Source organism: Sarcophilus harrisii, chromosome 3, assembly GCF_902635505.1.
Source record: "Sarcophilus harrisii chromosome 3, mSarHar1.11, whole genome shotgun sequence".
Lineage (NCBI taxonomy): Eukaryota > Metazoa > Chordata > Mammalia > Dasyuromorphia > Dasyuridae > Sarcophilus > Sarcophilus harrisii.
In genome coordinates, this window is record NC_045428.1 from 596803381 (window position 1) to 596867513 (window position 64133).

At 37.9% G+C, this 64133-nt stretch overlaps 3 protein-coding genes across 3 annotated transcripts; 2 read left to right on the forward strand and 1 right to left on the reverse strand.

Moving 5' to 3' along the window:
• The first annotated feature begins 3 nt into the window (after positions 1-3).
• Positions 4-924, forward strand: LOC100915326 (olfactory receptor 5B12-like). The gene has a single exon (XM_003765251.1). It carries the CDS (start codon positions 4-6, stop codon positions 922-924), a length of 921 nt encoding a protein of 306 aa, XP_003765299.1.
• A 7020-nt stretch (positions 925-7944) lies between these two features.
• Positions 7945-20199, reverse strand: LOC111719941. Its single transcript, XM_031963313.1, has 6 exons — positions 20128-20199; positions 15844-16220; positions 14799-15001; positions 11039-11465; positions 10234-10403; positions 7945-8429 (listed from the first exon to the last, which is right to left on the reverse strand). The coding sequence occupies exons 3-6, from the start codon at positions 14835-14837 to the stop codon at positions 7965-7967; spliced, it is 1101 nt and encodes a 366-aa protein (XP_031819173.1). The 5' UTR covers positions 14838-15001; positions 15844-16220; positions 20128-20199; the 3' UTR covers positions 7945-7964.
• Positions 20200-33715: 13516 nt separating this feature from the next.
• On the forward strand, positions 33716-53836 carry LOC100916107 (vomeronasal type-2 receptor 26-like). The gene is made up of 6 exons (XM_031961696.1): positions 33716-33845; positions 37127-37485; positions 42681-43505; positions 48203-48458; positions 50184-50270; positions 52278-53836. The coding sequence occupies exons 1-6, from the start codon at positions 33716-33718 to the stop codon at positions 53261-53263; spliced, it is 2643 nt and encodes an 880-aa protein (XP_031817556.1). The 3' UTR covers positions 53264-53836.
• Positions 53837-64133: the final 10297 nt, after the last annotated feature.

Genomic DNA, 64133 nt, shown 5'->3' on the forward strand with positions numbered 1-64133 from the left:
AAAATGACCAATTGCACTAGAGTTCCTGGATTCATTCTCCAGGGCTTCTCAGGCATTCCTGAGCTGCAAAATTTTAGTGCTGCCATCTTCCTTTTCATCTACATATTCTCTGTGCTTGGAAACATCTCCATCATCGCAGCAGTGAATCTGGATTCTCATCTGCACACACCCATGTACTTTTTCCTCAAGCATCTATCATTCATTGACATGTGTTCCACCACCACCACCCTGCCCCGGGCGCTCTTTGCTGCCCTGGCTGGCTCAGAATTCATCTCTCTCCCAGCATGTGCAACTCAAATTTTTGTTTTTGTCTTCTGTGCGGCCGCTGAGTGCTTTCTCATTACCTCCATGGCCTATGACCGCTGTCTGGCCATCTACCAACCCCTGACCTATGGGACCACTATGACCCCAGAGTTCTGCTGTGTGCTGGTGACTGTGGCCTGGGTGAGTGGACTCCTTTTCTCGTCCTTCCACACAGTCAACACCTTCACCATGTCCTTCCGTGACACCATGGTGGAACATTTCTTCTGTGACAACCCATCAATCCTACGTTTGTCCTGCACCGATGCTCAGACCCACGAGGCCGTTGGCTTTATTGTCAGTGGCTGCGTCATCATGAGCTGTTTTGCACTTACTGTCCTGTCCTACATCCGGATCCTAGCCACCGTGGCCCGTATCAAGTCCACACAGGGTCGCCAGAAGGCCTTCTCCACCTGTTCCTCCCACCTCATCACAGTAGTACTCTTTTATGGGAGTGGCAGTTCAACCTACATGAGGCCTGCAAATGGCTACTCCCCACTTCAAGGACGCTTAGCTGCCATATTTTACTCCATCGTTACCCCTACCTTGAACCCCATTATCTTTAGTATGAGGAACAGAGATATGAAGGCAGCCCTAAGGAAGCTTTACATTCGTAGACCATGATGAAGTTCAGAGTCTCAGAAGAAAATGGGAAAAAAAAGGTCCCTAGGAGCATACCCTCATAACTCTTCCTATGGAATGGCCAATATTGTACTCTGAAAATTGCTATTAATATAAATTTATGATCTTTCTTCTCACTGGACCTTACTTTCATCTGCCAAATGGAGATAAGAACCTTTGCTCTCTGGCTCATGGGAATATTATAAAGATAAAACTTAAAAACATAAGTAATCCATCATTTTCTAACTATAGCTATATATTCCAGTCTGGGTAGATCGGCACTTCTTACTATAGTTGACAATCTGTGAATTTTTGTAGCTTAGAAATAGAATTTTCCATTATGAATAATTTAGTTATTCTCAGCAATCTAATGATCCAAAACAATTTGAAATGAGTTAGCCACCTCAAGAGAAACAACTGATGGAGTCTCAATGCAAAATGAAGCATACTTATAAAAAAACTTTATGGTTCTTTGTTTTTGCAATATGACAAATGTTGAAGTGATTTGTTATGTATGTATCCCTTCTTAAAGTTGGGGAGTTGAAGGAGGGAGGGAGAAAATTTGAAACTCAAAAGTGCTAAACTTTTTTCTTTACATGTAATTGAGAAAGAAAAAATGAAAAAAATTGGATTTTTATTAAACATAATCACAGGCTAGTTATATAAACTAAAGAAAGAACAGGCTGAATCATGTAAAGAAAAAGATGACAAGGTTACAGTTCAAATGCTGTACATCTAGATCCCCACAGCTATCATTAACTGATAATTATTTCTGAATCCTTATCCCTTTTAACTTCTCTGCAGCCTCTGACTTTGTTAATCACTATTCTCAGTCTTCTTTTCTGGATCCTCCTCCATATCATGCCCACTAACTTTGGGTATCCCACACAACTTTCTGGCTTGGGTCCTCTTCTCTTTTCTCTTTGTATTACTTTACTTATTGATCTCATCCCTCCAATGATTTAATCATAAGCTCTGTACTGATGATTCTCAAATATGGGAATTCTAGCCCTTAATTTCTCTACTGAACTTCAGACTTGCATCTTTAATAGTCTTTCAAATAACTCAACTGGATGCCCAGTAGTCAGACATCTTAAACTCAACATGTCCAAAACTGAACTCAGTAGCTTTCACACTGAACTCTCTCCACTTCCTCACTTACCTATTAATACTAAGTATACCAGCATCTCCCTGGTCCTCAAGGCTTTTGACCACAGTATCATCCTTGATTTTTCACTGGTTCTCATTTTTCATATCAATCTGTTGCCAAAGGCTGTGGATTGCACCTTTGCAGTATCTCAAATATGCCCCATTATCTCCTCTTATACTACTACTAGTAGGATACAAGTCCTGATTCACTCATTCCTAAACAATGGTAATAGTCTGCTGGTGGGTCTTTCTAATTCAAGTCTCTTCCTAATCCAATCCAGTCTTCATTCAATCACCAAAGTGATTTTTATTAAAGCACAGATCTGACCATCTCAACCCACAATAAACTCCAGTGGCTCTCTATCACCTATACGATCAAATACAAAAAAATAAAAAAAGTGTTTTGGCCTTCAAATTCCTTCATAACTTACCCTTCTCTCAGTTTTTTTTTCAGTCTTCTTACATCTACTCCTCCATATACTCTACCATTCAGTGACATTGGAATCCCAACTGTTCCATGAACAATATTCTGAACCTCTGCTTTGGGTATATATATTTTTTGGCTGTCTTCATGCCTCGAAAACTCTCCCTGTATGTGTGTATGTATGTATATATACACACATCTTGTACATGTCTGTTTACTTCATTCTCTGATTAGATTTTAAGATTATCAAGTCCAGGGAATGTTTTCTAGCTTTCATTATATCCCTAGTGTCTGGAATAAAAAGGTGCTAAATATATGTTTATTGTTTGATAGTCTAAGAAACTTCCTAATTATGGTCTCCTGTACAAGTCATTTAACATTTTTGTGCCTCAATTTCCCTTTCTTTAAAAGAGGAACAATATTCACACCTACCTCCCAGGCTATTGTGAGGATATAATGACATAATCTTCATAGTGCTATTTCAAAACCACAAAGTGCTTCTATTGTTATTATTAATTATGATCATGTTCGATAGTCTGTTCCAAAGCTCAATAAAAATTACTACTTTGTGGACTTTAATAAAAGTATTAGAAAATAAACTCATCCTCTGGTGGTTCAATGAAAGAATTCTTGTTACAACTCCAGTAGCAGTCAGGCACTCATATTAAACATCTAAATGCCTTGTATGTGCCAGACACTTTAAGAAGTGCAGAGATTTCAAAGAAAGGCAAAAGACAGACCTTTCTCTCAAGGAATTCACAAGGAAGCTGCACAGTGAAACCTGTACTTCAGGAAGAAAACTAAAGTTGAGTGGAGGATCCAATGTAATGGAGCCTTTGAGGCAGGGAGAACAAATGGCAGGCCATTGATGTAATCTAGGTGCAAGCTGATGGGAGTCTACAGTGTTAGGGCCTGAACCAAAAATATTAAGGTAAAATTGACAGGCTTTGATGGTCAATCAATTAGATAGACAAACTATACCGTGGATACCACAAAGAGTTCTAGTTGTTTGTTTTATAGCTTCTGAATTCCCCATCATTTCCATGAAACAAGTTTGGTGTTTGTGAGTGTTCTGGCCCAGATGAGTAAATGTGGTGCTGTACCCCAAATCTTTGAAAGTTGCTCACTCCTTTTCTGTCCATTGTTGCCGACTGTATGTTGGCTCAGCTTTTCCTCCAAGTTAGCAACAAACTTTGAAACAAACTAATCTGTGGACATTAAGTCTTGTGCTAGTTGTTTTGGGGGCTACTGATATTTTTGAATATGACCTTGACATCTTTACATCTAACCAAGCTCTAAGTTATTCACAGTGGTTACTTTCACCACTTTTAGGGCCCATTGGAACAATTTGTTCATATATACCCATTTCACTGGCTGAAGTCTTCACATGATTGGGTTAGGCACCTTCCTAACTCACTTACTTATCTTGGTTTAGCTGGTCTGCTGAAATGGTTTTACCCAGGTGTTGGTGCTGTATATGCTATAATTTCTTTTTTATTATTAATTAAGCTTTTTATTTTCAAAACAAATGTGTGGACAATTCTTCAGTTTTAGCTCTTGAAAAACCTTGTGTTCCAATTTTCCCCCCTTTCCCCCATGCCCTCCCCTAGATGGCAAATAATCCAATATATGTTAAACATGGTAGAAATATGTTAAATCTAATGTATGCATACAATTATTGTGCTGCACAAGAAAAATTAAATCATACCAGTAAAAAAAAAAAAAAAGAAAACAAAAATACAAGCAAGCTACAACAAAAAGAGTCAAAATGCTACTTTATGAACCACGCTCAGTTCCCACAATACTCTCCCTGGGGGTAGATGGCTTGTTTCATCACTGAACAATTGGAATTGGAACTGGTTTGAATCATCTCACTGTTGGAAAGAACCATGTCCAACAGAACTGATCATTGTGTAATCTTATTATTGCCATATACAATGATCTCCTGGTTCTGCTCACTTTACTCAGCATCAGTTCATGCAAGTCTCTCCAGCCCTCTCTGAAAATGATCTGCTGGTCGTTTCTTATACAACAATAATATTCCATAACTTATTTAGCTATTCTCCGGCTGATGGGCTCAGCTTCCAGTTTCCAGTTATTTGCCACTATAAAAAGGGCTGCCACAAACATTTTTGCACATATGGGTCCCTTCCCTCCTTTAAGATCCCAGTAGAGACACTGCTGGATCAAAGGGTATCATGCTATAATTTCTTGAAGGCATAGATGATAGTTGAGTGCAAGTGGATAACAAAAGTGAAAAGTAGCCCTGAAAAAAATGTTTAGCAGCCCTTATATTAGAGGTACTAGTCTTCCTTGAAGACCTGTCATGGATACCCCATTTATTTTTTATTTCCTACACATTATTTAAAGGCCAATTAAAATGTTCTTTTTTCATGAGCTGCATACAAATTGGAAATGTACTACTTTTGGCCAACTCCTGCATTAAAAAAGTTCATTTGTTTTTTGATCTAAATGCTGTAAAATTAGAATCATCACCTAGGGACATCTATCCGCAAGACAGAGACATTCTCTTTAAAGATTCTTTTACATATTTGAATAGATATATTCTGTTTCATAACAATAATAATCACTTCATTTGGGGGGGGAAGTTTTTGGAAAAAGACTTCAGGAAATCTCATTTATCTATAAAATTCTGAAACTCTGATTTAAATTTTCTAGTCTTGGCAAAAACATAAAATTTAATATCTCTATGAAAGAAACTGCAAGAATATGTGTCAATAATGACAGCCTTTTAAAGTCTAATGTAGTAAATTGGTTAGTTGAAGAACTAAGACTTCTCCCTTTCTCCCTATACACAGACTTACAAAACATGAAGAACCAAAGTGGGGACTTAATTATTTTCTTATAGTATAGAAATGATTTGTATGAAAAATTGACTATGGATTATGAACTCTATGAAAACTGGATAGACTGTTCCCCAATTTATGTCTCTCATAGTTATATCTTTGAGACAAGTTTGGAGCAACAGATTCCAGTGTAAAAGTATTTTTTTTGGTTTCTTGATATGCAGTATATTAATATGTCTCTGTTAACTATAACCAGCAAGTTATTGGATTTTGAGGGAATTATCATGTTTCCATTTAATGTGTAAAATTCCAGAGTCATTTGTCCAGGGTTGTAAAGCTACTAAGTGTCTGAGATTGGATTTGAACTCAGATCTCTAGATCTAAAAGTCTATCCATTGGATCTCTTAGCTGTTTCAAGAAGAGGATAGACTTGCATTGTGATGTGGAGTCTCTTGGGACTATAATGTGATTTGTTCTGAGCACTGAGTACCAGAGATAGCAATATAATCGGGGCTCTCTGAGCAGGCCCAGTTTTAATCTGGAGTCACCAAGGTCTCCTGTTCCATGGGTGGTGGGAGTTTTCTTTGATTGATTGCCAATGTCTTTAAAACTGGCGATTCTGAGGCATTTACTCTCCTTCCACCCAAACTCTCATATGGGCAAAGGGCACTGATCTCCATCAATGAGAAAAGAGTCCACTAGCAATGGGCTCGGGAGACCCAGATTACATTTCTCTCCTGGGCCAATATTCTTTTCAGTCCCTTTGCAAAGATCAGCAGGGGCAAGTTCCAAATCTGGAAGCTGAAAAAAAGAGTGGCTGAAGAAAAGGAGAAATAAGCATGGCCTGAAAGAGATTAAACAGTTGGGTCTTCCCAGTTTTGAAGATGCAGCTTCCTAGTCAGAGGAGGCTACTCTTATTCACCTGGTAGGGCATTGGACATACTTGGAGACCTTAAATTATAACTGATTTATTATTCATTTTATTCCTGGAGTACCGGGAAGTGCTCCACTTTTCAAGGAATAATGCCAAGAGATTCTCCTCCACTTGCTAAGTTGTGCAGATGGAGAAAGATAAGGTTGCTGATAAGGTTGAAAAGATGGTCTAATGGAGGTCATGGCAGAAGTCTTTTGACTCACTTTTTCTCATATGCTATTTTTTCTTTCTGGACATTAAGTTTCCCTCCTCTCAGATTGTTGAGCCTGGCTATGAAACCCATTAAGTACTCTAGATCACTTACATAAAAAGAGATTTATTACTGTTACCTCAAGTCAAAGCTAAGGGAAGAACTTGGTCCTTTTACACTAAGGCCTTAAGCCTAATGGACTGATCTTAATATTGTTATAATTTTGTCCTTCCTCCTTCAGTAGCAAATTTCTCTGATCATTGCAGAAGAACAAGTTTTGCAATGATCTTGCTGTTACAGATCACCTGGGATCACTAAACCTTCTATGTTGAGGATCCAAGAACAAAAAATTCTGCTATGATGGCTGTTACTTCTCAAGCAGATAATTAGAATGAATCCTTTCCAATTAGAATGAATCCTTTCCTAGAAGGTCATCTCTCTTGTTTTGATGGTTATGACTTCTTGTGTAAGTCCACGTCTTTATAATCTTTCTGTTCATATAACGCTTCTTCCTACTATGATAAAGAAGGTTGATAAAAACCATAAAAAAGCTAAATCTAATGTTAAAAGGGATAAAAAGGGACTATTCTCCATTAATATACAGTTTTCTCTTCCACATTGTGACTTTCTTCACTGCAGTTTTGATACAGCAGGTTGCCATGAGAAATTAAATGGACATTTTTTCCAACATTTATGTGAAGGCCAACAGATGACATAGAACTTTAGAAACTCAGAAATGCATAAAATGTATGTGTAGTATAATATAATGTCAACATATTTTATCTTTTAGTACCATAATAATTCAGAGCTCTCTGGTATCAAGGGAGGGGAGAAATTTTTACATGGATTTTCTAGATTGTGGAGACATCACACCCATAACCCCTGTGATGTGGAATATTAGTAGTTTGGAAATGTCTGCTGTTGTGCTAGTGAAAACAACAAAAACCCAAGAACGATGATGGTAAATTTGATCCTGGAGGCAGGAGAGAATGACTAAACAGTGGACTGAGAGATCAAACTTCTCTAACTCCTGAGAGTAATTGCTCTGAAAATCTGGTCTGAGGAGGAAGCTTTCTTTTTTAAAAATATTTTAGTAAAGCTTTTTACTTACAAAATATAGCACGGGCAATTTTGTCAATATTGACCCTTGAAAAACCTTCTGTTCTAAATTTTCCCCTCCTTTCCCCCACCTCCTCCCCTAGATTGCAGGTATTCCAATATATGTTATATCCTATATATATGTATATATACATATTTATACAGTAATTTTGCTGCACAAGAAAAATCAATTGAAGAAAGAAAAAAAAACCTGAGGGGAAAAAAAAAAACAAAAAGCAAGCAAACAACAACAGAGAGTGAGAATGCTATGCTGTGGTCCACACTCAGTTCCCACAGTCCTCTCTGGGTATAGATGGTTTTCTTCATCACTGAACAATTGGAACGGGTTTGAATCATCTCGTTGTTGAAAAGAGCCATGTGGAAGAGGAAGATTTCGTCAAGAATTCTACAACACAAACAATTATAGACAACATCCTGGCTTTAATTTTCTACTGTCTCCACATCTATAATATAATCATCAGTCTCCGCATCATTAATATCATCGGAACGTCCCTCTGCTGAGCTGCTGGAGTCACATTCTGTTGAGCTGCTGGAGTCGCATTCTGTTGAACTGCTGGAGTCGCATTCTGTTGAACTGCTGGAGTCGCATTCTGTTGAGCTGCTGGAGTCACATTCTGGAGTCTGATAGGAATCTTTCTTCATTCCTTCTTGGGGAGTTACGTGATGTGGACAGCATTTGGAATGGTCTTTTGAATGACATTCAGATGAGATGGAAGATGTGGTATCTGCTTCAGAATCTGTACCTTCCAGGAAATATCTTGGTCTTTTGGGGACCAGGTCAGCCTGAAGTAATTTAAAGAGGTTTCCCAAAGGATCCTCTTCAGGATCAGTTAAGGACTTTGGTGGGGTTAAGTTGTATCTGATAGTTGGAGGTGGTGGAAAGTTCTGCATGAAAAAAAGTTAGAGACTGGCATCAGGGGAAAGAAGGAAGCTTATGAATCATCTAGTTTAACTCCATTCAAACACAATTCAGGTTTACCTCAGTTGGTAGGTACCAACTTTCCCCATTGTGTTTTTGGCACATTATTGTCCAACATAAGAAATTAATGGCAGTTTAGAGGTGTGGGTGGAAATTTGAAGAAGCCAAATAAGCAAAGCCCAACAGATAAAAGAAAAAAAAATTAGAAACTCAGAAATACACAAAATATGTGAATGATATTATATAGTACCAATGTATTTTATCTTTTAATGCCATGATGATTCAGACTCCTTTGATATGAAAGGAGGGCCAAAATTTTTGAGTGTATTTCCAAGATAAAATGCCGTATTTATACTCCCCACAATGTGGAAGGGATAGTTGTCCCCACAATGTGGAAGGGATAGTTGTCTATCTTTTCTAGAGCTCACAAGTTTGAAAAAATGTTTTCCTGAAAGATATATTAACTTTTCCTTATGAGAAGGAAAGAAAATTTGTGTTTGAATTCTTGCAAGAAACTAAAATGTGATTTTGAATTCTTGTTCATTCATCATGTTTTTTTTTTTTTTTTTTCAATTGCAGTTCTTCAAACTCTGATTAATCTTGATGTTAGGAGAGGAGATTAAAGATTCTGGAAAGTCCTATTGATTCACCAAGTAGCTGGTATTTTTTTCCATAGAGTCACTGGAGTCACTGTCCTTGAGATTGATCACTATTAGAAGATTGTCAAGAATGGAAGTGAAGAATTGTGTCAATGTGCTACCAGAAAACCTAGCTAAGTATTCGGGGGTTCTTTGAAGGAAATTGAGCAATTTAACTTATGGTTTTAGCCAAATCCAACTTGAAGGTATACCAAGTCAGGAGACCATTTGCAATGTGATCTCCTTATGTGATGAGACACGGGAATGGAGAAAGGAAATAGGCAGTTATAGAGTATTGACATAAAATATTCAAATCCAGCCTAAAGACTTAGGAGAATGTCTGACACAAAGGCACAAATTACACACTTGGGGGTTGATTAGTTAAGTAAGCACCTACTGAAGGTAAAGTATAATATAAATGTTGAAAATATAAAGTTGTCTAACATCATACTAGCTACTTACAGTGAGTAAATAAAATGGCATGTACCTAACACTTTGAAGAGGGCGCTAGAGAGTTAAGAAATTATTCTTGAAGAAGAGATATCAGATATTTAGAGCATTAAAGTGAGTTCTGGATTGGAGATATAGGAAGGAGCAAGAATCCCCAAAGCGGGGATCATCCTGTTCTTGACAACGAAGGATGGAGAGAGGTAGGAGATGGAAATAATCCATCCCACCTTGGAAAGATAGGGGACAGAATATTGAGGTGGAGAAGAATGGTCCAGTTTATCTGAAATATGGAGTGACAGAATAATGCAAAATAAGCTTGCACAGAGAAGCTGAAGGGTTTCAGCTGCCAAGCTGAGGAGATTTCAGTTAGTCCCCAAAATAATAGGGAGTCAATGAAGATTCTTGAGCTGTGGAATATCAAAAGATTTATTTTGGAAGCATTTTTTGGTTGACTTTGTGGGAGCTTTACTGAAGAGGAGAAAGACTGGAATAAATCTGGGACCCCTTTGAAGGAAATGTTTTATTAGTCCAAAACAAAGTTTATGAAGAAGGACGGTGGTCATGTGAATGAAAAGAAAATGAATGTAAGAGTTGTAAAGACCAAAATGACAAGATTTGGTAACCGATTTGCATATGTGTGGGAAAGGAGAAAAGTCTAGAATTAATAAAAGTTATTTCCTACCTGATGCATTAATGAAAGTTCTTTATCCATTGGAGTCTCTGGTTTTAAAGGAATATGGAAAATTGGTGGGTAATCATGCCTAGAGTCCAGGTTACAAGTAGCTCCCAATTTCAGCATCGTAGAAGGGGAAGCATAGCAATCATTAAAGCAATAGTTTGTCCCAGAAATATCTGAAAATAAATAAAAAAATGAAGACCTTAATTGCCTCGGTTCATTCAATCTCATACATTAGATAGACTGGATTCAGAATGGATGGAGGAACAAAACAGAGGATCTGGAGGCACACTTTACTCAATATTCAGATAAAATGGAAGAGAATCGTCTATTACACTACTGGATAGAATAATCTCTTCTCCTTAATACTTTTCTCCCCCTCTTTCTTCTCTTCCATTTTGTCTGAATATTGATTATGAGAAATTATTAACAGAAATAGAAACTCTTTGATCCATTTGCACATTTCTCAACTATCCACTCAAATACTCAAAAAAAGTGGTTGGAGATTGTTATTTTTTTCGAGGGCAAAATGATAAAACATATATTTTAGGGGGAGAATATTCTGACAATGTGGAGATGAAAGTTAAACAGACCAAGTCATTGAAGAAGTATTCAGTTATCCAGGTTAGGGGTTCCATTAAGAATTCCCTAAGAACAGGGATTTCTTGGGCCTTTTTTTGGCATTTCCAGCACTTAACTAGTGATGAGCCCACAGAACACATTGTTTGGTGGTTGGTCCTGGCAAGTATACATATAGAGGGGAATTTTGATCAAAAGAAAAATAACTTTGCTAAGAAATAAGAGTCATTACCTTTTTCCTGCCTTGTAGCTTGTGCTGCTGGTGACTGAATCCCTCTAGGTTCAAGGTTTCTTGAATGAAAGCACATTTCACTATTATATTCCATAAATGGATGTCTTTGGGATAAGTCACAGAAAGGGGGGGAGGTCAGGAATGGGTTTGAAGCTTGAGCCCTCTCAGGTTGTCCTCTTCGGAAGAAAGGATCAACATAAGAAAAAGGAGAGGGCAGTGGAATTCCAAAACTGAAATTGTAGTAGGAAGAAGAGATGTCTTGTCCATAGGGTACATGAGATGATTGTCGTGACTGGTGCATGAAGGAAGATACTGAGGGAGAAAGCATGGAAAATGAGGGAGAAGGCATGGAAAATGATGGATGTACAAAAATATCATGGGAATGTTGGCTCCTTTGGTCTTCTATGAACCTTGTTAAGCTTGAAACCTGCAGAATAAAAAGAAAGAAAGATCAGTGAGAAAATAAGTGTTGATTCAATCCCAGACTTCACTCCTAAGCATCGCCTTAGACCTCCCACTTCAGTGTGCAGTGTTGTCCTGGGAATAGGTTTACTATTGCATATGCGATCATCTCTTGCTATTATTATCATCATACTGAGTTATGGAATATTATCATACTAAGTTATGGAAATACATATTTTCTTCAGTAAGTTAAAATAAATTCAAATAGGAAAGATGCTACATAAGTTTTCCAACCTCTTATATGCTTGCATCACCACTGACTCATTTGCACCACACACACACACACACACATATACACACACACTCATCACACAGAATATTTTCTGTGTGAAGAAATCTCAGCTGACCAAACTCCTAATTTCTTGGAAGATTTGGAGGACACATAGCAACATTAGGCAATAGACTGAGAGCTGGGCTTGAAATTAGGAAGATTTGGATTCATACTTTCTCTGACCTTGGAAAAATTACCCTCCTTCAGAGCTCAGTGTCCTCTGTAAAATGTAATAGGGGTGGACTTCATGGTCTCCGAGGTCCCTTCTAGCTCTAAATCTGTCATCCTATATGTTTCTCCAGAATCCTCCTGTTTTTTTCCACCATCTCTTCTCTACACTGCAGTTCTTAGTCTTTGGACTTTTCCTACAATATGCCAAAAGAACATTCACACCTACCTTTGTAGCATTTTTTGTGGTATCTCCTCTGGTTAAAATGTAAGTTCATGAAATTCATGGAACTTAGCACAGTGCCTGGCATAGGGTAAGGGCTTAGCTAATGTATCTTGACTTGACTCACTCTCCTCAAAATCATCATCATCACAAGACAAAGAGAGTCGTTTCAAAATTGTCTAAGGCCACATAGCTAGTTAAGAATCAGGGGATGGATTCCAACTCAAACGTTCCTGATGCTGTACCCAGCCTTCTATCCAATATGCTCTGCTGACTCTTGCAAATGCACAGCCCTTCATACTTTGCAAAATCCATTCACATCTACTTCAGTTGTTGGCTGGTTGATTATTGTCCTTCATGCTCAAAGAGGACCTCAACTATGTCATTGTGTTGAAGAGTCAAAGTACACACAACCGGCAGATCACAGCAACGGGAGCTCAGAAAGCTCCACCACATGTTGGGAACAAATTGTCCACGAAATTTGGGATCAGAAATATCTCTCTAACTGCACATCAAGTATAGAATACACTTCAAGGGTAGAAGACAGAATTGATCTTGGAGTCATGGAAACTGAGCTTTAAATCTTTATTCTACAAGTTAGTAACTCCAAGAAAGAATAACGAGTCAGTTAATACTTCTCTCTCATCATTTCAGTCAGTCTGGTGGGTCAATAAGCATTTATTAGGCAACTATGTGCCAAACACTATGCTGAGCACTGAATGGATTTCTTCATCCATAAAATGATGTTGGTAACAGTCACACTGAGAGATACATTGGTCATAGTAACTTATAGCAAAAGGTGGTGTGGGTGAAGCACTTTGTAAACTGTAAGTAGCATAGAAATAGAAAGTATATATTTTTTTGAGCTTCCTTATCATCCCAGGGATAAGACCCAGATTTTAGCTCTGATCTTTTTAGGTAATGAAACCGAGGCCCTCGTTGACTCTGGAATTCACTCAAGATCACAGATATTACATGGTCAAACCAGACTGAAACTCAGAGCTGCCTCTATACAGTGTGTTTTTTTTTGTTTTTTTTTGTTTTTTTTTTTGTTGTTGTTGTTCCATCCCTTTTGATGTATCTTTGAATCTGTGATATGCCCTTCCCATCATGCATTAGTAAAGAGCCCTCATGCATTTCAAGACTTCATCCTTTAGAGGGCATGTCAGGATGAAAAACATTCTAGCTCATCTTAATTTCCAAATTTAATTATTCTTCTCTATCCTCCCCCTTCTGGTTCTCACCGAATCTTTGATATTAACTATCTTTTCTTCTCAATACTTTTCTCATTTTCTTTTTCTAGTATTCCACAACACTACTCTATTCTAGTATTTTTATGACCTTTCCTTTTCATTCCTTTATCCAGGTCTCACCAATTAATAAGAGTATTCCCTAAGGCTCTGTTCTAGGACTTTTCCCCTTCTCCCTCTATTATTTAATTTAGTGACCTCATCAGCCCCCATAGACTCAACACCCACCTCCATGCAATTGATTCTCACATCTAAATCTCCATTCCTAATATCTCTCTTGACCTTCATTCTCAAATTTCCAACTTCCTGTTGGACATTTCAAACTGGAGCAAAATCACATACTTATATGCTCAACAGATATGTAATCAAACTTGTAATACTTCCCCCAAACCTTTTCTTCTTAAATTCCTCGATGTTATAAATGCAACAGAGATCATCCCAGTCTCTCAATCTCACAAGCTAATTTCTTTACCCTTACACCTCAAGTAAAACCATTTCCCAATCCTTTTATTTCTACTTCTGCAACAACTGCTTTATTCAGCTCCTTCTAACACTGCTATTGCCCTGGAGCCGGTCCTTAGCTCATGGCTGAACTACTTCAATAGCTTTCTCCTACTTTTCCCTAACTAAAACCCCTCCCCATTGCAGCCCATTGTCCAATCAATTACTAAAACGGATCTTCCTAAAGTACAGGACTAAGAATGTCACCCAATAATTAAATAAACTCCAGTGTCTCCTTATTACTTACAGAAACAAATATAATTATATATTTTCTGCTTGGATGTTAAATCCTTTCAAAATCCAGTCCCTTTTAAGCAATCTTTCCAGTCTTCTCATGTATTACTCCCTTCCAAATAACTCTAACATGGGCCTTCCTGTTTCTCACACAGCACAGATTCTCCATCTGTCAAATCCAGGCATTTTCAGATGATCCCTAGAAGTCTCTTCCTCCTCATCTACACCTTCTGGCTTCCTTCGAGTCTCAAACACAGTTTTATCTTCTGCAAAAAGTCTTTACATGTTGTCTCCTTCATTAGAAGTGTGAACTTCTTGGGAGCAGGAGTTTTTTGGCCTTTCTTTGCACCTCCAGAACCAGTAATCATTAAACAAATTTAAGTCATTTAATAAATCTAGTCATTTAGTAGCTATTAACTAAATGCCTAATGGATTCCTTGACTCGAGGCTCCTCTCTCCTGGAAGTCCAAGGTGTTCCTTTTTGCTTGTCCTAGCCCCAGTTCCCAGTTTCTCTTTTGTGAGATACTACTTCAGTTAACCGATTGGGAGGTGAGGCTCAAATGTGAGGTTTGGAAGGATAGACTAGGTTTTCTGGTGGAGGAGAAAGTGAGAGTTGAAGGAAAGAACAGAAAAGCAGGAATCCTCACTTACCCGACTTCTGGGCGGCGAGATGCTCCTACGAACAGCCATGTCTGGATTGATGCTTTTAGTCCTGTTAACTGCCTGGGGCTTATTATTCCTAATTTTACTGGTCTCCGTCTTCTTTGTTGTTGTCTTTGTTTTTTTGTCTGGTCATCATCCCTGTTCTTACATTTATTCTTCAACACAAAAGTTGAGTGGAGTGCGCTGTGAAGCTGGAGAAGGACAGGGAAAAAAGGGAGGGAAACTTACAGTCAACATTGATATGAAAATCCATTGATATAATGTTCAGGCTAGCTTTCTGGAGGACCTCAGGATCAGCCTGAGTCCTCAGTCTTAGAGGAGAAGTGATGAAAGCAGGAGAGTCACCCCCAAAAATTCATTCCACTTTCCTGCCTCATGTATTACTGAACCTGGATATCTATCTCTGTATAGCTCCTTCTGTTAGAGTTCTTTCTTCAAATATCAGCTCATGTGAGCCCTCTTACACTCTTTCCTCATCTCTAACTTGGATAAAATGAGCTCCCCTTGCTCTGGGTTCTCTTAGAACTTCCCCTGGCTCTCCTCTGGATTCATCTTTACTGTTTTACCAGAGCAACCTCATCTCCAAGACCCTTCCCCATTCCATCAATATCCCCCAAAGTCCCATCCCATTTGCTCTTACTCTGTATTGTTCAGCACCAAGATGTAAAGGCCACTGGTCACAAATCTCTTGCTGCCTCCAAAGTCAAGTCTTCTACTGGGAGAGGGAGCAGTATTTATGCTACTATATGGACTTGTCCCCTCCCCTTTACCAAAGGTTTGGGGGCTGGGATTAATTTCAAAGTAAGCAGCTTTCTCCCAGTTGTAAGTATGGCAATTTTAAACCTTTTCTGTCCCTATAAGAGCGTGATGGAGGCACTTCCCCTCAGAGGCTCAGTTCCCTCCTCTCCTAAATGAATGAATCAATTGGAATTGGTCAAAGACTTTTATAACTAAGTGTCTAGTACATGCTAAGAATTATGGGAAGAGGAGTTCGAAGGTCTAAGACAATGTCCCTTCAAACTGGTGTTCTCACCTTCAAGATACTCTAGAGATTTTTATATTTATGTTCCATGTATTCTCTCCCCAGTTAGAAGCTCTTGTGAATAGAGATCATTTCATTTCTTGTATTTGTGGAATTAGTGTGGGCAAAGTTGGCCTTTGGCATATAGCATTTAACAAAAGCTTGATTAACTCAAACAAAATAATGAGCCCCTTTCTAGGGATCCAAACTTGCTGTACTCAGAGGAAGAGGCCCTCTTCAAGGTCTCGAGTTCACATCTTGGCTTTTAAGTAGCTCTTCTTTGAATATATCTCGAGTTAGGGAGAGTAAAAGCTTCAGTCTTCACACCTTGTTGTGTCTAAGTCTTGGCTTGTCACATCCTCCGGCTTCCCACCCTCATGTACCTTCAGCTACAAAATGAAAAAAAAAAAGTTTTTCTTATTCCTCAATTATCTTTAGTCTTCACCAATATTCAATCCTGTCCAACATCCTTGATCTTTGAACATAAATTTCTGTGACTTTAGTATCTCTTGGTATTCCTCATACCAGTCATCTTCAGTTCTCTCAATCCTCATTTTAATACACAGCCTAGATGCCTTTATTGGCTCTATCCCCTTTTCTCTCTCTCACCCACCCACCTAAAGAGGTCAAATCTTCACCATCCCTCCAATTAAGACTTCTGAAATGGTGTCCTAAATAATCACACACAATTCACACATATGATATATAAAGTATTGTTTCAGGTAGGGATTCTTTTTTTATATATAATTTATTTTTTTTATTATACCTTTTTATTTACAAGACATATGCATGGGTAAATTTTCAGCCTTGATTCTTCTGTTCCAACTTTTCCCCTCCTTCCCCCCAACCCCTCCCCTAGATGGCAGGTAGTCCAATGCATGTTAAATATGTTCAAGTATATGTTAAATACAATATATGTGTACATATTTATACAGTTATCTTGCTGCACATGAAAATTTGGATTTAGAAATAAGGTAAAAATACAGGTAGGGATTCTTAACTAGGGTTCCATGAACTTTTTTTTCTTTTGTTTTTGAGTACTTTTACAGTTGGATTTCAATGTAATTTGGGTTCTTTTCTAATTGTAGGTATTATTATTACATTATTACTTATATTCTAAGAACCAGTTTATAGGCTTCCCCAGGCTTCCATAAATGTCCATGACATGCAGAAAAAGGCTAAAGAGTCATTAATCTAAGGGAGATTCAGAATCCTCAGCTTGATATTTAAAACCTTCCATCTACTTTTTCCATTTAGTTTTATTATATTCTTAATACTGTTTCTCCATAACAGTCAATTTGGCCTCTACTTCCCACATACAATACGTTTTCCCATCTCCCTGCCTTTGCCCCACATTCTGGAATGTGTTCACACCTTATTTTTTCCTTCTTACAAAGAACAACTTGGGAACCATCTCCTAAATTCCCCAACCATGAGCACTATCTCCCTTATGAACATCAAACCTTAGATATGGGGGAACAGAGAGGAGACTTGAGTTTTCTCATGAAAAAAAATCCTTGATGAAAATGAAGAGATTCTAAAATCAGCCAATCCTATATTTTTAATTTCTCTATCTGGAGTATCATCTGGTAATGATTGAGTTATGAATTTTTGTTGTTCAGTCATTTCAATTTGTCTAACTTCGTGATGCCATTTTGGGCCTTTCTTGGCAAAGTTACATATAGAAATACCAGCTCATTTTACATATGAGGAAACTGAGGTAAAGAGGGCTAAGTGACTTGCCCAGGATCTCACAGCTAATAAATGATCTAAGACTGATTTGAACTCATTAAGATGAATTTCAAGCCTAGTGCTCTATCCACTGATCCACTTAGCTGGCCCTAGATTACTATAAATCATCAGAAGGCACTAGTATTGTCACAAGTTAGCACAGGAGTTGGCAGTTAGTAAGCACATAATTAATTTCTTAAAACAATTCCATAAATACTTTAGTCATTTTCTATGGAAGGTTTGCCCAGAAAACACCTGGGTAAAGTTAACATCCTATTAACAGTGTTAAAGAGTGAGTTTTTTTTGTTTTATTTTGTTTTGTTTTGGTATTATGTCATGAAATCAACTACTCTTTTTTTCACTGGGACACAAAGACAATTAAATTGCACCTAAACAAGAGTTTCAGTTTACTCATGTACAAATAAGATGCCATGATATTTGTACTACAGTTCTCCTAGAGTTGTTTTGATGAATCACAGAATCATACGATAATATCTTACTCCACTGGTCGTCTAAATTTCATCCTAACATTTTATACCAGATGGGTAGATTTCTAATCTGGATTCTTCAGAAATTTTTTTCCTCACAAATCTGAAATGACCTCTTTTCAAATTCTCTCTCATTTTACCTGACTGTACCTTGCCACAGTCAAATTGAATAAGATTGATCCTTTGATCCCATTAACAATCTTGCAAAAACTAAAAGATAACCATCATAATCCTCACTCCTAAACTCTGTTTTCTCTTTTCCAAACTAAAAATACACAGGAAAGTCTTTGCAATACTTCTGCATTATAGAAATGTGAATTATTCATTTTAATTTTCTCATTCTCATATTACATTCAATAGAATATTGGAATCTATTTTGGGGAGATTCTCTATCCCCCTATTCATCATTCTATATTTCAGATAACTGTTGCACAGATGGATAAAATGATTGTTGAGTTTTTGTTTATTTGTTTGTAATTTTTAAAGTGTTTGTATAATAAGCAATTGGCCTACCCTCTGTAGTCACTGAAAGTGTCTTTGGGACAATTCTAGGAGCAAGAAGAATCATGGTATCATTTATCTTGTTCTAATTTAATAAGCACCTACTTTGTGCAAAGCATTGTGCTTTGAATTGCGCTTGAAATACTAACAAAAAGACTATCTCATCAAGAAGTTACAATGTCGGGGGTGGAAGGGGTGAGGGGGTGGAGAGGGAATGGCTTTTGGCAAAAATGGGACAGTCCTCTTTCATGTCATTTTGTGTGTGTCTGCATCTTTGTGCAGAATATCTGTGTCGTGTTTGTTCTGTGAGCTAGATTTTGTTACTTGGAAAGATTTCAAATACAACCAGCAAAAAAAAAAAAAAAAAAAAGCCTCTATGCTATAGTTAGAATGCTGGGAAAATTTCTTAGAAAGTCTATTTTTTTTTTAAAGTTTTGAGAGCAAAACGTCTTAGCAAATTCTCAAAATTTTGAAAGTTTGGCAATTAGTCATTTTAAAATGTCAAGAAAAATTCCTGAAACATTTCAGTTGTGGGGATTGCTACTGTTTGCTAACTCTTCTCATCTCTGAACTGTGGGGAAATTCAAATTCTGCCTCATCTGCAGAAATAGGGGAAGTAAAACCAGGGGGACCTTACCCAATCATGCCCAAATAATCAGTGTGGGGGAATGAGGATGAAGTCGGGGTAGGCTCCATGGATAGCATTTCCTGAGCTCTGGCACCTGAGACTACCATCAAAGGAACACCCTACAGTCACCCCAGTTTCCAGGAGGTTCTGTCCAGGAACTGCCTGGGAAGGATCTGGGTACCCCTCGCAGCTCCCAGAAAGCTAGGCAACCTCTGCATTTGGTAAGACCACCATTCTCTCTCTCAATTATGAATATATATTAGCTATAACATTTATGGCAAATTATTTTATCTCTGTCCAGTTTTCTAATTAGTAAAGAGAAATAACAGTTGTTATTGTGAAGACCACATAATTGCACAAAAACTAGAATAAAACATGTTATGTGAAGGTTAACTGCTTTATTGGATATAATTGCTTCATATTTGATAACTATGGGTTGTTTAATATGACCAACAGATAAGTGATTTCTCTCTGTGTGTAAAGTAATTTGGTAATTTGTTTGAAATAGAATAGTAAAAGGAAAACCCACTAAAAGGATCTATTTGTACTGATAAGTGTTAACAGAAGAGTTTTGCAACTTCAGGAAAATAAAAAGCAGTTTGCTACCACTTTCAAAACTCTAGTTATCCAGAGTCAGACTTCTGAGGGCCCTGTCAGTAAAAATTCACACCTTTACCTGGCTCACCAAAGAGAAATGAATCCCTGAATTGGAAAATAACCAGATGACAATTCAGTTAGTCAAGACTCATTAACTAAAGCTAAGTCAATTTTAAAATCTGTTCTATCTTAATTTTAAGAATTGTCCTATTTTCTCCCAAAAACAAAAGGGAAGTTTATTTAAGGGAATAGAAACAGCTAAAACTATTTGGCTATGATTTAGGAAAATTCTAAAATTGTTAACTAAGTTACTTGGAGTTATTGTCAACATGTTAAGCCTTATCAGTTTACCTCCAGGTGTGAGGTGTGAACTCCTTTCCCCCTTCACAGAGTGGGGGGAGATATCAAACAGCACAGCCCACCAAAGCCCTAAGAATTGTCGAGGTGAGCAATACAGTTGCTTGGTTAGCCTCCCCCTTAATTCCATCACAATGGCTGAACCCAGGGTAACTTTGGATGTGGCAGGTATACAGGGGCCTTGTTTTCTTACTCCGGCACTTTGGTCTCACCTGTCCCATCTCCAGCAGAGTAATGGGGATTGAAGGGAAACTTAAGAACTGTTTTGAGACATCCCTTCTACCCTGCCAGCGGCGACCTGGTATTTAAACTCTCCTTTCCCAACCTGGTATTTAAACTCTCCTTTCCCATTATTCCCTCCTGTCCTGTTCCCTTATTGGGGTGTGATTTAATGGTGAAATTGGGGGCTCAATTTTTCCTTCTCAGACTTCCAGGTGAATTTGTTGTGCTTCTCTCAAAGTCCTCCCGGATTCCTTCTGAAATCTGGGAGGAAGTAGATTCCTGTCTGGGACCCAAGAATCCCTGGGTCGGATTCTTATGCCCTCCAGCTTTAGTGACCCTGTACGATCCCCACTCAGATCCCAGGGGACACAATGATTCTCCACTCTAGATCTTAAAGGTGCTTTCTTTTGCACACTGTTGGAATCCTAGTGTTAACTCAACTTGAAACAAGGTGATAACTCAAAAGAGATGTTAGAATCCTAGTGTTAACTCAATGGAATTGATATAATGCTTGTGTTCACACCTTTAGAGAGTTCATATAATCAAGAAATATTTAAGTACTCATTGGAGTTCACAAGTATGGGAGATTCACAAAGTTACAACAGCTACCATTGCATAAAGACTCTCAATTTCTTTTTTGCCCTTGAGGGGGCAAATCCAGGGAAAGGTAACCCCCACCAATGCACATGGCCCGTATGTGAAAGGGCTGCCTCAGTCCCTCATCTTGAAGCCCTTCTGGAGGAGGGGTATATACTTAGGGAAGGACTAATGGATTTTACAAATTCGGCCCCTCCCAGGAGCTTCAAACTGCTTTTTTGGGTTTTGTTGACATCTTTACTAATTGTAAGACTGTAAGCTCAGGTTTTTGCTAAATTAGATCAAACCCATTTAAGAGTAATTATTGTCTCCACTCTGCCTGGCATCCTCTCTACCCAATGCTTAACACCTTTTAAACATGGTGCTTGTACCTCAGGTGATCTGAGTGCTCCTTTCATTGTGTCTAGAACCACTGCTTCAGACACTGCCCCCACCCTTCAAGGAGACAAAAGCAGAACGTTGAGGAAAGCATTCTTTGCTATTTATCCTAGGAAAAGCTGTTTGGATGAGAGGTATTCATGATAGTCTCATCCAGCCCTCCCCAGCCAGCCCTCCCCACCCCTCCCACCGCTCCCACCCCTGCTTCCTCTGTGTAGGGTTTCTGGCCATTGTCCTTACTAACTCCACTTTTAATTATTCTTTTTTGTTCATATATGACCCCTGACTTTCTAATTTATTTGTGAGATTTGTTTCTCTCAGTCTCCAAGTTATGAATTTGTTCACCAGGAATACCATTGGCTAACTGATTCTGAAACTCAGAAACTCAGCCCCCTCCCCCCCTCCCCGTGCTGCTGCCAATATCCCCTCCTCGTTCTGGACCCCACTGAGCAAAGAGACAGCTCTAAGCTCCTTGTCGGCTTGAAGCAGCTCCAGAAGATGAGACCTCCATCCCTTTGTGGGGAAATATGTAATATGATTTTGTGGTCCCCTGATAATTTTTTTTTGGGGGGAGGGGGCTTCTGTTCTGGCAATAAGTCAGTGATTATAGATTTTTTGCCTCAGGAAACTCCCACCCCCAATCTGTCTGATTCTGACTACTCCTTACTCTCGCACAGATCAAACTCCTGGGACAATAGTCTGATTGATAATCTGGCCAATGAGAATGAAATTCCCTCCTACCCATGAGCCATAGAATTAGCATATCAATGCTAGAAAGCTGGATAAATGTGTCTCCTGGCTTCTGTTTCTCTGCTGCACTTCTTTTAGGATCCCAGCCCACTTTTGAATTGGAGTTACAATTACTTTCAATAAACTTTGTCCCTTCTCTAGGAGATGGGTTCAAGCCTGCAAATTCTTTTGACACCTCATGACACCAGTCTGGGACCCCAAACTTTTGAATTCCCCTCTTTCCAAACTCAAGAGAAGGAATATATACTGAAAATTATAAATAAGAAAAGAAAATTATGTTTCTTTAGGGAGTTTTGATCTGTGTTTTCTTTTACAACACCACAAATATGGAAATATGTTTTGCATGACTGAATATGTATAACCTTTATAAGATTGTTCTACTTCTCAATGATAAGGTAGAGGAGGAAGGATGGGAAAGAATTAGGAACTCAAAATTACAATTAAATTTAATGTAATTTAAAAAAAGCAAAAGTTAAAATTGTTTTTAAGCACATGAAGACTTTCCCTGGCAGAATGACTTGATGGGAACTTTTTTTAAATGCAAAGCTAGGAAGCAGTTAATTAGGAAATAATAGTAAAGATAACTTCATTCTTACTGTACTCTTCTCTGGTCAGACCACATCTAAAGAAATTTATTTGCTCTTGGAATAATCTTTTAGGAAGTACATGGAAAAATTTGGGAGCCCAGAGGGAAGGGCCACCAGAATGAGAGACAAAAAGATTTGACTGAAGGAATAGATTATGTTAATTCTGGAAAAAAAGTATTAAGTTGGGTATGGTGAGCATTTGTGGTATTGGAAGAGTTAGCATGTTAACACAACTTTAGACTATTGTTTTTGGCAGAACAGAAATTGAGTGGTTAGAAGTTGTGGAGAGGTAAGTTATGAGTAAATGTAAGGAAATAATACCTAAAAATGAGAGCTTTCCAAATGACAAGGTGATCCCAGGATATAATGGTTTTCCAATTATTAGAAATTCTCCAGAATTTGTACAAATTATATGGATTACTGCAGAGAGGATTTCAGTTGGACCAGTTGACTTTGGCCATTCTTTCCAGCAAATTGCAGTTGAAGTCATTCTTTCTTTCCCTCTAGAACTTCTCAGTTTCTGGTTTCTCTCCTATTACTATCAAACTCATCCAAGTTTCCCTTGTACTTAAATAGTAGCAATGACAGCAGCAACAGCAATAATAGCAAAACCAAATAACAACAGAATCTTTTGCTAGACAATACTATTCCTAAGCCTGTATCCTATATCTCTCCTCCTCCTCTCAATTAACGTCCTAAGGACTTAGAAAAAGCTGTCTATATTCAGTGCCTCTCATTCTTCTCTCACTTACTTCTCAGCCCTTTGTTACGAAGCTTCCAATGGCATCTTACAATGGAAACTTCTCTCTCCATTATTACCGATAATCTTTTAAGTGCAAAAGCTAATGAACTTTTATCACAAGAACAATTTTTCCCCCAAAGCCAGAAAAGGAGGCAAAGCAGGTGCTACAGAGCCTTTAGAGCTTGGTTAGACATTAAGGACACCATGTCATCCACTGAATCTGAAGTCCACTGTATCCCCAGTAATCTTGACTGTTCTACCGCTGGACAATGATGACTCTGGAAGAGCCAGTGCAGCTGAGGACTTCATGGAACTCTGCCTCATTTAAATCCAATTTGTGCATGAATGAAAAGACATCATCATACCATTTTTTCCATTTCTCTCTATCTCAAAATCCTGCGATGAGAAAGTGATGAAGCAGCAGGTGTGGCTATGCTGGGACCTATAGTCACAACCCTGCATACTGTGGCCCAAGCCATAGGATTGTCTTGTCCCTGGAAACAGCAGTTAGATTCAGCATCCCTCTGGGTATATGAGCAGCCTTTAAGGATGGCACTGCTCACCTCCAGGTAGAAAAGGTGCCCTAAAATTGCCTGCTTACCCAATCCTGGCCTCCCTGTATAGACAATGAGGTGGTACAAAAGGTAGTGTGTTGAACCTGCAATAGGGAAAATCTGAGTTCAAATGTGGCCTCAGACACTTACTAACTATATGATCCTGAGAAAATAAACTTAACTATTTTCTCACTGGTGCATTATATCTTAAAACACAATAGTACGATAGTATTTAATCACTCTACCACAATTTGCTCAGCCATTCTCCAATTGATGGAGATATCCCATGGATTTTAAATTCTTTATCACCACGAAAAGTGGTGGTAATTTTTTTTTTTTTTGCAAAATATATTTTTGCAGAAAGAAATCCTTTCTCCTTTTCTTTGATCTATTTGGTTTGTCCATCATTATGATTACTAACTATACCTTTCCCTCCATTTTGTTTTCTTCTGTTTATTTTTCTCTATTTTATCTTATCTGTTACTTCTGATCCCTACCTTCTTTTATATGCCCTTCTTTAACTCACTCCTCTTTCTCTTATCTCCTTACTTCCCTATTATTAAGATTGATTTCTATTATCAACAGAGTGTGTATATATATGTGTGTGTGTATTTGTGTGTATGCATGCATAAACACACATATATATTGTGTGTGTATGTATATTATATATATATTTCCTTTTTTGGTCCAATTTAGATATGAGGTTCAAGCAATGACCACATGCCATTTGTTCTTCTACTATAAAAGCTCTTTCCTATTTCCCTATTTAATATGAAATCATTTTCCTCATTCTTCTTCTCCCTCCCTTCTTCTCCTAAAGCATTTCTTTCTCACCCATCCATTTTTTTACATAGTTCCAACATAATCAACTCACTCCTACACCATCTTTCTATGTAAAATTCTTCTAACTGCCCTAATAATGATAAAGTTCTTAGAAGAAACATATATCAGCTTCCCATATAGAAAGTCAAACAATTGAACCTTACTGAATCCTTTATACTTTCTCTTTCATGTTTACCTTTCTATTCTTCTTTTGAATTTTGTGTTTAAATGTCAAATTTACATCAAAAATGCTTTAAAATCCTCTATTTCAATATATGTCCATTTTTTCCCTTGAAGGCCTTCACTGAGTTTTCCTGAGTTAGGTTTTAATTCCAACACTTTTGCCTTCTGGAATATCATATTCCAAGTTCTCTGCTTTTTTATCTTTAGCACATATATGTTAAATCTTCTGTTATCCTGATTGTGCTTCTGTGATATTTGAATGGTTCCTTTCTTTCAGTTTGAAATACTTTTTTTTAAGATTGTAAGTCCCTAAATTTAGGTAAAATTTCCCTGGGAGGTTATGTTTGTGGATTTTAGATATTGATAAGTGATTTTTTTTTTCATTTCCATTTTACTCTCTAGTTCTGGGATATCTTAGCAATTTCCCTTGATATTTCCTCCTATTTTTGGTAATGTATTCTTTCCATTTCCTTTTTGTTTTTCTCATAATATTTCCATAATATAAACACCTATTTATATATTTTTTCAATATTCTGCCTCAATATCAAGATATCTTTAATCATCTCTTATGACATTAAGATTCAGAAAGAACTACTTTAATATATTCTTTTTGATTAGAATGTAAACATTCCTTTACCAATTATTGTTAGCTTTTGTTTTCTCTTGATTCCCATATTTGTACTTAGTTATTTTTTTTCTCTTTCAGCATTTTCATGAGAAAATTCTCTATTTTTTAAAAAAAGTCCATTTTTTTCTTGTATGATTTTAACTGATTTTCTTGAGTAACTTATTCTCAGTGCAGGCTTCTGTGTTTTGAAATGTCTCATTTCCTATATAGTGATCTTAACTTATGATAGTATCCTGCTTGATATTTGAATTCTTTCTTTCTGGTTGCTCTTTCCTTTTATAAATGAGGAAAAAAAATAAAATTCAGGAAAGGGAAATGACTTGCCCAAAAAATAGAGGTAATAAGCATCAAAGGTGATATTTAAATCTATTAGTTCTCTGGATTTCCCAGCAATATTTACTCTTTGATTTTTATAGAAAGCTGGAACTTAAATTCAGGCCTTTAAATTTCATTTATTCAATAACATCACTTAATCCAACTCATTGATCATGTCTCATCTAGTCTTCTCTTTTCCAGACTAGATATATCAAAATTTCCAAGGCTATTTCTCTTCTCAGCAAGAATTATAAATTTTTGTGAATGTGAGGAAAAGATGATGTCGTGATCAATAAATACTAAGATGATGGGAAACAAATTGAATTGACTGCAACATGAGGGCTATTCTCCCTCTACTCTTCAAACCACATCCACATGTCTCCTCCCAGCTTTCCTTTGGATTTATTCTATCCAATTCAACAAACATTTCTTGAGAAAATGTTCAGGACAAAATTCTGTTCCAAGCTCAGAGAGACAAAAAATAAAAACTATCAATTGTGACACTTCTCCAAGTATTCTTTCTGTAGTTCCACACTTCGTCCTCATCCAATGTTTATTCATTCTGTAGTTCTTAAATGCTGCCAGCAGGTGGCTCTAGGATTTTATCCCCATTTTGTTTTATTTTTAAGATAAGCATTTTTTCTTCTTCCCACAGCCACTACTCTTTAGAATTAAAAAAAACAAAAAAAAAAAACTTGCAACAAATATTCATAGTTCAAGAAAATAAGTTCCTGTCCAAAAAAGAAAATATATGTTTCATTCTGTATATTTAGTTTATAATCTCTGTCAGGATAGAGCGGTACCATTTGGCCATTGCTTTCATCAGATTTGTTAAGTCATTCATAATTTTTTTGTTTATGAATGTAATCCAAGGCACATTGCTAGGAGATGTTTTCCAGATTGATAGAGATGAATGTCCATGCTCGTAAGAGGGGCAAGATGGATTTGGTGAGAGTAGAAGTTGTCATTGTACAAATTGTTTCCCTAGTTTTGTCAATTTCACGTTGTATTGATTCATATAAAACATATGAGTTCATCATTCGTATGGCATTATGTAATAATATATAATAACATGATATATGATATCATGATTATAATATATTTTATATAATATGTAATAGATGTGAGTTAATTATAATGTATAATATAATATTATATGATTATATATTACTATATAATATATTAGTTAACTATATTAACATAGATAATATATGTGAGTTAATTTTGACATAATATGTGATATATCACTTATGATATATTATTATATATATGATACATAATATATAAATTTATTTATGCATGTATATTTATACACATAGATGTTTTTTAGTGGTATTCTGGGTCAAAGGATAAGTATAAGTTAGTAATTTGGGGAGGCATATTTCCAAATTACTTTCCAGAATGCGTCTCTCAAGTCATAGCTCTATCCATATTAATTGTACCTGTTTTTTTCCACAAGCCTGTCAACATTTGTCATTTTCCATTTTTGTCGTCTTAAACTGAAGAATGAGAGAAATAAATGATTACAAATATGAAAATTAATATCATAAATTAAAGGAATATGGAAAAAAATAAAGCAAATCTATGGCTAAATGAAAAGTTCATGATCAAACAAATAATAGAGAATATCACAGAAGGTAAAATGGATAATTTTTTTTTGTAAATAGAAAAGGATTTTTTTTTTTTGGACTGAGGCAATTGGTCTTAAGTGATTTACCCAGGGTCATACAGCGAGGGAAAAGTTTTTTTTTTCCCCAAAAACAAAGCAAATGTAGCTAAAATTTGAAAAAAAAAATTAAGAAAAGGAAGTAACTTTCTCCTATCAATGTTTCATTTCCAATATATGTAAGGATTTAATTCAAATATTTATAAGCAAGCTACATTTATTAATTGATAAATTAATAACCTTATTTATTTTAAAAAATGGTCAAAGGGGGACACACATTTTTAAAAACACCAAATCACCAATAGCTAGGGAAATCAAAATTAAAGCAACTCTTGTTTTCTTCTCAAACAAAAGATGCCTAAAAGAAAGAATAAATAATATATTTATTGAAAGCTTACTATGTTTAAATATTGGGTTAATCATTGGAGACACAAATAGGAAAGACAGACAGATCCTCTTCCCAAGGAGCTTATCTTCTAATGGGGGAGCTAACATGTAGGGAAGGTTTCAGCTGCAAGTCAGATACATAGTTCCCATGATCCTTAGGGTATGATGGAAAAACAGCTGATAATATCCTTTCTTTTATGACAAGGGAGGAAGAAAAGGAAGAAGGAAGGAAGGGAGTGAGGAAGAAAAGAAGGGAGGGAGGGAGTAAGGAAGGAAGGAAGAAGGAAGGGGGGAGGGAGGGAGGGAGGAAGAAAGGAAGCAAAGAAAGAAAGAAGGAAGGAAGGAGAGGGGGAAAAAAGAGGGAGAGGGGCAAGGGGAGGGAGGAGGGAAGAATGAGGGAGGAAGGGAGAGAGGAGGAAGGAAGGAAAGGGTAATCTCAATTCATGAATGGAGATCCTAAAAGAAATTAAATCCTAAATTAAAGTCACTCAAAATTATGCCTTTATCATGTAAGAGATCACACACATATATCATTAAAATCTCTTTGAAACCGCACCTCACAAAACACAGTTTCTCAAATCTAACACTCAAGATTCACTAGAATTACTTCCTCAAAAGTGATATCTGAGACCTCACAAATAGCCTAGAAGCTAACCAGGCATCTCTAGGCTGAGGTTCTTTGGGTCAATGTTTCACCACTTGCTATCCTTTACCTGCCTTTAGAAGCTCATCTTGGGTTCATTGCTCAGTCTCCCTATTTGGGGTAATTCGACTCCCATTGCCCTAAAGTTTCCATCCCATCCCAACCTCGATTTCCTGAGGAATAATATCATTTGGAGCTCTAGTCTAACTTGGTGATTTTATAGACAAGAAAATGAAGACTCAAGGAGGCTGCAGCTATTTTGTGTCTATTCTATGTATATTTCTGTCTCTGAAATCCATTAATATTTCTTATCAACCATTACAAAAGGCAAGTGAATAGATAAAGTTTTCTTTTTTGCCATTGCATCCATAGCATTTTGAATAATGCTTGGCACATAGTGCACTCTTAGTGAATTTTCTTGATTGCCCATTGCCCCATAGGTTGAAAATGACAGAGTCAAAGTCAAGTCCTCTGACCTCAGATCCACTTTTCACTGGAGACATCTAGATTCAAATGACATCTCTGGCTCTGCCTAGGTGTGTATTCCACACAGCAGTATTCCCCCAAAAGAAGGCAGGCTACGTCATGAAGAGGGGAAGTGGACCCAGGAGCAACTTTCAGTCTCTCCTTGTGGGTCCAGCCCTTTGGAGGCATTAGGAAAGCCTTTTCACTCAGGTTTTTGGGACCTCGCCACTAGTAATGGGAATTCCTACCCAAGGGAAAGAGAAAGGCAGTAGTGGAGCAGCTAGAATCGGTCTCATTAGGTGATGAGAGCAATTCATTCAATAAGGGCCTGGAGAGCTGGATCCCCTGAGAAACAGCATCAGACAGATCCAAGAAGCTACCTGTTCTCTGATTCAGGAAACCAGGGCACATGTCAAAGAGTCAGGGGCCTCAGAACAGAGAGACGGGTGTGAGTAGGACACAACACTGCTTTGGATAATGTCTAGATGGCCAGATAATGGCCATCTGTCAAGACCAGAAGACCTTTGGACCCATTTCTGCTATTCTCTCTGTGCTCCTTCTTTTTCTCTTTTCTCTTCTTTTCTTAAATGTCATCTCTTCCCTTTAGATCTCTCTTTCCATATTCCTATGACTTGTGATCTTGATCAAATTAATTAAGGTTTTTGGACCTCGGTTTTTTTTCCTTCCATTTGTTCAGGGAATTTGATACATATTATGCTGGAAAGACCATTGGCATTAGAGATAGGTGAACTGGGTAGATGCCCCATCTCTGACAACTCCTGCTTGCCAGACTTTAGGCAAATCACTTTGATTCCCCGAGGCTCTAGATCTTCCTCTTTAATAAGAGGAAATTGTATTAAATGATCTCCGAGGTTCCCTCCAGAGGTACAGTAATTTCCACTGAGATGACCCCTATGATGATATGATCCCTCGATTTCCTTGTGCACTTTTAGGTGGCACAATGCATAAGAGCACTGGTCCTGGAGTATGGAAGGTCTGAATTCAAATTCAGCCTCAGACACTTCTAGCTTGTGACCTTGGGCAAGCACTTCTCCTTGTGAACATCTCAGTTTTCTCATTTGCAAAATGAGCCAGAGGAAGACAAACTACTTCTGTATCTCTGCCAAGAAAATCCCAAAAAGGGTCAGTCATGTCTGACTGAACAACAACACAAGTTCCCTTGAAGACCCTAACCCTTTAAAATTCTGAGCATCTCTTCAACAGTGAGATGATTCAAACCAGTTCCAATTGTCCAGTAATGAAAAGAGTCATTTACACCCTGAGAGAAAACCATGGGAACAGAGTGTGGAACATAACATAGCATTTTCACTCTCTCTGTTGTTATTTGCTTGTTTTATGTTTTCTTTCTCAGGTTTTCTTTTTCTTCCTTCTTGATCTGATTTTTCTTGTGCAACAAGATAACTGTATAAATATGTATACATATATTGGATCTAACATGTATTTCAACATATTTAACATGTATTGGACTATCTGCCAGCTAGGGGAGGGGGTGAGGGAAAGGAGGGGAAAATTTGGAACAAAAGGTTGTACAAGGGTCAATGTTGGAAAAATTAACCATGCATATGTTTTGTAAATAAAAAGCTTTAATAAAATAAAATTCTGAGCATTAGTCTTCGATACATGAGACCTTGGAGACATTAAGTGGTCAGGAAGTCCTTCTTGGACCTATTTCTTTTTCTGTAAAAACAAGAATATTGGAAGGACTGATCTCCTTGGTCCTTAGTTCTATTATTCTGACAGAAACAATCTATCCAAGAAGATGGCCTCCAGTATTCCTTGCAAATCTAGGTTCCTCATTTCTAAATATGAAAAGTCCTTGGTAAGAGTCATAGGGCTGGCCACAGAGTTGACAGGCTCCTACATATGCATAACCAATCACTGTTGTCCTCATGAGATGAAGTCTCATGTGGCTACCACTCTAGACATGGACACATGGAAGCACATTTTTAATCCTTCCTCTGGAACTTTGGGCCAAGTTCCTTAACTTCTCAGCTTTCAGGAAAATGGAGATAAGAAGATGTGGACATGAATAATACATGAAATTGCCCCATTGGACTGATAATTCACTCATTCATTTCATAAAGTTTTAAGAAATATTATAATGACCTGAGTTTGAATGGCCATAGATATTTTCATTTACCCTCATGATGTGGTCTTGGTGAGTTGGAAGCAAAAGAAAAACTGGAGCTGCCAAGTGACCAATCAGGGAGGCCCAAACTTACTTCTGCTCATAGGAATACACAAATAGTGATATTTAGGGCATCTAAGTAGTGCAGTAAATAAAGTGCTAGGCCTGGAGTCAGGTAGGTCTGAATTCACATCTGGCCTTAGGAACTTACAAATTAAGTGACTGAGATAAGTCACTTAATTCTGTTTGCCTCAGTTTCCTCATCTGGAAAATGAGTTAGAAAAGGAAATGGCAAATCAGTCCTGTGTCTCTCAAATAGGGTGGTAGAGAGTTGAACAAGACTGAACAATTACAAACAGTCTTTAAAGCATATCCACCGGGCAGCCTGTGTCATCATACCATATGGCTCCATACATTGGTTGCTGCCTAGCTCCCTTCAATGTACTATTTTTCTATCCGTTTCATTGTACTTCTTAATCATGTTGATGCTTGGGTTAAACCAATCTTTTGGGTTACTAACAACCTCCCTAATTTGTAAGAGCATTATGCCCAATATTTGGGGAGCTTTCATGAAGTTGGTGACCTCCCAAAGCTGTATTTGTTCACATTTCTACAGAATATTAAGGTTCACATACCATTTATTTGTGTGTCCCTTTCAATTGTGAGCTCCTTAGAGGAAAGTATTGTCTTTTACCTTTCTTTGGATTCCCTGATTTAAAATAGGTCCTTGGCACATGGCGGGTCCTTAATAAATGCATATTGACTGACTTACCTTATCATATGCTAGAGTACTTTTGCTAATCTCACCTTTTTTACAGATGAGGAAACTGAGGCAAAGAAAGTGAGCAACTTCCCCAGAATCCTCCAGGAACAACATTTATTACTTGCCTGCCCAACAATCTGCTAAGAACTTTACAAATAATGTCTCATTTGAGCTTTACAACAACTTTGGGAAGTAGGTGCTATTATTCCTTTTGATAGAACTGGATAGACTTTTTAATTTCTGTTAAGTGACTTACCTAGGATAATACTGGTAGTAAATGTCTGAGACTGGGTTTGAGCTCAGATCTTCCAGACTCCAGGAAAAGCCCTCCATCTATTGCATCTCATAGTCTATAGCTAAGAAGAAAGCAAGCAGATATGAAACCTGGTCTCCTGAGTCTAAGTTTAGCACTGTCCATTAGGAAACACTGCCTCTTGTCAAGAGTAGCAGGAAGCATAATAGAGGGGGCTAAGGGTCAAAGGAGTTAGATTTGAACTTAGCTTTGATATTCACTACTGTGGTTTTAATGGGGGAAAAGATTAGGTGGATTATATGATCTCTAAGATCCCATTTGACTTTAAAGCTTTGTTCAGCTAGTTTCTGCTTGAGAACTTTCTGGGATGGGGAGCTCTTCTCACCTTGTTCATTGGCCTGTGACAGAATTTTTTTGTTTATTTTGTTTTGTTTTTAACTGTTATATTTGTACTTTATTTTTAATATTTTTATTTATCCCCAATTACATATAAAACTATTTTTTACAGAGTTCCAGATTCTCTCCCTTGTCCCCAACCCCAAGCCCTATTAAGAAAGCACATGTGAAGTTATACAAAACATTTCCATAAATGTCATTGTGAAAGAAAACATAGATCTCCTCCACACACAATGTGAAAAGAATTGTTAATCAGGCCTTTTATTGAGCTGAAATTACTCCACTGCCGACTCAGAGGAACCCATTTTGATCCTAGCTTTGACAGTTATTGGACTTTGGACAAGTCATTAATTTCCTGGCCCTTACTCTTCATTTGTAAAATGAAATATCACCCAGCCCTGACATTGCCTCCTCACTTCTTCAATCCCCAATACTCATCCTATTCCATTTCCCTATTCCATCTTTCTATTCCCATCCCACACCTCCTTTCTGAACCCAAGTAATGGAAATGCCTTAAAAACGAAGCCATTTCATGAGATTTTGTGTTCCTAGAAATTGTCCCCATGTCTGGCACATAGTAGGTGCTTAATAAGTGCCTGTTGATTTCTTATCTGTTTGGATAACTCTGGCCAAGTCATTTGACCTTGATAAGCTGGAGTACTGTGATTTGAAAACTAGGGATGACAACATTAATTCTCTGTGTTACAAAATGTAAGGAAAGTGCTTTGGAACCAACCAAGCAAACAAACCTAAGTTCCAATGTGACTATCACCATTATTTCTATTGCATTAGCAAATCTCAATTTCCCCAGTGCTCCGGGTCCCTGAGCTGTTTAATGTCTCTTTCTCTTGAGACCCTCAAGGAGAAATGGCTGCTCCCTGGGGTCTCCCTAGAGCCTGCATGGGAAGGATGAGAATAGAGGTCTCGAGGCTGGGGATAAAAGGATAAGAGCAGACCTCTTGAAAGCCTCTGCCAAAGCCCTACGTTCTGGATTGTGGAAGTTTCCAAGGACTCTATTTTCTCCAGCCTCCTGATACATATGTGCTCACCCATTCCTCAGAATGGGGACACTTGGTCCGAACATGATTCTCTATAGTCTGCTTTTCCTCCTTCTGGAGACTCTGCCTCTCTCCATTTGTATGGAGCCCTTGAGTGGGAAGCTGAAGGGAGCAGCCCAGAAACAAGACAGGAGTGGGGATGTGCTGATAGGAGGTACTTTCCCCATTTCAACAAACTCCCTGCTTGCTGGTGACTTTGTTTCCCCACCTGTTAGAGGGAACTCCACAGGGTGAGTATGATATGACATTTGTGCTTGGAAATTCCCCCAAAAAACAGAATGAGATGTAGCAGAACTAAATTTATTCAGTTAAGAGCTTCTATTCAATAGGCTAATTGGATTTGTCCCTAGAAGGATATGGTGAACCAGTTCACCATTTTACAGATGAGGAAATTAACCATTCAAAGGGATATCATGGAGCTTGAGAATTGAACTTGCCCTGCTAGTCCCCAGAGAGTAACAATGGGAACACTTAAAAGTGGTGTGTTTGTGTGTGTGTGTGTGTGTGTGTGTGTGTGTGTGTGTAGATTTAAAAGAAGCATAATTTCTTTTAGATTCAGAAAGAATGTCTTGATAATCACAATTATCCAAGAGAAGAATAGGGATCCTCAATAGGTCCTCAAAAGACAAATTTCTATCACTTATTGAGTGAGCTATAAAATATATTCTTTTCCAAGTTCAGATGGGATGATATTCCCAATAAGAGGGGGCATAGTATGGTGGAAAGAGCAATGAATCAGGGAATGCTGGTTCAAATTTTGCCTCTATCACTTACTATCTATGTAACATTAGACAAATAATTCCATCTTTCTGGACCTGGCAAAACAAGGGTGTTGGACTCCAGGACCTACAATCCTTGTCCTTTCCAGTTATAAATCCATGATATTTATGGACTCAGGGATTCTGTGATTCTACAATCTTACTTGCCTATCACAGCCATATAAAAGAAGAAATGCCAGGCTTGCTGGAATTAATTATACAGAGGAAGCATAGATTGAAGTGACTTGTCCACAGTCACAAAGTAGGATGCAGACCCAGAAATTTAATCCATTACAAAATTATCATTTTTTTGTCTTAACTAGAACATTTCATTTAATCCAATACCCACTTGACCCTCAAAATTGAAGACAGGAAAGTCCTTTTATAGGATTACTGGGGAGAAAGAAAGCAACTGAGCCTCAGGAAAAGGATAAATTGTGTTTGCAGGCCTGGGGTAGAATCAGTTTTCATTCTCTCAAAAGATCATTGCATTTAGCAATTTAGAAATTTTTACCAAAAAAGAAATGAGGTAAGTTTTGTACAGCTTCTTTTTGATGAATCCACTCTTTTTTTTTTTCTGTTTCTTCCATCTGTCTGCCTGTCCAGTATAGTTACCTTTCTCTGGTCTTGATAAATTCTATCATCTCTCCAAAATTCTTCAACCAATAGTCATCCAGTTTTTCCTTCAAGATCTCCAGTCATAGGGAACTCACTGCCCCTACATATTTAATATCAGAGTATAAATCTCATAAAAAACCCCACTGAAATCATGCAGTCAGATCCATTCCACTTATTAATTGAATGAATGAGTGAATGAGCAGGAATCCTCCAGAATGGTCATCCAACCTATATTCTAAAGATGTTCAGAGATATCCCACAAACATACTCCCACTGTGAGGTGTAAAGGAGGGATTCAGGCCCCTGGAAGCATGAGATACCAAAGACCAGCTCACAGGCCTGACAATGACTAGTTTTATTAACAAATTGTAGTCACATCTCTCTCTAGGCTTCTACTTCCCCATCTATAATATAGGTAATTAATAATACCTTACATTGGCCCATCTTATTGAGTTTTATAAAGGTCATGTTATATATGTTGAGTGTTTAGCAAAACTTACAATGCTATAGAAAAGGAGAGAGTAGGGTGGAAGGGAAGAGACATAATGTGATCATAAATAGTATACTGGATTTACACTAAGAAAGGCCTGGATCCACATCCTGCCTCAGACACTTATTAGCTGAGCAAATCATTTCATCTCCCTGAGTCTTGATATTCTTACATGTAAAATGAAAGGGCTGAATTCTGAGATCTAGTAACTCTTCCCATTCTAAAACAGTAATAAAAATGAGATACAATCTCCTACTCTACCCCATTACCTCTACCTTGTATTTAATTATAGAAAATATAAGATAAAGAGGTATTCAACTAATTGAGAAAGCAGATCTACTCATATCATCCCATTGAAAAGAGAGATAAAAGCTCAGATTGAATTGGAAGGAGATTCTGATTATTAGCTGAGCAAAATTGATCAAACCCCAAATGGGTCATAAATAGCTACCTTTTGAGCTCTATTTCAATGCAAGTAGAACCCAACAGAGGAAAAACCTGCCTTTGAGAAGCAATTAATTTTAAATGCTAATTTTCTTCTCCTCCCACCATATAAATAACAGCCACTATTATTTCCATGTTTGTTATTCCCCCCAAAATATTGTTATTCTTGAGCCTGTTACCTCTGTCTGTCTTAGGGTAATGGCATGGACTGGCCAACGGAAGCCAGTCCTTATGGTGTTCCCAGATATCCCTTCCTGGTTTTAGTCCAACTAACCAACCACACAAAATTTTGGGCTAAGCCTACTTCCCGGGAATGATGACTCTGGGACTTATACTGAATGATGATAAACAACCCCCTGATTGGCTGATGGAGACAAAAAATCTGCTGAAACTCACTCTCACAAAAATCTCTGCTCTAGTCCTGGACTCCAACTGAGGCAGTTCAAAGTGAGCCTTGCTCACAGTTATAACAAAGAAAAGAAAAGAAAACAACAAAAGGATATGTGTATTCTTTTTATAAAAAGACAGCTCTCTCACTCCAGAGGTTTCCTGCTTTCAGTACCCAATTTTAGGGATCTCTGTGCTATCTTACAGAACACAGCACACAGTATGGTGCCTGACTCATTGCAGCAGGAAATCATCTTGCTCCAAGCTTCCATATGGATGCTTGGATTGGAGCCCCACAAGGAGTATCTGGATATGCTTCAAAAATTGGCTCTCATTACACTGTATTTCTGAAACTGAGTCCAGGACTTCCCTGTGCTAAATGGATGTTGAATAGGTTTGTTGAATGAAATTGTTGAAGCTGCTGGTGGGGGATGGGACAGAAACAGAGGATAGAAATGTTGGGGAAGGGAGGAAGGGATAGAATAAAAAGGTTTGTGTCTTAGCTCTGAGACTTAGAGGTTTTGTCATCTTGGGCAACCCTTTCCTCTTTCTGACTCCTAGTTTCCTCTTCTGTAAAATGAAAACAATTTTGATCATTGCACCACTTACCTAAATCACAAAGTTGCTATGAGGAGGTCATTTGTCAGTCTTAATACATAGAAAGAAAGGTTGTTATTTTCATGTTTGGAAATGATTACTAATGGGAAATCAATGGAGTGGGGAATAGGAGCTAAAAAGACATTTCACTAAAATTGGCTGCAAATAGTAGCAAAAACCAGCTTTCTCATTTTTCATCCATACTCAGCTTTTCAACTTGGGGTTATGCAGCTTCCCAGGGTTTTGTCTTTGCCACTGAGGAAATCAACAGAGATGTTCACTTGCTTCCCAACCTCACCCTGGGATTCTCCATCTGGAATTCTGGGGACTCTACCGCTGGGGCTCTCCTGGGAATCATGGACTTCCTGACTGGGCAGGGGAAGCCCATCCCTAATTACAGCTGCAGAGCCCACCCTCCTCTGACTGCCCTTGTTGGGGAGCTTCGTTCTGCTCTGTCTGTGCCAATAGCTAGATGGTTGGGGCTTTATAAATTTCCCCAGGTGAGTAACTCCAGAGCCCTGTTCTATTCCCTGCTACCCCCTTATCACTTCTATTCCTCTATCAGCTCTAGTAACATTAACCAAGGCCCTTCACTGACCTCACTGAATGGAGATACTTAACTTTACACACCAAAGTTACCTACATAGTTGATTTTAATGAGTTTCATTGGTTCTTGCACCCCTTCCGTAACATGATCATTTTCCAATATTCTTAAAGTACTGAATCCGCCCTTATAATACAAAAGTGAAACAGTTAAGCACAATTGGTGAACACAGTTGTTCCTTCTGACAATGTGTGCAATGATCCATACCTATTTTTCAAAGATGTCACAGGGGAAATTCATGGTTGTATATGGGTTGGACTAAGTGCTCTTTGAGGCCCTTCCAACTCTACATTTCTGGGACTCTATGAATTTAATTCTTTCTTTTTAAAGAACTATATAAATGCAAGTGCCGGGACTATTGTTGCTGTAATTATAGGCTGGGAGCTTAGCTTTTCTACATGGACTAATTGAGGTATTTTGTGTAATAGTACTCAAATTCCCAAGTCTTTACTTTGTAGAAATGGATAAACAATAACAAAATTCACGTGGAAGTACAAAAGATCGAGGATCTCATGGAAAATAAAGAAAAAGAAGAATTTGGTAGTACCAGATCTAGAGTTCTGACAAAATTGTTAATACCATGATATTTGCTACTGAATTAAAAAAAAATAGAAAATTTGAAAGTAAAATGATTAGGTATACAAGACCCAGAAGCAACCAACATTAGTAATATCATATTAAACTGAAGAATACAAATTGCTAGGTTAAGAAAAAGAGGGAATAAAAGAAATATTAATATAGAACTTTCTATATAGCACAAATATTATCTCATTTAATGCACATGACAATCCTATGAGTTTCTATTATTATCCCAGTTTTACAGTTGAAAAAAGAGAAACAGAGCCAAGGCCTGCACAACTAAGAAGAATCTTAGATTAAATTTGAATTCAGATTTTCCTGACTCCAGGCCCAAGTCTCTATCCACCATGACCTATGCTATTTCTAAGTTAAAGCAATTTGCTTCACAAAACTGCTATGAAAAGCAAAAAAAGTCTGACAAAAATTATATTTAGACTATAATTAAAAGCTATATACTATAATAAGCCCAACCCCTTTGCTATTTAAAGTGCCATGTAGTTGATATGATTAGCCCATCAGCTATTCCCTTCTTGACCCAAAGTAGTTTATACCTCATCACCCTTGATGATTGATTCTAAATTTCAATCAAAAAGGTGTACTTATATAAAAGGTATCAAGGCATAAAATCTCTTTTGCAAATTACATTAATTGGGGTTGGTGTGAAACCAGTCATTGCACATATAAACAGTCATGTCTTTTTCAGAGAGAGTAAAATAGTGGGAAGGCTATTCTTTTCACAACCATGGGTAGTGAAAGAATTCATAATTAAATAAGAGGCTGACTAACCCCTGAAAATAAAAGTCTTTCCAATTAAATAAAGCAAGAGCTCTTACACAAAAAATCAATGTAGTTTGAATTAAGAGGAAAAATTCAACTTGGACATTTTAAAAAGACATTTTTAATTAAAGTTTTAAGTTCCAAATTCTATCTCTGCCTCCTTTTCTCCTCTCCTTCCCCCCCTTCTGATTGCCAGTAAGCAATCAGATATAGGTTACACGTGTACAATCAGGTAAAACAAATTTCCATATTACTCATTTTGTACAAAAATACCTAAATGAAAGGGAAAAGATGAAGAAAATAGTGAAAAATATGCTTCAGTCTGTATTCAAACAATATTAGTCCTTTTTCTGTAGATAAATAGTATTCTTCATCATTAGTCCTTTGGGATTGTCTTGATTATTGTATTGCTGAGAATAGCTAAGATTGCAGTTCTTCATTATACAATATTGCTGTTATTATGTACAAAATTCTCCTGGTTCTGTATCGTTATCTTCATTATCATCAGTTTGTGTAAGTCTTGCCAAATTTTTCGGAAGTCATCCTGCTTGCTATTTCTCTTTATTTTTTTGTTTATTTGCTTGTTTGTTTATTTATTTGTTTGTTTATTTTATTACAGATTTTTATTTACAAGATATATGTATGGGTAATTTTTCAGCATTGACCCTTGCAAACCTTCTGTTCCAACTTTCCCCTCCTTTTTCCCATCCTCTCCCCTAGATGGCAAGTAGACCAATACATGTTAAATATGTTAAACACAATATATATATATATATACAGTTATTTTGCTGCACAAGAAAAATCGGACTTGGAAATAAGGTAAAAATAACCTGCTGCTCACTATTTCTCATAGCACAATAACATTCTCTTACAATAATATACCACAACTCGTTTAGTCATTTCAACATTTAGTCATGTTGATAGACATCTCTTTGATTTCCGGTTCTTAGTCATCACAAAAAATGCTGTTATAAATATTTTTGTACAAAAAAGTCCTTTTCTCTTTTTTGGATGTTTTTGGTATTGCTGAATTGGAATGTCTACAGTTTTATAGCTCTTTGGGCATAGTTTCAAATTGCTTTCAAAATGATTGGATCATTTCACAACTCCACCAACAGTGAATTACTGTCAATTGTGGAAATTTTGTACAACAAATTTCTTTGATATCAAAGTCTGATATAAAAGATTTATAGGGCAATTATGCAAATATATAATACAAATAAGAATTATTAAAAGGATTGCACAAGACATTTGAAAATAGATAGAAACTTCAAATAGTCATTTGAAAATACTCCAAATCATTAATGGCAAGAGAATTACAAGCACAAGAATTCCAAGATTTACTATCCATCAGATTGACAAAGATAGACCTAAAAAGTCAATCAATGGAAGGTCTATGAGTGGACAGACATGCTGCTATGCAATTTGCCAATAGGGCTCATAATTGCTCCACTCATTCTGGAAAACAATTTGGAACTTAATCCCCATATTACCAAAATATCCTACCCTATGAGAGTGATAAAACTATTAAGATATACCTCATAAAAAAAAAGATTAAAGAAATCCAAGAAAAAGAATCCAAGTGTACATAATAACTACAGTAACATTGTTTTTGTAGTAACCATGATTGGAAATAAAGTGGGAGCTGAAATTTAAGAACAGCTAGAAAAACAAAACTTGTATATGAATAAAATGAAACATTAATCATAAGAAAATATGAGTATGATGAATTCAGAAAAACTGGGTATACTTAAATGAATTAATGCAAAGTAAAAAGATCGGAATAAAGAGAATAATGAGTAAACTGATGTAAAGCAAAGCAACTTTGAAAAACTTTACAATTGGTCAATGTAGGACCTTTTAGGGCTTCAGGAAACACAATGAAACTTGTCTCTTTCCTTAGAATGGGATAAGGGAGGGAGAAGAGAGATATATTTTCAGATATGGCTAATATGTTGGTTTATTTTTTGCTTGATTATGGGAGAGACAACATGGTGTAATGGATAGCATATCTTTAAAGTCAGAAAAAAAACTTATGTTTAAGTCATCTCTGAGAAATGCTGACTGTAAGAAGCTGCTTAAATTTCTCAGTACTCATATAATCTGTATGACTGAAGAAAAGGTACAGAATTTCCTTTCTGACACAATAAATGCAATTATAAATCAAGGATGAATTATATACTCATTTATTATTCAGAGTCTTCCACTTCAAAGGGAAGAGAAATTAAAAAAAAAAAAAAAGGAAAAAAAGAGACAAAAAGGAAAAAAGGGGCTAAAGGAAGGAGAAAGGTTGACAGCGAAGGAAGAAAGGAAAGGAAAACAGGAGGAAGGGAGAGAAGGGAGGGAGAAAAGAAATGGAGGAAGAAAAAAGAGAGAAAAAAGATAAAAGGAATAAATTTAAAGAAACAAGAATATTCAGTAAGAAATGGCACTAAGAGTAATTCTGTTACTATCAAGATAAATAGTCATGGTTTTAAAATGTTATGTAATGCAAGTTTGTATTTTCATGTGTCATGTGTTATATTTTTGCTTCTTTGTATAGAAATGTATTTAGTATATTGAAATATTTGCATATTGAAATATTCAAGCTTATTGATAATTGTTCAGATAGATATTTAACTGGATGGATGGATGGATAGAAGGATGGATGAATAAGAGCCTAACTTTCCATGTGAGAAGTCAGAAAATTGAGAATGTTTACCAAAAAATGCTAGATAGTAAAGTAAATATTTGTTAATATTAAGAGTTGATCTATCTGATAGGAAAAAATAATGATGAATGTTGGAGGGGATGTGGGAAAACTGGGAAACTGATACATTGTTGGTGGAATTGTGAATGAATCCAATCATTCTGGAGAGCAATTTGGAACTATGCTCAAAAAGTTATCAAATTGTGCATACCCTTTGATCCAGCAGTGTTTCTACTGGGTTTATATCCCAAAGAGATCTTAAAGGAGGGAAAGGGAGCCACATGTGCAAAAATGTTTGTGGTAGCCCTTTTTGTAGTGGCTAGAAACTGGAAATTGAATGGATGCCCATCAACTGGAGAATGGCTGAATAAATTGTGGTATATGAATGCTATGGAATATTACTGTTCTATAAGAAATGACCAGCAAGATGATTTCAGAGAGGGTTGGAGAGACTTATATGAATTGATGCTAAGTGAAATAAGCAGAACCAGGAGATCATTATACACAGCAACAACAAGATTATACTATGATCATTTCTGATAGACGCGGCTCTCTTCAAGAATGAGATGATTCAAACTAGTTCCAATTGTTCAGTGATGAAGAGAATCAGCTACACCCAGAGAGAGAACTATAGGAAATGAGTGTGGACCATAACATAGCATTTCCACTCTTTTTGTTATAGTTTGCTTGCATTTTTGTTTTCCTTCTCAGGTTTTTTTTCTTTCTAGATCCATTTTTTCTTGTGTAGCAACATAACTATAAAAATATGTATACCTATATTGGGTTTAACATATATTTTAACATACTTAACATGTATTGGACTACCTGCCATGAAGGGGAGGGGATAGGAGGAAGGAGGGGAATACTTGGAACAGAAAGTTTTGCAAAGGTCAATGTTAAAAAATTACTCATGCATATGTTTTGTAAATAAAAAGCTAGAATAAAAAAAGGGTTGATCTAGCAATACTTATGTAATGAGCATTTTTTGTATGTCTCTCTTCCTGGGACTTGTTATTTCATTCCTAAGAAATGTCTTTTCCTTCCAGATCAGCTATGCATCCAGCATAACCAGCTTGAGTGACAAAACCGACTTTCCTTCATTCCTAAGGACAATTCCCAATGACCAAACCTGGATCCAAAGTATTGCCATCTTGCTGAAGCATTTTGGGTGGACCTGGGTAGCAGTTGTTTCTCATGATGATAATTTTGGGCATCAAAGTAGTTCCCTGATGAGAACTGAGCTGGAGAAGTTTGGCATTTGCTGGGAATTCTTCATAGATATTCCTACTTTTCAGTTTCCAGAGAGGTTACAGCATGGACTAGATATGTTGAAAAAATCAACAGCCAAAGTCTTCATTACAATTTTAAGTACTTGGACTTTTCTTGACTTAGATTTTTTCTCATTAAGTGATATTGCTGGAAAAATATGGCTAAGAAGCTATGTCGAATGGAAGGAATTGATAAGGCACAACCCAAATGTTCCTCAAATTATCAGCATCTCTCTACCTCAACCAACAACTCAAGGGCTCCCAAAATTCTTCAGCCATCTACATCCAGATAGGGCCTCAGAGGACATCTTTGTGAAAATCTTTTGGGAAAATGTCTTTAATTGTAGATGGCAGGACCAGGACCGTAGCTCTCTAGAGAATAAGACAGAGACTGGAGGCGGCCATTTCTGCACAGGATCAGAGCACCTACAAAATGAACATACCCCTGTGTTCAATGTGGGAAAACTGAACATAAACTACAATGCCTACAAAGCAGTGTACAGTATAGCCCATGCACTCCAGGATCTGAGTTTGTGTGAAATAGAAAACGGGCCTCCTGGAAATTGGATGTGCCCAGATGTTAAAACTTTAAGACCCTGGCAGGTGAGAGAATGAAAGATGTAGCTATTTAGGTATATAAATATACATATATATTTTAATTATATTTATGGCCATTTGAGATGTGAGGAAGCAGACTGAGAATCCAGTGACTCTGAAAGCAAAGGATCAAAATGACCAAGAGAACAAGTCTTGGAGAGAAAAATACCATGATGAATACAGATTATAAATAAAATCTTGACAGGCTAGAATGTTGGGACAAATGTAATAATATTCAATATCAATTAATATTACTATGCTTCAAAAATCAACTATATTAAGTTCCAAATGAAGAGGAATAAGTAGATATTATTTAACATGAAAAGAATTAAAGTAAGTAAAAATCCTAATAATTAGAGGTATTCCAAAGTTACCTCTTTTGTGAGCCTTCAAAAACAAGTTGTACAATCCTTCTCCAGTATATTCTTTCCAGGATTCTTGTGGAATATGTTGTTATTCTTTAGTTTATTAGTTGATTATGCCTCTTTCTAATTCCATTTAGGATTTTCTTTTTTTTAATCTTTTATTTTTTATTGTAGCTTTTTATTGACAAAACATGTGCATGAGTAATTTTTCAACCATTGACCCTTGTGGTCTGTTCCACTTTTCCCCTCCTTCTCTCTACTCCCTCCCCTAGATGGCAGGTAGTCCATTTAGGATTTTCTTGGTAAAGATAATAAGAGTAGTTTTCTGCTTCCTTTTTCACTTAATTTTTCAGATGAGGAAATTGAAGAAAATATGATTTACACAAAATCATATACCTATAATACATCTGAGACTGAAATTGAACTCAGGTCTTAACTCCAAGACTAGTACTCTATTCACTGCACCATTCAACTACCCGTCTTGAGGTATGAGTTGGGAGGACTAAGGTCCTCCACAACTCAGAAATTGTATGAGACTGATTTTGTGACCTTAAGGTTTCTGTGGAACAAAAACATTTACTTGAAAATTTCTGTTTATTACCTATGTTTTATTATCCAAACCTGGGGTTTCATTTGAGTATGAACCTTCTGTGAAGGACATCATCTTAACCAATCAAGTAGATGAATTTATTGAGGAGGCATAACACAAATAATAATGAAAAACATTCCCCCCAAACTGTGATGCATCCTCTTGCACACACAGGGTCATTCGATATAGATCAAACTTTAAGTAAAAGATAATGAGAAAAACATGTGGAAAACAAGTGGGATAGAGGAGCAATCAAAACTTTTGATTCCAGAAGTTTTTTTCCCCTATGTGGATTCATGAGATGTCACTTTGGATGTATCTTTCTGCAAAACTCAGAGGACCTGTGTCTTTCTAGAGCCTATAAACAGCACTTCTCCATTTAATCAGGAGTCATGACCTAAGAAGCCCTAGCTGTCTTTGGGTAGTTGTCCTTCTACACGCTGTGCTTTCCTTATCATCTGCTACTGTTTTCTTGTCCCAACTGATACAAACTAGTCCCAGTTTTGTCCTCTAATGGTTATTTTAACCATTCAATGTTTTCACTTTCAAAACCATCAATTCCATGTTTGGATAGTCATCTCCTTGATAGGGGAAGAAAAAGCACATGTGCTCACTGGTGCAGAACTACTAGTAAGATAATGCACTTCACAGCCATTTTCATTCAGTCTTGCCTAACTTACTCATGGGAAGAAAAAAAAAAAGAAAAGAAGGATATTACTGTATGCTAACTCAGTTCAGGCTCCAAAATTCATTATTAATCCTCCTCTTTCCTTAATCAGTTGGGAGACTTTTTCATAATCACACAGTACCAACACTTCTTATGGTTGGGAATAGTCTCCTTACAGCTTTCCACATGATCACTTTGTAAAGATCAGGGCACATTCTAAGGACTATGCTCTCATTCACAAGTCCCCAGGTTATAGATGTATGGACTTTACTTTTCTGGATGTCATTTTCCTTACCTATCAAATGATAGAACTAGATGCCCTATTCCAAAAAAGAAAACTTTATTCTCTAGTTCTAAGTTTCTTTAAAATATTATTGCAACAAAATGTACTATACTGGGGGAAGAAAAAAGACTGCAGAAAGAGAGAATGATCATTGAAGGTCTATAGAGTGAATCACTTGTTATATTAATTATACAATATACAACTTAAAATATTTAATGAAAAGTTAAAAATTAAAAGTCAGAGAGATTCTTTAGGGACACACCATGTCAGACTAATTTTAGTTCCCTTTTTCAAAGTGTTATGAGCCAGATAGAGACTCTACAGCATATTGCATAGAATTAGCAAGACATGGGTTCAAGTACAACTTCTGACACTTACTGGCTTTTTGAGTTCAGGTAAATCATTTAATTCTCCAATGCTTTTTAGATAACTAAAAAATTATGAATTGCAGAGAAAGTGTTACCATGTGGTGGTTGAGGGACTTAGGAATTTTCTATAATTTCATGAGATCCATCCTTCTTTTGTTACATATCTGGCAAAAAAAAAAAGTAGGTGTGGAGGGGTAATGCTATACTTTAGTTTGTCATAGCAATGCATTTGATAAGATCTCCCATTTATTCTTATGGAAAATGTGGGGTAGTATGAAGTACATGATACTTCAGTTAGTTGGATTTAAAACTCGAGGTAATTCCAGTGGTTAGTAGCGTTTTGATTTCAACTTGGAAACCAATCTCCAGATGACGGCCACAAAGATTCAGTCTTGACTCAATGCTCTAATTTTTACCCAGTGGTATGGACAAAAGCATGGATGGCTCATTTATTAAATTTGCAGGTGATAAAAAGTCAGAAGACATAGGTACCATGTTAAATGAGAGAACAGCAATCCCAAAAGATTCAACAGACTAGAAAATTAGGCTAAGTCTAAGAAAACTTAATATGAATATAGATGAAAAGACATTAGGTTCAAAATTAATTTTAGAAATGCAATATGGGGAGACATGATTAGTGATAAAACAAATCTGGGATTTGAGTGGATTGGAAATTCAGTATGATGCCAAAGAAAATATGGCAACCTAAAAAGTAAATTCCATCATAAACTGTATTTAAGATGCATGGTACCCAGTGATGTTAGTAATAATCCTATTGTCCTATGTCCTAGTCAGACCACAAATGGGCATCATATTCAGTTCTTGGCAGCATATTCCAGGAAAGACAATGACAAGATAGAAGATCATGCCAGTATCAAGAAAAAGACTAAAGAATTCTCTGCTTAGGAACAGAAGACCTAAGGAGACCTGATTTGTTTTTGTAATTCAGTTGTTTCAGTCATGTCCAATTCTATAAAGAATAATTTTGGGGGGATTTCTTGGCAAAGATTCGTTTGCCATCTTCTTCTCCATCCCATTTAATAGGTGAGGAAACTGAAATGAGTGATTTGCCCAGGGTCATACAGCTCTTATGCAAGGCTACATTTGAACTCAGTTCTTCTTGAATCCAGGCCTAGCATTCTATCCACTGTACCAACTAGCATGAAAATGTGAGATCCTGAGTTTAGAGTTTGTATATCATCCTCTTATGGCAGGTCCTCTTGGAAGAATGAATTAAGCTTCTAGTTGACTCTCCTTCTGTCCTATCACAAGTGAATAAAGGAATCCTGGGGATCTAAAGCTCATTGTTCATTTCTGCTGAATTTAATGCACATCCTGCAGTGTCTGGAAAACTTCTAGAGTCTAGGAGAACTTTAGGTTCATGGTCGCTTGATACATATCTTATTTCTTATTGCTCTATTTTATTGCACGCAATTTATTTGCTTCCTGATTTCATACTAAGATGGAAAACAGTAAACAGCAACAATTGTATATAATTGTCTTCCTTGCTTGTTTTCTGTTCTAAACACTTCTATTACACCTTTTTTTGTGTGTTATTCTTGTTCATTTTTTAAGAGGACCAAAATGATATCACTATATTAGAATCGAGTTACAGTGTGTTCGACTGTGGCTAATCAGACTGATACGAGCCTAGAATGTTCTGCCACAGTTTGGACACAAACAATCCATATGAACATTTGGAGTAACTACTCTTATTTTGTGTATTTTGTGTTTTCTTTGGACCAATTCAATTCTGCTTTGCTTATAGAGCATAGCATCTTCTCTGGGGTACACCATGTTGGGCAGTCTTGCACCAGTGTCTCCCATGCCATACAACTGAGTTCTTAAGAGATACCTTGTGAATGCCCTTATATTTTTTCTAACTACCTTGTGAGTTCTTGCCCTGTGTGAGTTCTCTATAAAATAACTTTTTGGTGAGCATACATTTGGCATTCAAAAAACTGTGTCTGTCCAATGAACTTGTGCTCCCTGCCGTAGAGTTGGAATTCTGGGAAGTTTAGTATTACATCTGTTAGACCTAGATCAAGCAGCTGTTTTCTGATTGGAAAATTACAAATCCACATGGCTCTTGACAAGGTACCACTATTTGCAGAATGAAACAGTTAATGGGGAGACATATACTAATTCACTGAAATAGTTACTTGCTTAATACTCACTCAATTTTTAGCCCAAAAGATGTGTCAACTATGAGAATGAGGGAGGGACTCCCCAGAAATTGGTTCATTTTGCTGGATAGGATTGAATAAGAGGTACTAATTTTGGGGAAAGTTGAATTGAATTGTTGAATAATCTAGCCTTTGCATCTCAGCTAAGAACTAATGCTACCTTTGCATAATAGGTATTTAATAGATGGTTATAAAATATAGTGGAATTCAAGGCAACCCTTGTTCTTAATGTCTCCTATCTCCAGTTCTTGCAATATATTAAGAAGGTACATTTCCACACACCTCAGAAAAGTGAGGTATTTTTTGATGCCAATGGAGATCTTCCTTCTGCGTATGAAATTCGGAATGTACAGAAAAATTCTGAAGGCTTCTTTGACCTAGTCAGTGTTGGCTATGTGGACTCTAAAGCCCCATTTGGAAAAGAAATTATTATTAATCAGAGTGCCATTCAGTGGAAAGGAGGAAAGACCCAGGTGAGCCACAGTAGCCTGGGAATGGGCTGTGACTAAATTTTATGGCATCCTTGGTTTTTTCGGAACCTTACTTCTATAAAATAGGGAAATAAATTCTAATTCTCTATCCCTCAAACAGCAATTTCTGGGGAGTGGTTTTCAATCTGAAAGGTTCTGTAAAGAATTAAATGCTAATTACCATTAACGTTATTATAATGGTCAGTCCAGTCAGACTGACAAGGAAATCTTACTTCCTTTGAAACTGGCATCAGTAGGGGTGTTGTTTAGTGGAAGTAAATTCAAAGGAAACCTGGGTGAAATTCTAGTAACTTGGGACCAGATATAAAAACACTTGATCCTACATAATATTAAAGGCAGTCAACTGAGGGAAAAAATAGTAGGAGTAAAAAAATTACACAAGGGAGATTGTGGTAGAGGTGGGGTCTCAGGAGTCAAAGAAAAATGTCAGGATCAAGTATCTTAGAATAATGACATTTTAGAATTCTAATGGATTTCAGCAGCCATTTTTTCAGTCCCATAGATTTTTTTTTTCAAATTTCACTATAATAAAATATATTTTTATTTAACTATTGCTTGAAAACCTGCTGAAATCCATTAGAAAAAAAGGAAGGAAGGAAGGAAGGAAGGAAGAAAAGAAGGAAGGAAGGAAGGCAAGGGAAGAAGGAAGGAAGGCAAGGGAAGGAGGAAGGGAGGAAGGAAGGAATGGAGGAACGAAGAAAGGAAGGAAGGAGAAACAAAGAAGCAAAGAAAAAACAGGCAATATATCTTGGAGATGAAAGAAAAGTGACATGGTGGACCTCAAAATGGGCACAATAACTGGAAGACTACAATCAGAATCCGAGGTCTTAGTGCTGAACTCTTGGTATGCCTTGGAAGTGGCTAAGAAAATGACAGTGATTTTTAAGCTCTGTTGTTTTATCAGGAATACCTGTTTTAGAAGTTAAATTCTTACAAAAAAAAACAAACAAAAAAAAAGAAGTTAAATTCTATTGGCAAAGAAACAAGTAAATACATATGTATATAATAGAAAATAGAAAACTGATACAATTTAATGCAAAGTAAGTTGATATAAGTTAGTTTGAAAGTGAAAATATTAGGACACAGAAAGATCAGAAAAATATCCTGGCAGAATGGGGTGTTTGATCTGTATCTTGAATAAAAGACAAGAGATCAATTTCTAGCTTTTTTCTTAAAAAGTGTACATTTGTCATCAAAAGGAGGGGGGAGGGGAAGGAGAGAGGAAAAATCCAATGGTGCAGTGGTGAAGATGGAGTACATATCAGGGTCTAGAGCAAAAGCATGAGATAGGAAATGGAGTATCTCCAATAAAGATCATTGAGAATGCAAATCTGATTAGATCATGGTGTCCAGAAGGGAGCACAATGTCCACTGAGTCTAAAAAGATAGGCTACAAGCAAATAGTCAAAGCTTCAAAGGCTAAAAAGAGGAATTTTGATTTTAGCCTAGAGGAAATGAGATTATTTTACAGGGAAGTGACATGACCAGGTTCATGTTCAGTAGAGTTCCACAGTGTCTATGTATCTATTCTCATGCATCTATTCATCAAGTGGTAGACACTGACTACCAGCCTTCACATTAAGCTGGCCCAGGTTAAGTCATACGTATATATCTCTTTAGCCACTGAGTCATGACCTTGGGAACGTTCCTGGGCAGGGAGTATAGTTCTAATCATGTATATGCTCTGGTTCCCCCCAGGTCCCTCCATCTGTCTGTAGTGAGAGTTGCCCTCCAGGGTCCAGCCAGGTCCCTATAAAGGGATGGTCCCACTGCTGCTTTGATTGTGAACCCTGCCCAGAAGGCCAGTTTGCAGATCATAGAGGTGAGAGCACAGAGGTGATGGTAGAATCACTGTCACTGGCTCATGCCATTCTTCATTCTTCAGGTAGCTTTGGACCCAATTGGGAAACCACAATGAAAATAAGGAACAAAAATGAGTTGGACAGGGGCGGCTAGGTGGCGCAGTGGGGAGAGCACCAGTCCTGAAGTCAGGAGGACCTGAGTTCAAATCTGATCTCAGACACTTAACACTTCCTAGCTGTGTGATCCTGGGCAAGTCACTTAACCCCAATTGCCTCTGGGAAAAAAAAAATGAATTGGACATACAGCTTGTGGGTATGGTTTCTAAAATGTTTAGAGATGGCTCTTCACGTACATGTATTGTCTATGTAAACCTGAAAAAGTCACTGAAGCTCTTTGTCCCACATAACTAATAGGTTGCAGAATATTACTTGAAAGGAGTTTCCATACTGGAAGCTCTCTAGACTGTTGAAATAAAATAACAGGAGGAAAGGAAGAAGAAAGGAACCAGGGAAGGAAAGGAGAAAAACAAGCTCGGAATTAGGATTTGTGATTTCATGAACACAGGTGTACCTTCTCCCAGTGTAGAGAGCAGCAGCTCCACACTTTATTTCATGGCTTGGGTTTTCTGACTTGATGACAAAAGATTAGGAAATGGTGGGCTTGATCTCATTAAGAGTCTTGAGCTAAATCAAAATTATTAACTAAGTTTTGGTTATGTATATTCCCATGACAGCACCTGGACTAAGTGAAAAAGAAAAGAAAATGAATAATACCAACTTTCAAGGATCTTAGTTCATCCAAATCAATCCCTACCTGAGCAGAAACCTTAATTAGCTCATCGGACAAGAGGTTACTAAACTTTGATGATTTACAATAATGGTTAATTTACCAATCTGTGAGAAAGTCCAGCCTCCTTCTGTACCAGGGATAAATCATGGAAGACTGAAGTCAGGTGGAAGAATTTAGACACAGCTTGGTGGGCAATGAGAAGGCACTGAAGAATCATGGGTACACACATACATATATATTATAAATGTCAATATATGTGTTTGCTTATGCATATACACACATATTTAATTTTTGTGAGGTAATTTGAGTTAAGTTACTTGCCTAAGGTCACATAGCTAGTAAGTATTGTGTCTGAGGCTAGATTTGAACTCAGGTCCTCCTCACTTCAGAGCCAATTCTTAATTTATTGTGCCTTCTAGTTGTCCTGCAACTATTTTTATGTATTATGCTGGGATGTTGTTATGTGGCTTGAAGGGAGATAGACTAGATATCTTAACTTCATTTTCTCGTATCCTTTTTTATATTTTGTATTAAAAATGTATTTTATTTTCAATTCACAGAACAAAACAAGCATTTCCATAAAAGAGTACATTTATAAATAATTGTACATGAAATTACAAATCTACTATGTGCAACTTGCTTTTCCTTCCATATATACTACATGATTGTCAATGAATTCATATTTTCTTTCCTCCCCATGATTAGTAGAGTGAGCAGAACCAACAGAATATTGTATCTAGTATAGCAACATTGTTTTAAGAATGACTTTGAATGGGGCAACTAGTTGGTACAGTGGATAGAGCACCAGCCCTGAAGTTAGAAGACCTGAGTTCAAATATGGCCTCAGACACTTAACACGTCCAGGCTGTGTGACCCTGGGCAAGTCACTTAACCCCAATTGCCACGGCGGGGGGGGGGGGGGGAGAGGAAATAAGTAAGTTATTTTGTCTATATAAATACCCAAGTTAACTATAAAAAAGAAAACTGAGGTCCAGGTAGGCAGTTTGGTACAATGGAAAATATATTGGAGTTGAAATAGGCAGACAAATTAAAACCCAGCTCCTACATTTATTAATGTAATAAAATGGATTCTTCAAAGGTTCCCCCAACTATAAGTCTATGATCCTATGATCTTCCTCCTTGGAAGAGCTAAATAAAATGATTTTATGCCATATGATAGTACTAAGTCTGTTAACATCAGTGACACTGAGGGAAGGACCAATTCTCATGGCCTGAGGATACAAAAATGGGGCCAGGATGGGAATGAGGGAGTGTGTAAGTTTTGATTCTTCCTCAACAGATATGCAGCAGTGTGCAAAGTGCCCAGAGGACCAGTATCCAAACACACAGAGAGATGGCTGCCTCCCCAAAGTCCTGACTTTCCTGGCCTATGGAGAAGCTCTGGGGGTGACTCTGTCTTGCATGGCCCTTGCCTTCTCTCTCCTCACAGTGATGGTTCTCGTGGTCTTTGTGAAACACCGAAGTAGCCCCATAGTCAAATCCAACAACAGAACTCTCAGCTATGCTCTGCTTCTCTCCCTCACCCTCTGCTTCCTTTGTTGCTTGCTCTTCATTGGCCGCCCAACCACAGCCAGCTGTGTCCTCCGACAGATGACTTTTGCAATCACCTTCACAGTGGCCATCTCTTCGGTTCTGGCCAAAACCGTCACTGTGGTTCTGGCCTTCAAGGCCACAAGGCCAGGAAGCTGGCTCAGGAGGTGGACAAGTACCCGAGTGTCCTATTCTATCATCCTCATCTGCTCCCTCATCCAAGTGAGCCTCTGTGGGGTCTGGCTGGCCACTTCTCCCCCCTTCCCAGATGTGGTCGCTGACCTTGACCCCGGCCATATCCTCATTGTGTGTGATGAGGGCTCCATTGCCAGCTTTTACTGTGTCCTGGGCTACATGGGCTTCCTAGCCTTAGGGAGCTTCACTGTGGCTTTCTTGGCCAGGAACCTGCCCGACGCCTTCAACGAAGCCAGGTTCATCACCTTCAGTATGCTGGTGTTCTGCAGTGTCTGGATCTCCTTCCTTCCTGCTTACCAAAATGCCAAGGGAAAGACCATAGTGGCTGTGGAAGTCTTTGCCATATTAGCCTCTGGTGCTGGGTTGCTGATCTGCATCTTTATCCCCAAATGCTACGTGATTCTATGGCGGCCTCATCAGAACACTCAGGAGTGGCTCAAAATCCACCCTCATTCCAGGGGGGCAATTTCATCTTAAGGCTCTATCTCCCTAATCTGTTTTTGTTAAGGTCTCAGGATCCCAGAAATAATGACTTACATAGGACTGAAAGAGTACAAAAGGTTTCAGAATCCTATCATCTTTTATGGTTTATAAATAGTGAGCAAAACTCAGAATCAAAATAATTTAGAAAGATATTTACTCAAACATCCAACAAAGGAAAGATCTAAAAAGGGGGTGGTCTACTCCCTCTGAGCCTCTCTGAGCTACACATTATATAGGGTACAAACAAAGAAACAGTAATGATTGGTCAGCACCAAGGCAGTTTCCAGGTGGGACATATGAAATATTTAACATATACAGAGGGAGAAAACTTCTCACACCGACCTTTGAATGTGAAAGATTTCTGACAAACTAACCTAGGTCTAAAATTAAGAATAAATAAATCCAGCCTCTAAGTGACAGGTCTGGTTTCTTAGTCATTTGAGGCTGGGTTCAAACAAGTACTTTGTGGTGTGCTACAAGAGGCTTGAGGTCTTTGGCACAAAGAGCAACAAAGCATCTGTGTCAAATTAGTAATTCTTTTTTCACTGGAATCATAGGATTTATAGTAGGAAGGAGCCAAAAATGTCCTCACATTCATGTCTTTCATTTTACATATGAGAAATGAAAGGCCCAGAGGGGTTAGTTGTCTTTCCCAACATCACATAGATAAGTAGAAGTAAGATTTTTAAAATAATAACTTTTTATTTTCAAAATACATGCAAAGAAGGTTTTCAACATTCACCCTTAAAAATATTTGTATTCCCCAGAGAGAGAACTCTGGGAAATGAGTATGAACCACTACATAGAATTCCCAATCCCTCTATTTTTGTCCACCTGCATTTTTGATTTCCTTCACAGGTTAATTGTACACTATTTTCAAAGTCCAATCCTACATGTATTGGTCAACCTGCCATCTGGGGGAGGCGGTGGGGGGAAGGAGGGGAAAAATTGTAACAAAAGGTTTTGCAATTGTCAGTGCAGAAAAATTACCCTTGCATAATAGATCTTGTAAATAAAAAGGTATAATAAAAAAATTGTGTTCCAAAATTTTCTCCCCCTTCCCCTCATGCCCTCCCCTAGACAGCAAGTAATCCAGTATAGATTAAATATGTACAATTATTCTATATATATTTCTTGATGCTAAGATCCTTGCCACTACAAAAAGGGCTGCCACATACATTTTGCACATGTGGGTTCCTTTCCCTCCTTTAAGATCTCTTTGGGATATAAAGCCAGTAGAAATTATTGATCAATTCCACCAACAATGTATTAATGTCCCAGTTTTCCCAAATCCCTGCCAATAGTCGCCATTATCTTTTCTTGTCATCTTAGTAAATCTGAAGGGTGTACAGTGGTTTCTCAGTTGTCTTAATTTGCACCCCATTTATATTTACAGTTAAAATTACTAACTCTGTATTTCCTGCCATCTGATTTTTCCCAAATTATATTTTCTTTTTCTTTTTCTCCTTTCCCTTCTCACCAGAGTTTTTCTTCAGATCATCACCTCCCCCAATCTGCCTTGCTCTTTTACAACCCCTCCCTCCTTTCTAATTCCTTTTCCCTTCTACTCCTGTTCTCGCTTCTATTGCTATTACCTTCCCCTTTCCTCTCTATTATTTCTCCTCCATTATTCCCTTTCTATTATTACCTTTCCTTTTTCTCCTTCTACTTCCCTATAGGATGAGATAAATTTTTATATTAAACTAAATGTCAGATATTCTCTCTTTGAGCCATATCCTATGAGATTAAGATTCACACAATGTTCATTCTCCTCCCTTCTTTCCCTCAACATTAATGGGTCTTTTTTGCTTTTTTCATGTGATGCAATTTACCCTATTTTACCTCTCTTTTTCTCTTCTTCCAGTAAAATCCCTTTTCCCACCCGTTTCTTTCTTATATTTTCACAGGAAGGTCAAATTATACCTATACCCTCTAAGTATACTTCTAACAAAGATGCAAATCTTGAGTTAAACATATCATCTTCTCATATAGGGATGTAAATGCTTTTACCTCTAAAAACATGTTTTTTTCTTCCATTTTTACCTTTTTATGTTTCTCTTGAGTTCTGTATTTGAAGATCAAATTTTCTGTTAAGCTTTGCTCCTTTCATCAAAAATAAATGAAAATCCTCTATTTCATTGGATATCCATCTTTGCCCATGAAAGATGATTAATTTTGCTAGATAGTTGATTCTTGGCTGTAGTCCAAATTCCTTTGCCCTCAAGAATATAATATTCCACATCCTTTGATCCTTTAGAGTGGAATCTGTTAGATCCTGGGTAATTCTGATTGTGGCACCTTGATATTTGAATTATTTCTTTCTGACTGCTTGCAGTGTTTTCTCCTTGATCTGATCATTCTGAAATTTAGCTAAATTATTCCCTAGAGTTTTCATTTTGAGGTCTCTTTCAGAAGGTGATCAGTGGATTCTTTCAATGGCTATTTTACCCTCTGCTTCTAGGACATCAGGGAAGTGTCCCTTAATGATTATTAAAAGATGTTGTGTAGGCTTTTTTTTTTTTTTAATCATGATTTTCAGGTAGTGCAGTAATTCTTAGATTGTCTCTCCTGCATCTATTTTCCAGGTCAATTGTTTTTCCAATGAAGTAGTTTACATTTTCTTCTATTTTTAATTTTTTTTTCTTTTGGTTTTGTTTCAAACGTTTGACATTCTTAATGTTCCACTGAATCATTTGCTTCCATTTCTTCAATCCTAATTTTTAGTAAATTATTTTCTCCAATTAGATTTTTTATTTCCTTTTGCATTTGGCCAATTGAACTTTTAAATGAGTTGTTTTGTTCATTGGGTTTTTTTTTTCCATTTCAGAAATTCTGTTTTTCCAGGAGTTGTTTTCTTTTGTCATTTCACCAAAACTCTTTTTATGAGTGATTTTTTTTGGACAATTTCTATTTCCTTTTCAGATCTTTCATTTCCTTTCCCCATTTTTCTTCAAACTCTCTTTTAAATTCCTTTTTGAATTCTTCCAAGAGAATCTTGTAAGACCCTAATCCTTTAAGATTTCATTTGGGGATGTCTTGTCTTTGGTATCCTCAGGGTTTGAATTTTGTTCTTCCCTGTCTCCATAAATGTTATCTATGGTCAGAGCTTTTTTGCTTTGTTGCTCATTTTTAAAGCTTGGGGTCTGCTCTTAGGGCAAAGGGGAGATTGTCCCAAGCTTCCTCTACAGGTGACAAGGGCTTCATACTGCGCTGGGGCCAGAGCTTCTTTCTTGTGTTGGGTGGACCTGGCCACGTTCTGCTTGCTATGCTCGGCTTCAGGCGCTCACTATTTGCCTTTTGCAGGTGTGTTGGCGGTCTCACAGCTAGTGCGCTGATTCAGTGGTTTCGGACCAGGACAGCGGCAAGCGCTGCTGTTGTGGCTAAGAGCCTCCCATTGGTTCCCCCAGTGCCCGGAAGTCACTTTTCTCGGGATTCCCGGTGAGGGGCGCTGTTTCTGCACCTGTGCTGGGCTACTGCTTCCTCTTGCCTGACGAGGCCCTCCTCATACCATCAAAAAACCCTTTCTCCAGTTACCGGTGATCTCTTCACTATCACATCGAATTGCCTTTTCTCATTCCTCATATTCCCTTCTCTCGAGGCCTTTGACATCATTCATTCATTCACTCATTAATTCATTCATTCAGTGGCTGATTCTATGTACACAACATACAGAAGCAGAGACCAGTTTACTCAAGTCCCTCTTGGCTTCCGTCTCAATCTCAGACAACTTGGATTGTGTGGAGCAGCGGAGCCGCGCCCCCTCGTGGCCGAGAGAAAGACGACTCGCCTGGCGTTATAGTTCCTCACAGGGAACATAAGCTGTGGGGTTTCCTGGGAAATGTAGTCCGTGAGCAGAATTTGCGCAAGCGCAAAGCTGCCTTAGGCTGGTGAGAGGTAATCCCTTAGTCTATTAGTTCTCTCAAGTCTGATCTTGGAAAGAGGCCCTAGCGCCGGCCCCCTCGGTCCCAGTGCACCAATCCCAGGAACCAGAGGATGCGCATGCGCCTCCGGCCCGTCACCGTGGTAACCGCTGCTTTTTTGTGACGTCATCACTCACCCTGAGGGAGAGACAGGGAATCCTGAAGATACCCAGGAGTCAATCCCGAGTTGAGCATCCTTTGGTGAAAGCTGCAACTTAGGGATGGAGTGAGGGAGAGATGCAGGTGCCCCTTTTCAGTTATGTTTTTAATGGCTATCGCCTAGGAAAACACAAAACACAAAAAACAAAAACAACCTAGAACTCATTATCTTTCCGCTTAACCAATTCCCCACCTCTACCTGTTAGCCCCGCCCCCCCAATTCTAGGAATCAATCTAGATTCCTTATGACATGATCTCAGTCCCCCCAAATCCAAGCTGTGACCGAGCAAGAGCTTTGCAACATCTCCTAAATACTCGCTGCCCCCATTCTGGTGCAGATCCTCATCACCCCCTATCTGGACATTGCAATAGCCAGGTGGAGGAGGAGAGTACTACCCCCCTCTAGCCAATTCTTCAATAGGCTAAGTGATCATGAGTAAACTCTAATGTCTCTCTTCCTTCCCCCATCAAATATAAAATCTGCTCATTGGAGTTCAAAGCCGTTCATTACCCATCCTTCCCCCTTCCGGCCCAGCCCCACCTTTCCAGGCCCTTACACACCACCCTAGGCCTTATCCGTCGGCCCAGTGACAAGGGGCTTCTTAGTTATGGCACAAACAGGACTTTTCATTTTCCACCTCTCAGAGTTTTCACCATCCCTCATAGGAAATCAAGGCAGCTAGATGGTGCCGCAGATAGAACATCAGATCTGGACCCTGAGAGACCAGAGCTCAAATCTAGACTAGACCAGCTATGTGAAACCTGGGCAAGTCACTTAACCTTGTTTACCTCAGTTTCCTCATTTGTAAAATGAGCTGGAGAAGGAAATGGCAAACCATTATCTCTGCTAAGATACAGAGAGTTACACTGGAAAAAATAAACAACATACCTGGAATGTTTTACCTCCTCATCTCTGCCTTCTTGTTTTTCTAGCCTGCTTCAATCAAGTTTCTTTTTTTAGATAGCAGCAACTGGCAAAGGATGACCTAAAGGACAAATCTGGCTACTACTTGTTTTTCTACTGGTCCATAAACTAAAAATGATTTGAAAAATTTAAAATACAAACCAAAAATATTTTAAAATGTAGCTTGTTCTTTGTTCTGCAAGATGACCTTGGCAACAGGAAGGACTTGCAAGTGAGTTGGATTTAAGTGAGGGAGGTCTGTGCAAAGTCTCTAGCCCTACTCTCTCTTCTGACCCCTTCAGGGCTCAGAGGCAAGATAGTAATTAGCATGCCTGGAGCTGGCTCTGGCTGCAGTAAGAGACCTTGTGAGACATGCTGAAAAGTTGGGTTTCCACAGTGTTGCAAGCTTTGAGGTAGTGTGGGATAGTGAGTACCTCTTGACCAAGAAGTTTTCAGAAGGAAGGTGTCTTGTAGTTTTGAGAAAACCACAGACTTAAGAATAGCCGATCCAGCTCAAACCACTTGGAGTCAGTGACAGAACTTGACCAAATTACTACTGCACCTACTTCATAAGCTAATTGAATATTAAACAACATACCCCATAGAAGGAGTTTTCCACCATTTTTGAACATGGGATGTATGATGGGGGGAACATGTTTTTGTACATATTAAAGGGAAACATATAGTGGACACATCAAAAAGAGGGCTGCGCCACACTAGCAAGTATAAAGATTCTCCCTCTTCTCTGCTTAGGGTTACCTCTTCCTGAAGAGGAGTGGGGCCTGCTTCTGGCCAGAAACATTAAGATTTTTCTTTAATAAATTTTTCTCGATATCTGATTTTCAGCGTCTAGAGTATATCTAACAGTCTTCTCAAAATATTTTGGATACCCTGTTTCTTGGAGCTAAAGTCCAGGAAACAGGAAAGGGGCTGTGTCCTGATCTTGACATAATAATTCTTTGTGCTTAGGATGATATCATCCTCTGGCAAAGCATATTACTGGGACCAACACCAGGGTTCATTGATTTAGCTTTTCCAGGGATAGATATCATATATTCATAATCTCTGTTCCTTATTATTGACAGGTACTGCACTCATGTTCCCATCACATGACTCCTAAGATTTGAGACAATACCTTTCCCAAAGCAGCAGTGGGAATACTAACTCATACTTAAAAATAAGACCTCCCTTTGATACAGGACCTTAAGCCCTCCTTCTTAGGAGGGGGGATTTTCATTTGCAAATAACATTTTCCTTATTTTGAAATTAATTAAATGTTTCTGTCTCTGACTCTGTCTCTAGCCTGCTCTGTTTGTTTGGCTCACCCAGAGATCCATTCTGGGTTAAGGACTTTCTAGGTTTCAGTGTGATTGAGACACACCCATTAAATGATTAAAGCTAGTTAAGAAATTTGTGCCTTTTCTACCTAGTTAAAAAAATCAATCAGTCAGTTTGAGAGAAGACCTTTCTTGCTATTTACATTCACTCTGAGCCAATCAGGATCTAAACAACAACCAACTGGAGCTTGGACTGGAACCTTTTGTTGGCATCAATGACAGTCAGAGTGATTTGGATTTAAGGTACCCAAGGTACCTTACTTAGTGTACTGTAAGGTACAGTCCTTAAGAAAGAAATCTAACTGGTAAACTCCAAGGTATCTAGTGAGGTTACAGCAATGAAAATTTATATTTCTTTGGACAGAGGATCCTCTTGTAAGGGCATTATATCCTATGTAAATAGAAAGAAAGGAAGGAGAACAAGAGAGGAGAAAAGAAAAAAGGGGAAAAAGAAAAGTAAAAAGGGGAAAGGGAAAAGAAATGAGGAGCTGCATTTGTCCAAGTGGGTAGCCAATTGGATCAGCAGTGGACAGCTTCTCCTACTCAGTTGGTTGTTTGTCCTTAGTTCTCTTTGAGAACCATGGCATCAGGAAATTGATGACTTGCAAAAGAATTGGATTTCAGTGCCCAGTGTCAAGATATAAATCCGGATGACTAGAGATGGACCTGGATGCAATAGGAGACCTTTTTGATTACAAAATGTCCTTTTAAAGAAAGATCTTCTGGGTTCTGATTAAGAAAGCCTGGAAGAAGCTAACTAGCCATTGTCAGATGTCCAATTGAATTATGCTCAAAACAAGTTTCTTTCATTTTGTTTCTCTTTTATTTCTTCTTATTTTCTTCTAAATTCTCCTTTATTGTTCCTGTTATAAAAATCAACTCTGCCAATCAGGCTCTCAGATAATGAAGTCCTGGGTAAGTAGGTGGGGTTGGCAATGAAAGTCTGAAGGAAAGGGCACTGATGGGGATCAGTCTTACAATTTCACCCTTATGGAGCTCTTGGGAAACCCCACCTTACTGTATCCAATCAGAAAGCTAAGTTATGATATCAAACCATCAGGTTAAATTTCCCCTATAAATCTGTCCAGGGCCTACACTATCTTTGCAGAACCCCTTTTGGATTAGCCTGCCAAAGCATCTTCCTCTTGGTATCGTACTCTTCACCCCTCCCCCAGACCTCATGGTATCTTTCTCCTTATTGTAGGACTTAATTTTTTTAGGATGCTAAATTCTTCTGTTGATTTAGCCTGCCATTAATGGCATACTCCTATCTCTTGGCATATTACCTTTACTTCTGGTTAAATTTGTGAGTTCCATTGGGGAATTGTTCTTTTGTTCTGATAATTGTTAAACCCCTTTTTCGTGCTCTCCCAAATTATTTCATATTTACTATTCTTGGTATCTATTTTACCTCTTTCTTTTGTCTGTAAACTCTTCTCACAAATAAATGTACCTCTTGGCAAGGAGAAAGCCATTATGAATTTTTCACATGTGAAGAATTACTACCAAACTCCATCATTTGATGCTGAACCCCATTATTTGGTGCCAGTCCTCAACTTCATCATTCTCCATGGGAGGAGTCAGGTGGTGACCCTATTTGATATATAAATGTAAATGTTGCAAATTAAGTGATATTACAAATTAAATTGGTAACTGTGGTCCTTAGTTTACTTTTTCTTTCAGATTATTGACATTCCCATATGGCCAAGCGACACTCAACATGTCCAAAGCAAGTCATTTTCTTCCCTCCAAACTTGATCCTTTTTCTGTTGCAGGAACCACTATCTTTATCATCATTCATCTCTTTCCTCACCCTGAATAACCCCATTAAAAAAATCTCTACAACCTCTTTCTTTCCCACCCACCTCTATCTCCTCAGATAATCACTGACCTTTTTCAGGCCCTCATCACTTTTTTTTTTTTAATTCTTTTTATTGTTAAAGCTTTTTAAATTTCAAAAGATATGCATTGATAATTTTTCAACATTAACTCTTGCAAAACCCTGTTTCAATTTTTCCCCCTCTTCTCCCTATCCCTCCCCTAGATAGCAAATAATTCAATATACATTAAACATGGTAAAAATATATTAAGTCCAATATAAGCATACATATTTATACAATTATCTTTTTATATATATATATATATATTATTTAATAGCCTTTTATTTACAGGTTATATGCATGGGTAACTTTACAGCGTTAACAATTGCCAAACCTCTTGTTCCAATTTTTCACCTCTTACCCCCCACCCCCTCCCCTAGATGGCAGGATGACCAGTAGATGTTAAATATATTAAAATATAAATTAGATACACAATAAGTATACATGACCAAAACGTTATTTTGCTGTTTATACAATTATCTTGCCGCACAAGAAAAACCAGATCAAAAAGGAAAAAACTGAGAAAGAAAATAAAATGCAAACAAACAACAACAAAAAGAGTGAGAATGCTATGTGATCTACACTCAGTTCCCATAGTATTCTCTCTAGATGGCTCTTTTGATCACAAGACCATTGGAACTGGTTTGAATCATCTCATTGTTGAAGAGAGCCTCTGTCCATCAGAACTGATCATCATATAATCTTGCTGTTTCATGTAAGGTGTTCTCCTGGTTCTGCTCTTCGGTAGCTCTTTGGGCAGAGTTCCAAATTGCTCTCCAGAATGGTTCACAACTCCACCAACAATGTATTAGTGTCCTAATTTTCCCACATCCCCTCCAACATTTATCATTTACCATCAGGTGGAGAATGGCTGAATAAGTTATGGCATATGAATGTTATGAAATACTGTTCAACAAGAAACAGTCAGCAGGATAATTTCAGAGCGGTCTGGAGAGACTTACATGAAGTGATTTAAGTGAAATGAGCAGAACCAAGAGAACATGGTACACAGCAACAGCAAGATTATACAATGATCCATTCCCATGAACATGATTCTTTTCAACAGGAGGTGATTTAGGCCAGTTCCAATGATCCTGTGCTGAGGAGAGACACCTGCATCCAGAGAGACTGTGGGGACTAAGTGTGGATCACAACTTAAAATTTTTTATTTTGGCTATTTCTTTTCTCTTTCATTATTTTTCTTTTTGATCTGATTTTTCTTGTGCATCTTGATAAATGTGGAAATATGTATAGGAGAATTGTATATGTTTCACATATATTGGATTACCTAAGGGAGGGGATGAGGGAAGGGAGGGAGCACGTTTTTGTGGGGATGAAGACTTAAAACTATTTTTATATGTATTTTGAAAAACAAAAAAATATTCAAAAAAAATTAAAATAAATAACTAAAAAATAAATTAAAAAACAACAACAAAAATGCTCTCTTTTCCCTCCCCTCCCACTCCCATCATCCCTTCTTCCTCGGTCTCTCCCTTTCTCCTTCCTTCCCTCCCTCCTTCTAGACCCACTCCCCTCTCTCTCCTTTGTTCCATAGCCTGCAGGCTTTCCGACCTACAAAGGCTAGATAGGGGGCGGGGACTGTTTCACTTTTATTTTTGAACCCATAGGACAAAGGAAACTCTGTCCTGCCCCGCCCCGAGTAGAATCTAAGTACTTGAAGATCGATTGATGATCCGAAGCCCCGCCCACTCAGTGATTCCACTCTGAGAGGCCCTCCCACGGTCCCATCTCCGACCCTCTGGGAGCGCTGTCCCACATCCCCATCCCTCCAAGGCTGTCTGTCCCCGAGTCTAAACTCTTTGGTGTCGGCCGGTTCTGCGCAGGCGCACGTCCTCCGCGGTCACGTGATCCGAGACGGCCTCGCGCCGGTGTGCACGCGCGCCCCAGGACCCGGTACGTGCTGAGTACGTGGCCCGGAGCCGCGGGATCTCTAGGCCAATCCGAGGCGGTCAGAGCCGAGAGGGAACTTAGGGTTTATCGCGCATGCTCCCTCCGTGTGCTGAGGAGGAAACGGGCCGGAGAGGAGGCCGAGAGGCCTAGATCACTAGGATAGGGAGTGCATTCCCAGGTCTTGAGGCCGAGGAGGCGGTTAATAAACATTGCTTGATTCGACAGGTCGGAGGCAGGATTCAGACCCTCACTTTAGAAGTAGAGAAAGTGAGGTTCTGGGAGTCGATAGACCTTCCTCGACCTTTCCTCCACCCCCTGAATAGACGCTTCGATAACGTTGGTTGTTGAAAGAACAAAGTGATCTGTCCACAGTCACACAGTTTCAGCTGTACATATCGGGATTCGAACCCGTGTCCTTATCTCCCAGCAACCCCCCCCTTCTCTCGCCCCTCCCCACGGTACTTTCGCTTCCGGGGTATGGACCCTAGCGTTCTCCCACACCGGAAGTTCTGCATTCTCCAGGAGGCCCGGGGGTGGGGGTGGGGTCAGGGGGAAAGAATAACAACCTGCAAGGTCCGGGGGAGCCCTCTTTTGTCCCAGGCTCAGCCCAGCTCTGATTTCCTTTGACATCTTTGAGATGGTTTTATCCGACATTTGTATCCCCAGATTATAGGTTAAAGGCCCACTGAGTCTCGTTTTCCTCTCCCTGGTGTTCGGTTTCCTCCTTTTGTGAAAGAGATGGGGCAGGGGCGG

Excerpts from the sequence above, each read along its gene's own strand:
- LOC111719941 (XM_031963313.1), bottom strand. The coding sequence starts at position 14,837 with ATGGCTGTTCGTAGGAGCATCTCGCCGCCCAGAAGTCGG. Across the intron at positions 11,466-14,798 it reads TCTCGCCGCCCAGAAGTCGG|GTTTCAAGCTTAACAAGGTT; the intron begins GTAAGTGAGGAT and ends TTTATTCTGCAG. Across the intron at positions 10,404-11,038 it reads AGCTACAAGGCAGGAAAAAG|ATATTTCTGGGACAAACTAT; the intron begins GTAATGACTCTT and ends ATTTATTTTCAG.
- LOC100916107 (XM_031961696.1), top strand. The coding sequence starts at position 33,716 with ATGATTCTCTATAGTCTGCTTTTCCTCCTTCTGGAGACTCTGCCTCTC. Across the intron at positions 48,459-50,183 it reads CAGTAGCCTGGGAATGGGCT|GGTCCAGCCAGGTCCCTATA; the intron begins GTGACTAAATTT and ends GTTGCCCTCCAG. Across the intron at positions 50,271-52,277 it reads CCAGTTTGCAGATCATAGAG|GATACAAAAATGGGGCCAGG; the intron begins GTGAGAGCACAG and ends TCATGGCCTGAG.
- LOC100915326 (XM_003765251.1), top strand. The coding sequence starts at position 4 with ATGACCAATTGCACTAGAGTTCCTGGATTCATTCTCCAGGGCTTCTCA.